At 51.5% G+C, this 71,117-nt stretch overlaps 1 protein-coding gene across 1 annotated transcript; it reads right to left on the bottom strand.

Moving 5' to 3' along the window:
- Positions 1-3,722: 3,722 nt before the first annotated feature.
- LPCAT1 (lysophosphatidylcholine acyltransferase 1) lies at positions 3,723-40,075 on the bottom strand. The gene is made up of 14 exons (XM_079781402.1): positions 39,803-40,075; positions 24,150-24,292; positions 21,949-22,163; positions 19,901-20,013; positions 18,579-18,639; positions 17,977-18,035; positions 15,579-15,613; positions 14,432-14,486; positions 12,752-12,834; positions 10,469-10,594; positions 9,700-9,853; positions 7,920-8,018; positions 7,507-7,648; positions 3,723-6,089 (listed from the first exon to the last, which is right to left on the bottom strand). Exons 1-14 carry the CDS (start codon positions 39,935-39,937, stop codon positions 5,905-5,907), a joined length of 1,605 nt encoding a protein of 534 aa, XP_079637528.1. The 5' UTR covers positions 39,938-40,075; the 3' UTR covers positions 3,723-5,904.
- Positions 40,076-71,117: the final 31,042 nt, after the last annotated feature.

Here is a 71,117-nt window from a genome sequence, read left to right on the forward strand (position 1 = left end):
CTCCGGAGGTTCCAAGTCCTGTGTGTTGGTGACTGCGGGTCCTAACAACCTCCCGGTGAGCTCTTCAGAACCACTCACTCCGCCTGAGGCACTGGCTGGGCAGCCCTCAGCTCCTGGTTCAGTTTCTGGTTTTCTGACTGGAGAAAATCAGAATGAACCCTGGTCTATGCCACGGCTGATGCAGTCAACACCCACTTCCCCACCACCCCTGCCCACACACAGGTGTTTCCAAAGACCACAAGAGACGCTTTCCCTTCAATGGACAGGGACAGCAGCACACATTCGCGGTCTTATCTCAGCACTGCGTCAACTACCCTGCTGCCATTTCTCATCCCAGAAACCTCTGTCATCCTGCCACGCCACCGCGGATCCCATCGGCCCACTGTGTGGACATGCTGCTGCACCAAGCTGGTGGGCAAGAAGCACAAAACATCAAGATAATTGGTAAGACACGTGCTTGCTAAAGACTGAAAAAAGGAAAGATAAAAGGCCAAGGCTTGCCATTGATGAAGCTTTGGTGGGTGCACTGGTCTGTGACCAGTAGAGATACCCGTCCACATGGAAGGCAAGTTGCTGTATCTGATGATCCCACTCCCAAGAAAGGACATTTATCACATGCATTCGAAAAGAATGCGTGCTCTGCTATTCTTGGGTGAACAGTTGTATATCATCAAATAGGCCAGCTTAGCTCATATTGTTTTCAGTCTTCTGTGTCTTTACAAAGCTTTCATACTTGTTCTCAGTTATTGGGAGAGAGGTGTTGGTATCTCCTGGTATAAGAGTGTGGACTGGTCTCCTTGTGGTTTACCTTCTCTGCTTCACCCTGTTGAAGCTGTTTCCAGGGGCACATGCACTTAGGATCGCATGTCCTCCTGGGGACCTGAATCCTTACCATGTAGTGACCTTGCTGGACCTGCTCACAACCTCTGCTCTGAAGTCAAATTTCCTGTTAAAACAGCCACTGCACGTCTCTTTTGATTAGAGTGAGCACCCATTCTTTCCCTTTTAGCCGATTTGTGTTTTCATATGTAAACTGTTTCTTATGCGCATCATATCGTTGGGTCTTGCTTTTATATCCAAGCTGACAGTTTCTACTGTTTGGGGGAGGCAGGTATTTAGACCATTTACATTTAATGTGAAAATTGATGTGGTTGTGTTTAAATCTAAATTGACTATATGTTTTCTATTTTTCCAACGTGTCTCTGTTCCCCTTTTCTCCTTTCCTGCTGTCTTTTGGATTGAGTTTTAAAAATTCTATTTCCCTCCTCTTTTGTGGGATTATTAGCCAAATCTCTGTTGTGTTATTTTAGTGGTTGCTTTTGACCCTTGACCAGCATTGAACCCAGGACCCTTCAGTCCATAGGCCGATACTCTAGCCACTGAGCAAGACTGGCTAGGGCTCAATCTTCTTTTAAAGAGATTTAAATAATGCTTAGTTGGTATGACTCCAGTGGTTGAGGGTCAATGCATGAACCAGGCGATTACAGTTTGATTCATGGTCAAGGCACATGCCCTGGTTGTGGGTTCGATCCCCAGTAGGGGGCGTGCAGGAGGCAGCTGATCAATGATTCTCTCTCATCATGGATGTTTCCATCTCTCCCTCACCTTTCCTCTCTTGAAATCAATAATAAATAAAAAAGAGATTTAAATAATAAGAAAAAGTGCTTATATTTACCCATGTGATTACCATTTCTGGTCCTCTGCATTCCTAGTGTAGGTCCAGATTTCAAAGTGCTATGATTTTCTCTCTGCTTTAAGGACTAATTCCAACATTCCTTGTAGTGAGGGACTGCCAGTGATGAATTCTTGCAGCTTTTATATGTCCAAAGCAGGTTTCTTTCTTTTTGGAAAAATACCTTTGCTGAGTAAAGAATTCTAGGTTGGCAGTTGTCTTTTTCTCTTCCTGTTTTGTAGATGTCACTCCACTGTCTGCTAGTTGGTCTCATTCCTAACGAGAGACCTACTTTTCTGAATATTTTTGTTCCTTGCATGAAATGTGTCTTTTCTCCTCTGGTTGGTTTTCTCTTTACCCTTTGTTTGAACATTGATTTGCCTGGTGTGGTTTCCATCATGGTTCCTGTGCTTGGAGTTCACTGAGCTCTTTGGGTCTGTGGATTCAGTTTGCATCAAGTTTGGAAAAGTACTTCTCTGAATATTTTTTCCTATTTGCCCCTTTCCTTGGAGAAAGTTCCACAGCTCATTGATGCTCGGTTCACACTTTTGTCTTTATTTTGTTCTGAATGGTTTGTACTGCTGTACCTTCAAGTCCACTTGCAGTCTCTTCTTGTGATGTCAAACCCACCCCTACTCTTAGCCTGTGTAACTGGCATTTCAAACATTGTAGTTTTCATGCTAGAATTCATATTGATCCCATAAAAGACCTCGCATGTCTCTACTGAAGATATTCAGTCTTGTCTCTCGCTGGCTTTCTAATAAACAAGGTAATACAGTGACGTTGTATAACAAACGAACCTCACCTAACTCCATCACCCGCGTCATTTCTGGGTCTTTTTCTGATAGATCATCGTTTACTGCCTTTGCTGTTGTTGTTGTTGAAGCATCCAGGGATTGGATGCCCGGGATTGTGACTTCTACTTTGCAGGGTGCTGAATAATTTTGCATTCCTGTGAATATCCTGGAACTTTGAGGCTGCAGGTGAGCTACTGATATACAGCCTGGCCATTCTTCCTGGTCTTGCTTTGAAGCTGTGTTCAGCGGGGCCAGGGCAGTGTTTTGCCGATTTCCTCACTACTGAGAAAAAAGCCCGTCAGAGTTTTCCACCAGCAGGGAGGGTGGATCCAATCTCTGTTCCTTCATTTCGATTGGAAGCAAAATTTTGGATTCTTACACTTTTATTACATGTAAGAGAATTAATCAGAACTTGACCAGCTCTTGACAATATTAAATAGCAGAGATGGGCCCTGTTGTCAGCACTGGACCAGCCCATGTGCATGGGTCCCATCACAGGCGGGCTCCGGGTAGGCATTCCCATCCACCTGCAGCCACCCTGCCCACTTTCATGCCACCCAAAGCCCACGGCTGTGGTGACCTCTTTCGTTTCGACTGCAAAGCTGTGTCCATCTCTGGATGTAAAATGTCCAGATCCTGTCTTTGCTTTATCCCTTTCCTTAAAACAAATCAATTTAACCAATTTCAAAGGCAAGACTCATTTGTTATGTTAAAAGGGCTTACAAGCACAAAGTTACAGTGGCTGCTGTGTGAATGTGGTCCCTGTGTGTCCTCCTCCTGTTACTCCTGGCGGTGGCTCCCGACTCACTTCTGTGAAGAAACCTCATCCCTGAGTGTTACCTGAGCCGACCAGTGGCCACACACCCTCGATGTTCTCACGCAGTGTTTGGGATTGTAATACAACAGTTCTGCTTTACTTCTATTTATAAAACCTTTACTGATTTAATAGAAGGACTGCAAAGTGTTTAAGGTGTATATGCTCAACATAGAGAATTTACAGAACCAGGGAGACAGCTATGCAAGTCTGAGTTCTGGGAAATGCCATCACTGCCCACAGGGTATCGAACTCCTCCACAGCGCCCCGTCGCTATCGAGAAGCTGCTTCTACAGCATTTCAATTACCGTGCTTCCCAAACATGCTAGAAATCTCATCTTGACTACCTCTCCTGTCACAGCCTAAGAAATGTTGTGTCTTTCTAATAAAAAAAAACTACACATAACGAAGAGCACCTTCAAGTACATAGGACTACATTTTATTCATTCCATTACAAACCCAAAGTTCTTCACATGGCACCCCTTCCAGCAGGGTCCCACGTCCCGGCAGGACCCCTCCCCCCCATCCCAGCAGGACCCACACATCCCGGCAGGGCCCCGTAGGTGGAGGGGCCAGGGCTGCACTTGCCCATGTGTCCTCGTCTCACACTAATGGGGTTTATTCCGACACTATGTACATTCACAGTTCCGAATGCCATTGAGTCACTACAAGAGAGAAAAGGGATCAGGAGGAGCAAACATCCATTCAAAGTCTGATTATCAGAGATTTTTTTCCTGAAAACGCACCGTGGCATTTCATTCAAAAAACCCTTCATGCACAGACCTGGAGGATGGAGGCCAAATTCAGGCCCCTTCCCTCAGAACATCTTAGTTTATTCACCTCCTTCATTGGTCATTGGTGGGTTTTTCTCTTTGAAAAATGAATATGCATTTTATGGTTATAAAATCAATCACCGTTAGCCACCAAGGCTGCATCTGAGTTTCTGTGGTGTCCAGCAGGCCGAGTGCCCCGATGGCCCTCAGCACCCGCCCCTGTGTGCGTCCTGGCTGGCAGTGAGCAGCTGGAACAGGGGGAGGGGTCAGCTGAACCGGAGTTAAGGGTTTTCCTGGCGTCTACCGGTAGAAATGCACGCATGGATGCCTCGGGAAATCAGTAAACATCTTCCCTGTGCTTCTGGCCCTGGTGGTCACTTTCAGTAGAGATGCCCCAAATACAAAATTCAATTCATTTTAGAAAAAAAAAAAAAAAATTCCCCCCAAAGGAACCCAGAGGCTTTGCTTCAGGACACCAACTGGAGTCTGTGGTTATGATTGTGCTTTAAGGACAGGTTCCAATTCTGTCCTAAACAAATGAACCAAGGGGGTTTCAGGAAGAACAAAGGCAATACCACCACCAGTGTTCCCCTTGTGGTGCCAGGAGACTGCTCTCCTCTGACCCAGGGCAGGACTGGAGTTGGTCCCTGAAAGACTTATGTGGCCTGTCTCCCTGACAGGCGGGGCATCAGCCTGAGGCGATCACCGGCTCTGCTGCTCTCCAGTTTCCGTCCGTCTGTCTGTCCGTGCAGCTCATCTGTGTGCAGGGGCAGCTGCTTCGTCCACTCACCACAGAGCCCAAGCAGGGGAGGGATGGCCACCCTCCGAGCAGGACGCGCTGTCCCAGGGCTGCTGGAGGTGACCAGCCAAACACGACAAAGGAGCCGGGACCATCCTTCCCTCCTGCCTCCCTCATGCCACCCATGTTCTGTGCCTCCGTTGGAGCCGACACTACAGTGAAGTAGATGACGTCATATTAAAACAGAAATAACAAACTGGTAACGTTTATAAAAAAAGGGGGATTCTAAAGGATTAAGGATGGGAGATAGCAGTTCTGGGCTGGTACTCCTGGTGGCCCAAACAGGAGGGAAACTGACCTGGTGGAGAGGCCAGAGAGAGTGAAGTCAAAGCCACAGACAGCCTCAGAGTCTATCAAAAAAGGGCCTATAAATAAATATCCTCTGACCCTCAAAGGAAAATGAAGTAGAAAAACAACTTTCTTCTTTTAAAAAAAATGCTGAATGTTTCCTGTAGTATCTAAATGAGGTTTATAAAATACTCATGAACTCCCACAAATATAGAAATGTTTAAAAACTGCTGGCGGGCCGGCCATGCTGTGACTCCAGAAGTCAGCAAAGGGTTTGTCTGGAATCGAACACATGCCACATGCCCTGCTTTTTGAGTGTGCGTAGAGGCTGCTCGCCTGTGCGTGTGCCTCGAACTGACCAACAGGGGCCGCGTGAAGAGTGAGATGAAAATCTGAACCCAGGACACTTGAAAACAAGCCACACCTGGTGTCCACCCACCCCCGAGGACCTGCCCGCAGGGAGACCCCTGAGCCCCGCCAAGGTGGGCAGGACATGCCCCACGCAGTCTCACTGTGAGGAGTCCTGGTGCCGTGAGCATAAGGTTTCCTTCCAGATGCCCCACAGGCACCTCTCAGGCCGGTGCCCCACAGAGAAGCAAAGTGGAAACACCCCAGCCTCTGGCACTTGGGCCTGGGGACAGTGACCGAGCAGCCGACGTGGAGAGTGGAGCCCGGAGGTGGTCACAGCAGAGGGCTAGCGGCCATGTGGAGGCGGGTGGTGACTGCCAGGGAGCAGTCTCGTCTGTCCAGCACCCTCAGTCCTAGTCCAGTTTCTTCCGCACAGGCTTCCTCCCAGCATCCGAGTTCTCGGGGCTGAAGTCAGCACAGAAGCCGTTGGGGGTGAGAGCGGGAAGCGTCTGTGCACAGCTCTTGAAAGGAGGCTGGTCGGGGTACAGATACTCCTCTGCAAAGTCGGGGTACGTTTCTGCAAACCTGCTGAAGTCGGCTGGAGAGACGAGGGCACATGGTTACTGGGGCTTCGGGAGCAGACATCTAGAGTCTGGAGCTCTTCCCTGGGCCTACGTGATCCTCCCCTCCCCTCCCCCTGGCCCCCCCCCCTTGCCCGCCCCACTCTGGCAGGGGTGGGGTCTATGTTCATGGTCTTGGAGGTGAGGACAAGACCCACACTCAGTTTTTCTCTGCTGCACACAAAATCACAGCAAAAGCAAAGGGGCAGCCATTGCATCCTCTCAGTTACTTCTGCTTGGGGGAAATCTAAAGAAATGGCACAATTCTGGGCACTGTGGGGACTCAGTGCAAGTGAGGGAGGCGCTGCACATCACAAGAGCTGGTTCAGGGACAGGACGAGCGTCCGTGTGGTGACTGATACGCCATGAGCCAGGCACTACTGATGGATGTCTGAGCACTGGGGAGACCATGCATGCGTGCATGGAGGGTCACCCTGCAAGCTGGCCACAGGGCCTAAATGCCTCCCTGCCTGTGCATCTCCCAGTGGCCAGAGCTGGTGTTGGGTGGAGAGCACCCTCAGGCTTGCATTCAGGCATCCTGAGAGCAGGTGATGCTCAGAGGCCTTGGGTGTAGGAGCCTGCAGGCTCCAGGGTCATCCATGTCTCCTTGTAGGAAACCTGGAATGGCTTTTACTGGAAAAGTCTGCAGTTGGTTAGGCTCATTACCAACGTCATCAACAACCCCCAAATCCACTGGGAAGCAGGGCCTACTTTAATGCAGATGCGCGCGCGCGCGCGCGCGCGCGCGCACACGCACAGTGAGATAACAACCACCTCCCAACCCACATCTGTGCCTGACATTTGGGTGCAATTTTAAAACATGTCCAAACAAGACGTGCACGATGACCTTTCTTGAGCAAATGTCTGCTAGTTTTTCAGCAAGAACACTTACTCACTGTGAAATGCGCACGCTGGCCAGTGCGCTGAGCAGAATGCCTTCCGAGATCTACTGCCCAGCCCCCCAGCCCATAGGTGGGTTTCAGGTCCTGGCTTCTGAGGATCAGGCCAGCCTGCTGTGCAGCCACAGGTAATGAAGCCAAACCTTCCAGAGAGGAGCTGTCCAGCAGAGTCCTCAGGGCAGGTGACTCGCTCCTGCACTGAACCCTGATGGCAGAGGCCCTGCCCTGGCCTGGCACACGTGCCCCCAGCCCCCAGGACGACGTTCATCCTGGTCCCAGGTCTACCGGGCTTGGAATTTGGCTCTATTAATCGCCTGCAGAAATCAGATTTGAAAGCTCCCACCCTTCTGGCCAGGTTTTAGGAAGAACCTTCCTCTTGAGAAGCTCTGTGTTACGGAAGACACAGGGTGACCTGGCAAGCACAGGTGGGCAGGGGTCCCATGTGTCCTCACTTCCGGCACCACTGGGCCACCCTCCCTGCTCCCGGGCCTCTCACCAAACGTGATCCTCCCCTTCTCCTCCTGGTCGATTGCCCGAAAGAGGTCGGTCACGGTGAGTTCTGCCACCCCTAATGCCGTCTTGAGGATGCTGGACAGGGCATCCTCGTCTATGCTACCATCCTCCTGAGACCCGTACATCTGCAAAGCAAGGCCGGTGTCACCCCAAGGTCCCCTCCTCAATCCGCAGGCCCCGCCAGCCCCAACTGCCTGCCCAGAGTGGCCTGTTCCTCCTCCCCTTGGGGCTCCAGCAGGCCTTGATCCACTGGACAGCATGGCCAAAACCAGCGTGCCACCCTAGGGAGTGCTGAGCCACTGAGCGTGACCCGCCCTCCCACCTACAGGTGTGCTCCACCTGTAACCCACGTCTCACTATCCCCATTAATTAAACTCATGTGAATCCTGCACTTGCCTTGAAGGCCAGCTGTATGGTGTCCAGGGTATGGGCAGGCCGGCAGACGACAGACAAGGCGACCACGTACTCCCGAAGGTCCATCTCGCCGCTCCCGCTCTGCGAAAGAGACGCTCTGTCAGGGGCAGCCCGGCCACCTCCCTGGGAGCTGGGGTTCAACACTGGCTGCTGGGTGTCAACACAAGATTATTTTCACAGCAACTTGAGATCAGGTGTCCACATGAAGAGAGCATCTGAAGAGCGCTCCTAACCACTGGCTTCTCCACGCTTTAGGCCGTTAGAATGGATCTTCAGTGTGACTCACAGGAAGCTGCTCAGGAAGGTATGTGCAGCACAATGACTATTGCCTGCCTTCTAGAAAAACAGACCTGCCACAACGAGGCTCACTTCTGGGCTCGGAAACCTAGCCTGCTGGTGACCACACAGCGAGCGTGCAAATCAAAGGGGAGCCCGAGCGGATGTGGACACCACGCTGGCCGAGCACACTGGGTCCCAGGCCTATGCCTCTGACTCTGGGAAGGTGTGTAATCTCGGGTCTGAGGCTCTCTGTGAAACGGAGAATATTCTTACCTTGTAAGACCATTGTGCCCTAGAAATTGTGAAAAATGAACAACCCACACACGGTGGCAAGAGGTCTGGTGCTCAGTGATGATAGTGCACCACCAGATGTCACTGGCTGAAACCACACTCACTCTTGTATTTCAAACCTGACCCTGTTGTCACAGCGCCCGAGTGAGATGTAGCCACAAATCCACCCAAGCTGCTTTACGCCAGGGGTCGCCCAGATGGGCCGCCCGCTCAACTGCACACTGTGGTGCCACAAACCTGCACACTCATGGGGTCTCTAGAGCCCACATCACTCACCAGCTTCTTCGGGTTCCACCACCCTGCACCTTGTGACCACACAGAACATGAAACGTTGTCACATGAACATGCTGTGTTGCACACACATGAAATTCTAAGTGTTCACACAGAACACACAATGTTGTCCACATGCAACATGCTACATTATTCACACAGAACATACTACGTTTTTCACAGGGAACACTCGTGGCTGAAGGAGCCCCTTCACACACACTGTGCCACGCTGACTGCTCCTACAGGACGCACCGCACAGGGGTCTGCACTGCGATACAACCGTCCAGAATGACCAGGCGTGGCTGGTTTCTGGCTACACGGCAGCCTGCCCTCCTGGTTCTCCATCTCCCCCGCTCTCAAACATGAAGGCCACCCCCCCCCCCCCCCGCCTCCTTCCCAGAGCTGCAGTGACGTGCTGACTCTGTGCAGCCAGCACATACGACTGATTATGACATGCGAGGTGGAGGGGGGGGGTTGCTCCCCAGGGGGAGACCCCCAAGCTTTAGACAGAGGCAATGGGGAACCACTAAGCCGAGCATCCAGATAGAGGCCATGTTTAGAAATTCTGAAGGCCTGGCTGGGCTGGTCAGTGGAGGCCTCTGGGAAGAGACATGGCAGCGGTTAGGCCAGCATTGCTGTGTGATATCACTCGGCCTTTTAGTGATCTGATCTAAGGAAACCCAAACTACAGACGTGTTTATCAGCACATGTTAATTGAAATGTCAGGTTCTTTGTGCATTTAAAACCATGGGAGAAAATACTCCCGAGGACAGCGCAGGCTGGTAGGATGGGGCCACTGAGGGATGGTTTTCCCTTCTCTACTTCCAAAACTGTCTACAGAATGTTTATATTATAAGGAAAACAATGTATACTTTGAAGTCGAAGGTTTTGCCACCCCCACCCCCACTGGGTGATGTGCTACCTCGTCAAACAGGGAGAACATGTCGGCCAGCGGGTCGGAGACAGGCACTTCCAGGTAAGCCGCAAATTCCGAGACGTTGATCTTTGCCCCCCTCTTCACCCCAGCACTTTCCGCATATCTATCCAGATCTTTTTCAAGTTTTTCTGGTTTTAGGCTAAATAAAAAGAGAGGGAAAGTTTTTTTTTTTTTCAATAAAATCACAGAATGCCAAAAATAGGAGGCTTACTGTTTTAAGACCCAACAAATTATCAACATGATTTATAGACCAAGCTACTAATTTTCAAGAACACACTTCTAATAACCTGAAGGCACACAATGCTTTCTGGCTAAGCATCTGCATAAGCATGTACACCCCTTGGCAGGGCGGCCTTTGAGCAGGACGTCCTCCGGGGGCAGCTCCAGAGAGAGTGGCACCAGCCATGAGGGGCTTTTCGGCACTTCAGTGTGGGCTGAAGTTGGCATGTGAAAAGAGGAAAATAACCGGACTGCCAGAACAAGCACTCCAGTTCTCCTCGATGCCCTGTCTCGAGTGACATCGGGCAGCCCCAGGCGCAGCTGTGACCTCCAGCTCGGTCCCCAACACCTGCAGGGTGGAGGCCCCTGCGAGGTCCTGCCCGGAGTTTTTGGTCTAGTGCAAAGCTTTTCCTCACTGCTGCTGAACACAACGCACCTGCCCTGTCACACATCGCAGCCCCAACGCTTGTCACAGCATTCGAGGGAGTGCCCTTTCTGCCGAACTGATCAAGAGTAAAAAAATCCAGGCACTCACCCCAGACCCCGCACAAGCCTGGCGAATTCCAGAAGGCAGGTGTCTGCAGGGAGCCGAAGCTGTCCTTCTGCCAGGGCCAGCTGGCAGTCCTCAAAGGTGTAGTCCGTCACGGAGACGCCCAGGGCCCTGCAGTAGAGAGGAGGCCCTGCTGTGAGCACCCTGCACGGCGGCCGCCCCAAGTCACAGGAGCCCCTGTGGTCTCTTGAAGTCTGCTCCGATGGCAGACACCCTGGCAAAGGCAGTGCTGCATGCGCGTCCTGCACCCTGCTCTGAGCCCCTGGGGTACCCTCCTCACACAGCCATTAGTACGTGAGGGAGGATTCTGAATGCCGAGATACACAGAAGGGCAATGTGGGAAGTTCATGTTTAGTACTAAACATAAATGCCTAATAGCTGACCCTAAATTTCAATTACTTAAAACTTGGGGCTGCCCAAGTTTGCACCCCATTAGGAAACAACCATGCATTTGGGCCTGAAAGATGACACCACCACCCACAGGGTGTTTTATAGAGAAGCTCAATTCTTCACAAGTGACCGGGATCGCTTTTATCAGAGCTGGCACCTCCATGAAGCTGGGGAGAGTCAGAACTCGGCCATTCTCAGAGCTGCGTCAGGGTTCATGAGAAATAACCTTTCCTAGTATAGAAAACTAAACAGCTCCCCACCCTCATAACTGACTGGGCTTCAATCATTTGATAAAAGTTCCTGTTGCCATAATAATGCAGTGTGCAATCACTTGAGAAGGAAACCGTGACTCTGACATTCTCCTTGACAAACTCAAGTATAATCCTTTGGGGACAGAAGCCAGAATTTTTCCTCAGGAAGGGGGATGAGGCGGCTGAGGGGCTGTCCACAGAGCGCCTGGGGATCCTGGCCCCTCCCAGGAGCATTTGAAGGTGAGACTAGAGATGAGGGAGGCGACAACCCACTGAAATTCTCCTGCCGCCGCTGAGGCGAGGGGGTGACCCTTGGGCTATCTGTCCTCTTCCTTTGAATTAATATGGACAGTTTCTTTAGGATATATATCTTTAAAAATGTTAACAGTTAATTTATTTCAGTGTGTATGAAGAATATTTATACCCAACCTGTTGAGCCTGCAATTCCATGGATGGACATTATTTTTTTATCAAGAGGTTAAACAAGGGTGTCACTGAGCGCCCTGACTTCCCAAAAGTTGAGGATCAAGCACATCCTGGTGGCCGGTGTGTATCAGAGAGGGAGAAGAAGAGGGAGTTGGGGTGGGAGGAGGGGGGGTGCCCAAGGCAAGGGGAGGAGCGTTTCACTGCACTCTATCCCTAGAGCCCAATTTCCTGAGGAGCCTGTGGACAAAGACGGAACAGCTTGCTGAGTGTTAATTCATGTATGCTGAGGTGAGATGCATGATTTTGCCCAATGGAGTCTTACAGAATGCATTAAAGTGGGGTGCAATGTGCATACTGAAATGCTTTATCTTAGAAGTCTAAGCCACACAGGTCAGCAATAGCAACTGTTAAAACCCCCTCTGCAGCCGCGTGGACCCCCAACGAGTGGCACTCACTGTCAGAGCCGCTGAGCTGCTGAGCCCCCTGCAGGCACCGAGGTGGCCAAAGTCAGAGGCAGCCCCTGCTGCCCTGGAACAGGAGAGAGGAGGAGAGGGGAGAAGACGGGATGGGAGGGATGAAGGCGGTTAGAGGGGCAGGTGTAAGAGCTGACACTACCACTATCTGGAACAAGCTGGGAATGGCCAGCAATAGGAGGTGAGCATGTTCCTGACTGTGGCATGGGTGCCGTACAAGTGGGACGAGCTACTGTACAAGATTAGGTGCACAATTATCACACTGAACTTGGTGAGATGGAGCAGGAACATTAATAAACACTGCGTGGGTAGATGGAGAGAGAAGCTTCGAGAACATTCCCGCTCAGACAGACCCTGAAGTCTGCACAGGCCATCACTCTCACTGACAGCTCTGCTGCCGGTCACACTGGGGCGCCCACACATGCGGCACCTGGCTGAGTGATGGCTATGGGCACACCTGACATGAGTGAAACTAAGTGATGTTTAAGGATCTTCCAAATGCTGAACAAGCAGAAATGTCATCTGACAAAAACAGGAGACATAAGTGTATGTCCAATAGGCCAAGTCCATGCTGTTCACTAGCTTTTGCAAGAACCCATCTTCCTAATGCTATTGGCTTTCTTGTTTTTAGCAGCACCGAGGAGGAAAACAGCAGGTAAACAAGAGTGCTGGGTAATACTTAGGGAAAGGAAATCAGGAGGCCAGGAGGAGACAGAGGGCGCACTCACTCGGCCATGACGCGTCGCACATTGCTGGCATACAGGGCGGGGTCCTTCTTTTCCTCCTCTGAAGGGTTGTACACCGGAAGGAACTGAGCACACAGAGAAGGCTGCGTCACTTGCACAGCATCACAAGACACCCCCCTTACCAATGCCACTGTGAGTGACAACTGTGAGTCTGAAAAAAATTAAGATTTGTCAAAGCACTTCCCACTAGTATCATCTTTGAAGTGGTCACACATGCACATGTACATGTGCACATACCCACGTGCACATATATGCACAGGTGTGTATGAAAATTCACAACTCGCCATTCCTCACTAGGAGTAGCCACTCCCCCGACGCTGCAGCTGTAGCCAGTACACTTGACATGTGTGTTTTCATTTCTAAAGGTCTCAGTTTTGTGTTGGGGATAACACAACAAATTATTTCTACGTAAAAGACAATTACTAGCTTTTGGACATCTACGCAATGTTTTAAATAAGTCCTACCATGCAGAAAAGGCAAACAATCACCACTGAGCCCTTTTTCTTTAACACTAATATTTAAGAATACAGGAATATCCTGAAATACTATCAATTCTCATAACTGAACCTTTTGCTTACAGCTACATTGAAAAGAACCACACAGATTGCAACAGTTCCTCCCATTAGCACCAGCGTCTCAGAGGAGTACCAGGAATTATGTTTAGAGGGATTTCACAAGCCACGAAGCCTCTTTTCAATGCTTACAATAAGAAGCCAGATCTGAAATAGAGCTGCTTCTACCAGGAGGCCCAGAGCAGGCCCAACTTGTCTTTCTCAGAGCCTGGCTCCACTGTGCTCTGAGCCACCAGCAGGCGAGCCACATAAGATGTTCTCAGCTGTGGGCCTGCTACCCTTGGCTCAGCCCTGAGTATTAAGTGGCTTACATTCTACTGAAATAAAAAAAACCTGGTGGAAAGCTGGCTCATCTGTAGTCAGTATTACTCTGTAAAATTGATTGGAAGGTAGTAAAGTGTTACATGAAATACTTAAGTTGCATATGATTCATCTTTGATTTTCAGGTGCAGGAGTAGCCTGGTAATTCCCTTTTTAAGAAAATAAACTCTTTTCCTCATCCACTCAGATCAAATTTACAAGTTGAACAAATATAGATATATTTAATTTAGATGAGAGGATGGGTGTTGTGACTTTGTCTGATACATCCAGTGGGATGCAAACTGAAAGGTAGACTACTTAATCTGACCAAGTATCAAAGAGAGGAAGATAGTATGACAAATTTAGCAGTATGAATTCAGCAGTATTAGTATCAAGTAAAAAAAAAAAAAAAAGCTAAAAAATTTATTCATTGCATATGTGTATGATGGGGTTAGCTTCCTTGTTGATTTTAAAAATTGTATCTGAATAGATTAAAAATCATCCAAGAAATACAAAGTGACTGATGCAAAACTACTGGGAAGCACCTCTAAGGAGACATGAGAAATGGCAAGGGTTCCAAGAGACAGATGACGTAACATTGTGTCTATAGAGATATCAATGTAACATTGTATCTATATAAAACCCAAGATACCACTAACACTGTATCTACACAGACACCTATATAACGTTGTATCTATAAAGACAACATAACATTGTATCTATAAAAGACCTTGATATAATGTATTTATAACCCCAATGTAACATTGTGTAACACTATATTTATACAAACCTCAATTTCAATTTGATTGTGAAACTGACACAGGGTGAGCCACAGGATTTCTAACCTTAAAAACAAATAGATTTATAGCACTGGTTAGAAGACTCTGTTTAGCAAAATCTTCAAACCCATTGCCCTGCAGAGGGCAGTACTAGGCAGTTAATTCTCCTTCAGAAGACAGATGCTGAGCCTTCTTCAGCCTAAATCTAAACCTTAAAATACAACAGTGAGAGAAAAGGCTACTTTTATTACATAGCGGTCTTTACTGTTCTTATTAAATTCGTCCACATCTGAAACCTTGCCCACCAGTCCTCACCCAGTCATCTCATGACAGCACAGACTGGACAGGCCCTCGCTTATGCCACCCCCATGCCTGGCTCCCAGAGTTCCTGACTTCAGAACCAGCATTTAAAAATTTTTATTTGCAGAAGCTGGAAATGGGGAGCCATCCAGAATACCATCCCTGGGCCTTCGCTCACTAACCCCTTGATACACAGTCCCCCTCATAACACTCTTACACACCCCACTTCTGCCTCATAGACAGCCTCAAGCCCAGGCCACCAGGAGCCCCTTCCAGCCCTTCTCCCAGCTTCTCACCACCTTCCCCCCCACTCCAGCCTCAGAAACGTGAGGACCACCACTCGGACATGCCGCTCCTCATGGCACCTCCCAAGCATTCTGTTCTAAACACCATGACAGGCCTGGGGGCCATGGGAGGGCTCTTGCTTGGCCTCAGCACCCACACTTCCATTTCCCAAACCAGCTCAAACGGCAGCACCCTGGAGGCCCAATGTGCCTGGATCCCCTGTTCCACCCTCCCCCCCCGCCCCCAATAGCTGAGCAAGAGGAGGGCAGCCCCTGGAGGTCTGCTGTCTTTTCCAGGGACAGGATGGTAATCACTGAGCTGACAGACGCAGGGCGGGAAGAGAAAGGTTCTCACAATTAATCTTCCAAGTGGGGCTGAAGATAATGAACTTAAGTCCCGGAACCCAGGGTGTGAGGACAGACCAGATTTTTACATTCAAGTTTCCACAACAGGCTGAACCTAACTGCTGTCAAATAGCAGTGGGTCATGTGTTCAGGTTTCACATTTGTTAAATTAACGGGAGCACTTTCCCAGGAGGACAGGACAAATGAGACAGCACAATGTCTGACTTACGCTCCGGGGCCTTGCCACGTCCACGTGATGGTGTCCTGGGGGCAAGAAATGAATGGATGAAACATGACTGGGAGTCAGGCATCAGAAATTCCTGGGAATGCCACATGAGCCCCTCCCTCCCTACCCTTATCCTAGCTTCCTCTGCTGCCCTCCTCCTCCTCCCTGCCCTTATTCTAACCTTCCTCTGACCCCATATGCTGAGCTCCTCATCCTCCCAAGTCCACTCTGGGGCAGAGAAGAAGGTGGGTGCTCACCACCTAAGACCCCTCCCAGCTCCTTTTCCTGCCCTTCCCCCCCAGGCAACCTCAATTTACAACAAGGAGCCTCTTTGTCCCTCTGCTCCCTCAGACTTGCTCATGAGGGCCTGCGACATCCAGCCAAATTCCAACACCACACCCACCTGCACCCCCAAATCCAGCGAGTTGCCCCAGGTTTGGGAAGGGGTAGAACAAGCCACTGCAGAACCATGACTCCCGCACTCCCGTGCCAGGCCAGGGCCACACAGGGCATTTCTGACCCCTCCATTCTCAGCCTCAGCAGGCAAAGCAGCTACCTAGGTGGGACATTGGAGGACGGGTGCCTGTTTCTACCCTGACAAAGGTCCCCTGTGGAAGCTTTTTCCTTCTGCAGTCCTGACACCCATGCACTCCTCTCATAGGCTCCAAAAACCCATGGCACAGGGTTCCCTGCCACCCATGTGGCCCCCTCTGTGCAGGTCTGTGCTCAAACCTGCCATCAGTGGGCTATGCCTGTGGCTACGCAGCTGAACACAGGACATGGGCCACAAACAGGCAAAGCAGGTGCTTCTGACACCCGAGCTGCATGCTCTGGAACCTATAAGAAACCTTGCTTACAATACGTTCATGGGACAAACTTAAAAAATGGAAAATCTAGAATTCTACACACCGATGACAGATTCTCTTATTTGCAGAGACTGACGAACAAACACACCTCTTCAGTTTCAGCTGTGCTGCGAGAACAATTTTATGTCAGTCTGCGTAGAGACCAGTTCTGACTGACATTTATTTAGTGGTCACTCAGAGAGCCTCCACTGCGCCTGCCCACACCCGTAGGCCCCGTGTGCAAATCTCAGACCAGGCGTCCTCAAACTACGGCCCGCGGGCCACATGCGGGTGTTTTTGCCGTTTTGTTTTTTTACTTCAAAATAAGATACGTGCAGTGTGCATAGGAATTTGTTCATAGTTTTTTTTAAAAACTATAGTCCGGCCCTCCAACGGTCTGAGGGACAGTGAACTGGCCCCCTGTTTAAAAAGTTTGAGGACCCCTGTCTCAGACCCTATAGGTCTGGCCCAGATGTCACATGTAATTCTGCACTGTCTATACCAGGGACTCCAGAGCCCACCGTGTCCTGGCCGGTGGGTTTCTTCCTTTGCCGTCATAAAGACACTGCAACGGAGAGAAAGCTCCGTGTTACGAGCAGATCTGCCTCAGGTGCCTCTGTGGAGAACCACTCCCGGGTGTCCAGGGCCCAGGCAGGGCGGGGACACGTGTGTGTGTGTGGACCTCTCTCGGCTGCAAGTGCCCTCAGCCCATCAAGGTGAGAGGACACCCACGGACGGGGTTACAAAAGTGAGACGCAGCCGGCATGGAAACCGCTGCCACAGGGCACCTGGGAGAAGGGGGCAGCCATGGCTGCTCTGCAGATGCGGACAAGGAGGCCAGCAGGGCCCTGGCCGGAACCTGCTCTGAGGCCTTGTCCCAGTTCTGCCTCTGAGCTGGGGATCCATCAAGATTGTCTGGGAGCTCTGAGCCCCAAACACCCCTTCTTTTATTTTGTTCTCTTAGAACAGTGATGGGCAACCTTTTGAGCTTGGTGTGTCAAACTTCGCCAAAAAACTGAGCATAACTCGGGTAGTGTGTCACTTTGAGGAAAAAACATTATTTCGCAAATGTTTCATCTTCGGCACGTGGCCACCTCAGTGGCTGCGTGTCATCAGAAATGGCTACGCGTGTCAGTGCTGACACGCGTGTCATAGGTTCACCATCACTGTCTTAGAACAAACAAAACCTCTGCACACAACAGAGGCAAGATAAAGGCACATGAACCACAAAGTCACCTAACTCCTTTCTCTCCTGCTGCCTCCAGCTCTTTAGAACTTGAATATTCTTAATTTAAAAATTTCCTAGAGTGTGAACTAGGCAGTGACAGCTGCTGAGGACACTGGGCAGAGAGGGGGGATGTTCACCTGAAAATGTCCGGATCGATCACATGAGAGGAGGACCACTCCCTGACCTACGAAAGCAGGATTCTGTGCGTGAATATTTGGGAATATTAGGAATAGCAGGGTTGACTGGAAAACCAGGGTGTTCAAACACCTCGCAGTTCTCACTCCCAGGCCCTCTGCCTGAACACAGATCCACAGGAGAACACACTCACCAGCTTGTTTGGGTACCGCAGAACCACCGGCTGGACGGGAACTCCTGGGATGAAGGCACCTGCAGAGAAAAGGGACACAGGAACCGTGTTATTGCCAGGGCGGCAGGTCCTGTGCCCGCGGGGGCCATGCTGGCCTCAGAATAAAACGGGATTTCCTGCAAGGCTTTCCTGGTCAGCAGCAATCCCATGCCTGGACGGCCCTCCCCATCTGTGCTGGTGGAAAACACAGAGAATGCCAGGGTCACAGCCCTGCTGGCAGGAGGCAGACGCGAGTGTCTCCAGGCTGAGCTGCACTTTGATAGGACAACTGGGAGCACTGGTGGGAGTGAGGGTCTCCTCCCCTTTTTCAAGGAGAAAAAAATAATTAAGAAAACTATAGCCTGGCTGTGTGGCTCTGTGATTGTGTGCCGACCCATGAACCAGGAGGTCACAGTTCGATTCCTGATCAGGGCACGTACCCAGGTTGTGGGCTCGATCCTCAGTGGGGGGTGTGCAGGAGGCAGCCGATCAATGATTCTCATCATTGATGCTTCTATCCCTCCCTCCTGCTCCCTTCCTCTCTCTGGAATCAATAAAAACATTAAAAAAAAAAAGCTACATACCAGGTTTGAAGGTAATTAGGCAGGTCCTGTTGGTACAAGTTCCCTCTGGAAAAATCATTATCTTGAAATAAAAAAAAGAAAAGAAAAAGGAGTTTAGCAATAAAGGGACATAATTCAGAATTCACAGGTGCCAATTTTGACAATCTATTTCCCTACTGCTGACATAATTTAGATACTTTAATCATTTTCAGTTGAACAAGGCGAAACGAATTATGGAATATTATGCTGATTTCTTCTCTAACTATGGGATTTATTAAAATCTGGAAGCAACGCAAGTAGACAACAGCATGTGCCTTCTTAGACCAGGGAGTTGCATATGCTAATTGTGGTCCCTGCCTCCTGGTTGCCCCGAGGACCAGACACACCTGCACAGAGCGGGCTGCCAGCGGGAGCAGGCGTCCGAGGCAGAGCAGGACAGGGGCACGCAGATGAGAGCGTGTGGCAAAAGGACTTGGGACTTGGAATGGCCCTGGGGAGGGGGGTGTTGGCCAGCAAGTGGAAACCCCAACTGAATCCACAGTAAAGCAACACCTTCCCCATGGCTGAAAAATACAACCTGTGTGGGTCCTTTCAATTCTGGTCCCCGAAGGGAAGACCATCCCCAGGTGACAATGAGCCACACCAGGGGTCCAACCCTGGCATGCCCAAGGGTCAGGCAGGTAAGCTGAAGGAGGGGCAGGAATGGCCTGCGCTTGTAGGGGTGGCCGCCAGGGAACCACTCCAAGTGGCTGCCCACGGGCACAGGTGCTGGGAGCCAGCACCCCTCGTGTTTCCTGAGCAGCCAGAACCCAGAGTCTGGTGGGATTTCCAGCTTCTGAATGTTGGCTCAGTTTAAAAGAAGAAAAATACAGCTTGGGTCAAACACTTCGACGGCTAATAGCAGCCGAGGCCTGCGCCCAATGGCCCGGGTCAGGAACCAGGTGCACTCAGGAAGCTCAGCCCATGACCCCGAAGCAGTGGGCACCTTATAGACGAATGCTCTGCTCAGAAACGAGGTGCTGCTGACCCCGCAGACCGGGCAGCAGGTCTTTCTGACTCAAAACTTATACAAAGATTTGTTGTCAATAAAGACGATTGTGGGAACTTGAGATGCAGGTCTGAATGATTTCTTCTCATTTCTTTTAATTTTAAAATTTCAGAATCAAAAGTACCTGATATTTAGCAGATTCTTGGATTTACACACTCATCAGAAATAAAAGGAAACTAAACACAGCCAGCCCCCATGGAAGGCAGGTTCTGGCCCTTTTGTTTCTTCTTCCCTCAGTCTTTAAGCTCACACCTTCTGAAATAAATCCACTCAAACACAAGCAAGGCCGGGTTACCTGTGGCCACTTGCCATTCGACTGTGCCCGTCTCTTGATTTCCTCCACGGTCCTCCTGCGAGAATCCTGGTCTGACCGGGACACGAAGACGGGCCGTATGTACCTGATCAGAGCTGAAAGGGAAGGGGAGGTGTCATGTGGGGATACACCACTTCCGCTGAGCAGGACTGGGTGAGAGGTGAGACCCCTTAGAGGTCCCAGGGGATGTACCATGGGGTGGGTGGGAGTCCATGCCTGGGCACAAGGGAACTGGGAAACCACCAAAGCTTCCGGTAAACTTAGAGGACAGCATGAAGCCTTAGTAACAACACTGAGTGTCCACAGGAGGTTAATCAGGGAAAGAGCAGAGCAAGGCTGACCATCAGGAAGCAGAGAGCCTCTGTCACTGTAAATAAAGAAGGGTGTGAAGGCCATGGACTCAAGAGTCACAGGACCCAGGACACATGGCTCCTGTTATGGGGTGAACTGTGTCCCTCAAAAAGATAGGCTGATGTCTTAGCCTATGACAGTGATCTTATTTGGAAAGAAGATATATTTTTTAAAAATATGTATTGATTTCAGAGAAAAGGGAGAGGGTGAGAGGGATAGAAACATTAATGATGAGAGAGAATCATTGATCGGCTGCTTCCTGCATAGCCCCCTACTGGGTGGGGATCGGGCATATGCACTGACTGGGAATCAAACTGACTGAGACTTCCTGGTCCATGGGGTCACGCTCAACCACTAAGCCATAGTGGCCAGGCAGAAAGAAGATATTTGCAGATGTACTCAAGGTACAGGGAGGTAGTCTGGATTGAAGTGGACCCTAATCAGTGACTGGTTTTTTTTTATAAGAAGGGATAACAGACACAGAGGGAGAGAACACCATCGCCTGCCTCTGCCTAGACAAGCCCTGCTCCAGAATCCACATGAAGTTTAAAAGGCAGAGAGGGTAGCCTGAAGGGCTTAGTTGGTTAGAGTTTGTCCTGTGCACTGAAAGGTCACGAGTTCAATTCCCAGTCAGGGCACATACTCAGTTTGTGGGTTCCATCCACCAGTAAGAGTGGGTACACGAGGCAGCCAATCGATGTTTCTCTCTCATATGGATGTTTCTCTCTCTCCCTTCCTCACTCTTGAAAAAAATCAATAAAAATATATCTTTGGTGAGGATTTGAAAAAAAAAAAAAAAAAGAGGCAGAGGCTGGTTGGCAAGGAGGAGAGTACAGGCAGGGCCCAGGCAGAGCAGCTGGAGGAACCACGGGGATGGAAACCTGGCACAGGCTGGCCAACCCTCCAGGGGCAGTGCTCCAGGAGGGCTGGACCAGGCTTGGCATGTGGGGTGCTTTCATCTGTGAAGTGAGGGGACCATGTAGAGTACCCAAGGGACCATCTAGAGTGCCCAGGATTCCTTACAGCCCCCACAATAATGATGAGTGTGCTCAGTGGTAACCCCAAAAAGATGTGTCTATGTCCTAACCCCCAGAATCTGTGAATGTGACATTTAAAACAAGGGTCTTTGCACATGTACCTAGGTAAGGATCTTGAGGTGAACTCACCCTGGATTGCAAGACACAGGGAGAGGCCCTGGGACGATGGAGAAAGAGGTGGAGTGACTGTACCGCAGGCCCAGGGACGCCTGAGCATCAGGAGCTGGGGAGGCAGGAAGGCCGCCCCCCCCATGCCCACCAGAGTCCCATCGGGGGCTCAGTCCTGAGATAACGTGATGAGGGCCTTCTGGCTCCAGAATGAGAGAGCACACAGTTCTGTTGTTTAAGCCACAGTGACCTACCATGCAGTCTAAGGACCCTCCTGTGCCTGGGTTTCGAGAACAGTAACTAGTGCGCTGGGACGGAGCCCTGCGCTGTGCCCAGACTTCTAGGATCCTCGGTGCTAGAACTTGAAGAAGTACTTCAACAAATTATATTTAAGGGCACTAATGAAAACTAAAACCCACAATGACTAATACAGAGGAAATCACAACAAAGGAAAGATAACAGGGACGCAAGCCCAGGGCCCATTTCACGTGAGAGTGACCTGCACTGAGGGCGGGTGGGGAGGGCCTCACTTACTTCCCCATATTGGGATGTCTCTGCTCTCGGCCTTCATCACGATGGAGGACATGGTCATGGTGACGGGGATGGCATCGAAGTAGGAGGAGTGTGGTGCCAGGGTGAAGATGGCTGCCTCAGTGGGCAGGGCCTGCCGCCCCTTCACGGCCACCCGGTGGAAGCCGCCGATGAACCACATGGTCCGCATGATGGCCTTGAGCAGGAAGTCCACGACCCTACGAGAGAGGATGCAAGTCAAACAGGAGTCTCCTTCCTCCTGTGGACAGTTGTGGACATCCTTGAACTAGACAAGCTCACCAGGAGAGCACAGGGACACACTGCAGCCGAGGTCGGGGAGAGGTAGACACAGCCAGCAAAACAAGAAGGGGCACATGGTGGGTAAAGGGTCACAGAGGTGGGGGGATAACTGGACACTGAGGAGACAGTGTGTCCAGGTGGACGGAGCATCCGGGTGTTGGTCCCTGAACATGCAAGCATGTGAAGAGTGGGACAAGAGCTCAGTCCACCTGGGTCTTTGAGATCCATGTGGTCCTGGAGACCGCTGATCTGCCATGTTTCAAATGGCTTTGCTACAAAAGGGAGCAAGCACTCAGACAAGGGGAGAGGTGAGAGCTGGCCTGTATGTTAATGGGACACTCTGCCTACTATTCCCCTCTCCTCACCATGAAGCAATGACAGCTGACGATGCACAGGAGGGCCTGAGGCCATATCCTGGGGCTGTGAGGACAGGAAGGGCCTGGGCCAAGTCCTGGAGCTGCAAGGAGCTTCGAGCTCAATGCAGGGCCAGGCTGGCCAGGAGCAGGGCCAGTCCCTGGGCAGCAGGTCTAGAGGCAGTGCTGGGCTGCAGACTGGAGGGCAGGTGGGGGCCACTGGGTTTCTCCAGGGCAATCCCAAGCTAAGACCCTGGGGTGGGGGAGGCTTTCAGGGGAGCAGAGAAAAGCTGAAAGTAAGTTCAAGTCCAGGCTCCGGTCTCCAGGGCACACATGGCACCAGGTTGTCATGAAGATGGACTTCTCAGATCTGAGAGCAGAGTCCCCCCATGGAGCACTGGGACTGAACCATGTCCCCCCAAACTCCTATGTTGAAGCCCTAATCCCCAATATTTTGAAATAAGGTGAAATGAGACCATAGGGTAGGGCTTGCATCTGATAGGATCAGTGTCTTTATAAGAAGAGGAAGAAAGACCCGAACACTGTCCTGTGAGGACACAGGGGGAAGGTGGCATCTACAGCCAGGAAGAGACCCTCCCCAGGAAGTCAGCCATGCCGGCACTCTGGCCTCCAACTTCCAGACTTAAGGCACGAATGTCTGTTGTTTAGTCCTGGCTGGTGGTACTTGGTTAAGGAAGCCTGAGAGGACTAAGACACCCTCTTTCTACCACATGAGTCAGGGGGGCGGGGAGTGTCAGCACCAAGACGACCATTACCACGGCCCGCCTGGCCTGGCTCAGGTGTCGGCCCGCTGCTCAGGTGTTGCAAGAAAATACTAGTTTTTACAACACTGTGTGTTTTGAAAGTAACTTAGAGTAAGTGCCTTTTGTGAAAGGGCGCACTTCCTTTCATTAACAAAACCTAAGATTTTTATTTTAGAAACTTATGAATAACACTAACATACATTCAGCAAAAAGGCTCCCTAACCTAACATCAGTCTACTCAGAGCAGCACAGCTGTGCACAGCAGGGAGGACCCACCTCCCCACCCACTGCAGGAGCGTGCTCCCCGTTGTGCACGGGGCCGAAGGGCATATGCTCTGAGCCCTGTTATTTCAAAACCTGCTTCCTCTTGCCTCCCTGGGTCCCACACTTGGGCACAAGTCATTGTGTGTTCCCCTCAGGAGTTCATTGTGCAGTTTGTTCTCCTGTATTTATTTATTTATATATGTGTGTGTGTGTGTATGTATTTTTATTGATTTCAGAGGGAGAGATACAATCATCGATGATGAGAGGATCATTTATTGGCTGCCACATGGGTTTGAAGGCTGGGGGACATGGAAATAGCAGCCATGTGGCTGGAAGGACCCTGTTAGAAGCTGGAGACCATGGCAGGGGTGTGGCAGGAGCTGCAGTGTCCCAGCCCGGAGAGCGTAGCCCTGGCACACACTGCCCCGGGAAGGGGAGGATAAACACTGGGTGGACAGAAGCTGTGAGAACAAAGAAATGACCCCGTGACTCCCCACATCAGAGCACCACTGACAGGACTTACTTCCGCCACAAGGCCAGGGGCTGCTCCGGTTCCCTCTCAGCGGGTCCCAGGGAAGCGACGAGTGCGAAGGGCCAGGCGAGCAGCATCATGAAGGCGGCAAGCAGCAGCCGGATGGGAAAAAGCGTCAGCGTCATGACCGCGATCTGGGGAGACAGACTGAGGTCGTTCCAGAAGCACTGTCATCAGGGAACCTCTCCTCTGGAATCCTCGCGTGGAAGCTGCCAGGCACCGTTGCTAGACCTGCCCTGGCCAGGGTACTTCATCTCAGGAACAGCCAGGTGGCTGGAGCAGCAGTGACACGCTACCAGGTTACAGGGGACCTGCTACCCCTTTCGCACTCGGTCCTAAAGTCACCCCTGCAGGAGGCCGAGGACCAGGGTTGGGGGCTCTCTCGAGGAGCTCCATCCCAACTCCCACACCTGCAGGCAGTCGGAACCTGAGCCTTACATGATGCGAGGACACTTGCATAGCACTAAGATGTCATCTGTGAAATAGCCAGATGGCAGGGGTGGGCTGGCAAGACTAGGCCCCAGGAAGACCAGGGAATTCGGGGGACTTTCCAGCGCAAGGAAGTTATAGGGCGCAAGCCCAGCAGAGATTGTGCCACCGTGGGTCTAGCTGGGAGGACGCCGGGAAGATGGGTTGGGGCTCTGTGGGCAGGGGCAGGCCCTGCAGGTGAGGGGATAGTGCAAACACGGGGTGGGAGTGGGAATGATGGACACGTGGGTTCAGCGGAGTGGTCGAGTCCAAGAGAGTCCAGGTGGATGGACAGCTGTCACTAAAACACTTCCATGCACAACTTGACGCTCTGGCTCTGCACCAGCTGATACTCAGGCGGTCAGTCAGAAGTGGACCGGGAAGGATGACAACTGAAACTTACAAAGATGTTATGACCCATACTAGAGTGTTCCATTACCTGCAATAATACACACTTCAAATATGCAGGTTTGGTGCAGAGAAGACAGAAAAGACAGGAGGTCTGTGGTGAGGTCTCATGCTCTCGGTTGGCCAAGCCTGAACAGCCCCACCCGCCTCACCTTGCTGGGCCTCTGTCACCTGCAACTCGAGTGCATGTGGCCCGTTCCCTCAGCCTCTGCAGATTCCCTTGGGCTCCTGTCAAGACCAGCACAGCCCAACATGATACAATGCCAGCCATTTCTGTAATTATTAATTTCCCAGTGGCCACACTTTAAAAAATACAAAGCTGATGAAACTTAGTTTATTTAATCCACTATACCTGCAATATCACTTCAGCGTGTACTCAATATAAAAAATTATGAGGTAGTCCATGCTTTTTTCATGTCTTGGAAATCCAGTGCGCGTTTTATGCTTATGGGGCATCCCAATTTACACTCACCTCTTTTTAAGTGCTCAATAGCCACCTGTGGCCACGGCTGCCTGTTGGACAGTGCGGATTTGATAACCATGTTTTGCAAATGATAGCAATGTTTAAATGGCCCTTCTCTCCTCCTCTTGCAGGAGCGGGGTGGGGAGAGCCCAGCGGGAAGCTCCTGTTTCAGTAGAAGGCTTCACCTAAGCGGCCATCCCAGACCTGCTGTCCTGCTGGCTCAGTGGCCAAGCTTCCCACTAAGTGGTGCTGGCTTGAGGCTGTCAGGAAATGCCTTTTACTGGTGAGAACGCACCTTTGCATCCTGGCTTTCTGAGAACTTGGCTTTGCTTTACATGGTGACTGGGTGCTGAACTTTATCACAGATCTGTGTCCAGTGGGTGAACCTGCGCCTGTCCTCACTCACCACAAGTGATGTGTTCACAGCTTGTCTCACATTAAAACCTTAGCGACAGTGCTGCGAAGTGACACGTACAGTTTCTTTTCTTAAAGCAGGGGTAGGGAACCTTTTTTTTTGGCCAAGGGCCATTTGGATATTTATAACAATATCTGCGGGCCATACAAAATTATCAACTTAAAAATTATGTTGCTATGAAAAAAGCTCCTAGATTTATTGAATTTCAAATTCCAACTAAGGTTGTCTTGGCAGGGCCAGATGTCCCCATCCCCGTCTTAAAGGAATTGCTGGGGGAAAATAAATAAATTAATAAATAAATAAATCGCTGGGTCTGCCTGTGAAAACGCCTCTGAGACCGAGTCATTGGGATCCTCGGTGACCCTGACTCCTGAGTCTCCTCGTGTGCTGCCTCCTCTGGGTGAATCCTCTGGGAACAATATTAGGATTTCAGCCAGCTGCCTCTCTAGAGAAATTTCTACAGAGATTTCTGACTGCTGTTTCCATGTTTCTAAGACTACTGTTTATCAAGCTTTCTCTTTTCTCTTGGTTTCATTTCAGTACTTTTGTCAATGAGGAAATCTCCAAAATTCTCAGACTTTTCCTCCCCGACTAAACTTCCCAGCACGAGTGATTTCAGGATAACTGAAGCTGCCCATGACATTCGTCGTGACTTTTAGATCAGTCCTGATCTACAGTCTCATTGTTTATATATTATTTGTGCCTTCTAAAACTTTTCAGCCTATATTGACAGATATTCTTCTATTTTATTAATCTGCTTATAGAACCAGTTTGATACTGATTCTGGCTCTTACTAGAGTGTCTCCCACTCTGAGTCTATGCTAACGGTCTAATTTACATCTTGCAGTAAAAGCCAGGAGCATTAATTTCAGAAATACCTTATTTCCCATAATTCACACTGAGAACACACAACTTTCTCTTAAGTACCTCTTTAATTTAATCCCATAAGTTTATTGTCTTTCCTTTATTTTTAACATTAGTTTACAATATTATGTCCTTTTCTATCCTTTGTGATTATTTTAGAATTCTGTTGCAGAGGGAAAAGAGATCGCAGTCTGTAGGTTACACTTCCCTCCTGTTCCTGAGATGTAACCCCCCACCCCCTTACCCTTCTCCCCAGCCCGTGGGCTGCTCTCACTGTTGGGGTGCTGGCTGGGAGCTAGCTCAGCAATCCTGCTCTGCCATTAAAATTGACAGCTGGCCCTCTCTTCTAATTTGCAAAGATAGCAACTTACAGGAGAGTTTACTATTTGTTCCTATAAATTGCCCTTAAAGTCTGTACTTGGATGGTGTGGCATTTACACCCCACCCTGGTCTGCAGGCATTTATTTTTATTTTTATTTTTAAATATTTTATTGATTTTTTACAGAGAGGAAGGGGGAGGGATAGAGAGCCAGAAACATTGATGAGAGAGAAACATCGACCAGCTGCCTCCTGCACCCCCCCCCACCGGGGATGTGCCCGCAACCAATGTACATGTCCTTGACCGGAATCGAACCTGGGACCCCTCAGTCCGCAGACCGACGCTCTATCCACTGAGCCAAACCGGCCTCGGCTGCAGGCATTTTTTTTTAAAGTATGTTTTTATTGACATTAGAGAGAGGAAGGGAGAAGGGGAGAGAGATAGAAACATCAATGATGAGAGAGAATCATTGATCAGAGGTAGCCTCCTACACACCCCCTACTGGGGATAGAACCCAAACCCAGGCATGTGCCCTGATTGAGAATCGAACCAGTGACCTCCTGGTTCATAGGTCGACGCTCAACCACTGAGGCACACCATCCAGGCTGCAGGCATTTTCTGTTTCCAGGATAGTTCCTACTATAAATCATGGTATAAAACAACTGTAACTCATGGGGTTCAAGAAAAAGCATGTGGTTTCCAGCACCCCTCCCCATGCATCTGGGACCTGCAGACTGGGATGGAGGCAGTGCCTCATTCCATCTGCACCAACAGGGAGAAGCTGTCGAGACCTGGTCAAGGGACCGGAGCCTGCCCAGCACCCTGACTCAGGGCCAGAGTGCTGCTGTGCAAGTTATTTGGTTAATTAGCAATACATGTTCCTATAGCCAGCAGCCACGGGGTCCACTCGGCCATTCCACATGGGACACAATATGCGAACCTCAGAGAATGCATTAGTGCTCCTGCTCCTGCTCTCGGGGCATCAGGAAGGACACAGTCCTGGTTTCTGAGTTTCGCAGCAAGCAGGGGAAGGACAGGCTCTGACCCTCCGCAAACAGACAAGCCTCCAATGACAAGAGGAGTGGGCGGGTGGGACATAAGGTAGACCCAGGGTGAACCACCTGGCTCCACTTAAAGGATGAGGAGGAAGCGGTTCTATTGGTATGTATGTATGTATGTTATGTGTGTGTGTATGTATGTATGTACTAAGTATATATATGTACTAAATATATGTATGTACTAAATATGTACAGTGTTGTGTAAATTGCACCCCCACAGGGTACAGGGGGTTCCCAGCATCCCAAGCTAAGAGCCCACATGTTTTCCGGTGCTCCACCAGGTCCCCATGGCTCGGCCTTCACCTCGTCCAAGCACGTGGCCTGTGTGTTCTCTGCCAGGTGAGAACTAAGGTAGGACCTGTGTGAGGGCACCTGCCAGCTGGCAGCCCAGGCCCGCTCCCCAGGAGCGGGGTGTGGGCACTCAGAGAGGCTGCTGATCCCAGTGTTGCTGGGAACAGAGCTGGATGCACCAGGAACAGGTGAACTGAAGACCTCCTGTGTGTGATAGACCCAGGGGCAGCCAGAGGGAGGAGCTATGAATTCTGAGGCACTGAGGACAGGTCTCGAGGTGGCAATTCGTTTATTTTCAAAGATGGTAGGCTTAGGTGAGCACATAGGACGTGGACAGATCACTAATGGGTGTGGGACCTGGGTGGGGGTGGAGCCTGGATTAATGGGGTTGCTACAGCAAACATAAGGATGGGACCCTAGGGCCACCGAGGAGAAGTACCACAGGCCAGGGCCCCACCCTGCTCCCAGCCCACAGGGTCCCCACATGCAGGCAGGAACTAAAGGGGACTGCTCCCCAGCTCTAGGGGTGCCTTTCAGAACAAAGGGAACAATACAACAGACAAATCAACTACTCCAATCAGTTAACCCCCCAACCCCTCCCCCGCAAAAAAAAACACACCAACCACAACAACACAAACAAACCAACAATGGCGTATGTGCACCAGGGGCAGGGCATGCTGAGTGAGATGCAGACAGGCAGGGCCACCGCTGCAGGGAGAGGCAGGGAGAGTCCTGCCAGGGAATGCAGGGTGTGGTCCATGTCCCAGAGAGAAGGTACCCACAGTGGATGGGCAGGACAGGGAGGCAGGCAGCTTCCCAAGGTCAGTCAGCTGGTCATAGCAAAAGCCCAGGTTCAAGGAATAGACAAGGTGCCCTGAGGGGGAAGCCCCAGGCCCAGGACTCAGTCCTTCCTCCATGTACCTCGCGCCCGTGGACACTGGCCTGACAAGGGGACAATGGCTCTGATGCCCAGGGCTCCAGACATGTATTGTCAACAGCAGAACTGAGAACCCACAGCCATAGGCAACCACCACCCAAAGTGAGCCCTGCTGGCCTGCTCCTCTCTGGCCTTCCCCTCAAACAGGGTGACACATTCCTCAGGTGCCGCTTGGGCAGCAGACACACACTTCACAGTCATACCTGCCACCTCTCTTTCTTACCAATTCCTAATGGTTCCACCTCCAAAACAAATCCTGGCTCTCCACACATGGCCAACCCCGCCCCTTGGTGCTCAGAGTTCTGCATTAATGCCAAGTCACCCTTTGACCCCAGCCCCCTCCCACTGGCCTCTGCTGGATACACTGGCCTCCCTCGTTCTCCCATCACACTGGGCACCCCAGCACCCCTGCAGGGCAGGTCCTTCCCCAAATCACTGGAGGGCTGGCCGCAGAACCTCGCTCACATACCTGGCCATACAGGAGGGCCCATGTTGGACCTCCAGAGAAGGAATTGAGCCAGACAGGTACACCAAGCCTTTCCCTGGGAGGGGGACTCCTGGGATAGGAGCTATGAATGAGGGCAGATCAGCTGGAGACTGGGGGTGGGAGGACAAGGGCTCATCTTTGGAATAAAGCATGCACTAAGGTTCAGAAGTTGTTGGAGCAGCGGTTCTTGGGGCTGGGTCTTGTGCATTCCACTCCACAAACACACCCTGGGAAGCTGGCCTTGGTTATCTCCAAGCTTGTGCCACGAGGAACAGGTTGGAGATGCAATGCATTCATCTTGCAGGAAGCTCTACAGGGCAATGTGAGATAAACAGGAAAGCCTTGCCCAGGGAATTAATCTTGTTTTTTACTGTTACTTATAAAAAACAAACAAACAAACAAACAAGCTGTTTTTGCTAATCCTGATTTAGAATAGACAGAATATTCTAAAACTGGGAAGCTGACGTCTGATGCCCTGGGAAGATGGTGGTCCCCACACCTCAGCCTGTCCAGGCAAGATGTGGTCCGCAGAGCCACGTAGAAACAGTCAAATCTAACTGGGGCCACTTTCTTCTGATGCAGTGAGACGTCTCATTTTATTTTTATTTTTAAAGAAAAAACAACTTAGAAAAAGCACAGTAATCCTCACAGGAGTCCCACCAGCTGGCACAATCCAGCACTTTCCTTAGAAAACTCCAGCAGCCACAGAAGCCTGGAGCCGAGCCTGGAGGAGCTTCCGAGGTCAGCCCTGGACCTACGTGGCAGATGCTAACCCAGAAAACCCACCGAGGTGCTTCCCCATCACCACCACATCCCTGTTAGATATAAAACACTGCTGGGCCCAACTCTATACTGCCTTCAGTATGGAATAAACAGTAGCTTTCACACTTACACTAAGAGACAGAAAACGTGAATGCAAAAGGGAAACAAAAAGCCGATGTCTCAACAGTCGGGGTGGGTTTTACCTCGTCACACACATGACTGCTCTTATGAAAAAGCTTCCTCTTTACAGAAAGACAAGCATGAAGGTGGCTAGTGAGCCAAGGTGTCAACGTGGGGGGTTGGGGTGGGAATGACTGCTGGGGGGGCCAGGGAGTGCAGGTCACATCCGAGGGCAGCTTCAGAGGGGACAATACATTGTGTGTGCTGGGTACCTGAACTTTTGTGACTTGCCCAAATTCACATGGACTCATTTGCCTTTTTCTTACTAACATGTGAATGCTGACTGTCTTCCTGACCCGAGGTGTCAACTGTATCCCACTCTGAGGCTCCCTGTCCACGGACCTGTGTGACCGTTAGGATAACCTGTCCCTCCAATGAAGAAAACTTCCATCGCCCATGCTTACTGCTACATACGTGCTATTTCTTCTTCGCTATCCCACTCAAATCTAAAATTAAATGCAGCTTTTCTAAAAGAGCTATTTTTGTCTTTCAAACTCTCAGCCAACCCCAACATCCCTGCCATCCCCATCATCGCTATTCAAGAGCTCTCAACTCAAATCTAAACACTCACTGCCCAATCTGGAGGCGTCTCAGTCATTCCCTCGGAGTTACACCTCTGCCCTGCAGTCGGTGGCCAAGCAGTTTTCCGGATGGCCACACTGACCACTCTCAAAGCCTGCAGTGATGGTGGGTCTCCTGAGGCAGCAATGGGCATCCATGCCGCTCCTCAGAGGTCAGCACCTCTGGTCTACGGCAACCCTCAACATGACACCCTATAAAGGGACACCCCCCCCCCCGGAATCCCACCACCACCACCAGACAGTCCTTGCTTGCCCGCCCTTTAGCCAGTGCCCGAAGGGTCCAGCCAGAAGGCCAGCTCAGGCCTGAGTCTGGCTCCATCAGCACTGATGGTTTCACAGGCCCAGGGTGTGCAGGACCCTGGCACCGGGACCTGGGGGAGAGTTTGAGGCAGTGGGGCCCACAGTCCAGCTGGTGAAGGAAGAATGAAATAAACCCCTCAGTCAGCAGTCGACACAGTGGGCAGCACAGGTCTCCCAGATGAAGGGAGCAGGAGCGCAAGGCACTGCTGGGTAGGTGGGCCCTCGGACACGCAGCAGCAGGTGAGCAAAAGAGCCTCCACATGAGCCAGGGAAGCAGACCCTCAGGGACATCAGCAGCCACCTACCACATGGACTCAGGTCTCCAGGGAAAACTACCATCCAGACGCCAACAGAGGCTCACTGGTTAGAGGATGGGCCCCAAGACAGAGGAGGAACAACACAAATGAGCAGATAATAGGTGTCCAGGTGTGGTGGGCACACCTGGAGTGGGGTCGGGGGTAGAGGATTATCTCTTCTCCAAGGGAACTGAGGAAGGTCTTTATAATGTCCGGTGGGATTCAAGCAAAGACCGAGAAAGTGCAGGGGGGGCTTGGGAGGGGTCCCACGGGGGAAGGCTAGTGCAAAGGCTCTGGGGCTGGAGGCCAGGCCTGTGGGAGGGGCAGGTGGGGCCAGGAGGCTAGGCAGGCAGGATGGGCAAGGGTAAAGCGCACAGGCAGGGAATGCCACATGGGACACTAATGCTCCACTGCTTCAGAATGATGGCATCCTCGGGGTCCCCTGCCTCTCCCTCTGCCACCCCCCCCCCCCCCCCGCATCAATGCTCTCCCTGTCTTCACTCCTCCTACTCCTCAGTTTCTACAAAATCTCATCTCCCTGGGTTTTCAGGGCCTCTTGGCTGGAGCCCAGAGTCGGTCCCTGTAGCCCTCGGATGTGAAATTCCCCAGGAAAACAAAAGGCAGGTGGGGGGCAGAAAGGCTGGGAAGTGTAGCTTCCTGGGCTGGACATTCCACTCTGGGATGAGGCTCAGCTCCAGAGGCAGGAGCTGGCTCCACATCCCGTCTTAAAGGCTGCAGGAACCCAGCAACACCTGACCTACTCCCACGGCACCTCACTGTGGGCAGGACACCCTGTAATTACATGAAGAACACCGAGTTCCACTTGCAGAAATGGACCCAGAAGGCTGTGAGCCCCACAGATGGGTGTAGAAGCCCAGGACAAGGGAGGCTGGATGGCAGCCCCCAAGGGGTGGGGCAGGCCCCCACACAAGTAGCCTGGTGAAGGGCCAGAATGCAAGAGCCACTCTAAAAGGTGCTGGCTTATCCTTGAGAATGTCCCTGAGGGATAAAAACTCAGGAGGGAGGGGAGTGCACAGGCCAGGCACAAAGAAGACCTTGTCCTGGTCCACTGAAAGTGATGTTCAGAAATGACAGGGTCAGAACACCAGTGGTCCCAGTGTGGCACCGGAGGGGCCGGCAGAACTAGGTGCTGCAGTAAGCACCAGAGGCAGACAGGTCTGCTCATCCGACAGGTGGGTCCCTATAAGCCCCTGGCTGTGTCCCAGACAGAGCAGGTCCCTGTCCTCGAGGCTCACAGGCCAGAAAGTGAGGCAAAGGCCCCAGACCCTGCTCCTAAGTGCACAGCCCCCACAATCTAACTGTCTGAAGTCGGGCGTGTCCTCCCACAGGCAGCAGGGCCAGGGTCAGTGGGCAGCTTCATGTGCCATGTGCTCCCGGGGGAGCATCTGGCTCAGGGGGATGGCGAGCAGGGGCAGGAAAAGTAGGGGGTGCAGACCACAACACGCCGGAGGCAGGGACAAGGATGCTGTGAGCACCCCAGCAATAAGGGCCCACCTACATAGCAGGCCCGAGGGATCCTCACTGTTCCCCGCTCAGCTCAGCTCAGAGTTGTAGCTCAAGGAAATCCCTTATCTCCAGGGGCCTTCATGTCCGAATAAAAGAATCTTGAAATTCAAGAATCTTGAAATCCAGCATTTCCAGCCTCCTCCATTTGTTTAGCAAATACCTGCACAGCCAGCAGGGCCCAGGTGACAGGGTGTCCTAAATTTCCCATGGTGGGGCCCTCCCCAGGAGTCCTGGGCTCCCAGCCATAGGGAGAACGCCTCCAACTGCAGGCAGCCCCCCACCTGGGCACCTACTCATGACTATACCCACCCTCAAATACAGACAGTGCCCCAGAATATCAGGGCTCTGCTCCCCAGCTTCGAGGAGCCTCCAGCCCACCAATAACATTGGTCAGGTGAGGTTGGGCCTGGCACTGGGTCCTTGGTGCGAGTCAGCAGAGAAGTGGAGAGGACCCAGGACAGTCTGTCCCCTGGCTATAGCACAGTGGGGAAAGACAGGGGTGATCGGAAAACACAGGGTCAGCTAGGGTGGATGGAGGGTGTGGGGGCAGGGTAGCCAGCTGGTGGTGGTGAATTCTGCTGTTTGCTCTGTATATGAGACAGTCACCCATGCCCCCTCCAGAAGAGCCTGGGAGAGTAAATAAGCTAAGATAGAAGACCCCCATCCCAGGGTGGGCATCCAGGGCCTGATCCACATGGAGCCCTTTGCCAGTAAGCATACCTGGCTGCCTTGGGCACCAAGGTCACCTGTGAGCAGCTCAGGCTCTGGGGCAGGCCATGGAGCACCAGGCCTCACTGGGTGTTAAATGCTGGTCTTCACCCCCCAGATCTGTGTCATCAGCCTAGGGCAGGTGTCCTCAAACTACGGCCCGCGGGCCACATGTGGGTGTTTTTGCCGTTTTGTTCTTTTACTTCAAAATAAGGTATGTGCAGTGTGCATAGGAATTTGTTCATAGTTTTTTTTAAACTATAGTCCGGCCCTCCAACAGTCTGAGGGACAGTGAACTGGCCCCCTGTTTAAAAAGTTTGAGGACCCCTGGCCTAGGGGGTTGAAATATTAAAATTATGAAATGTTTTTTAAAAGAAGGTTTTATGTGGCAAATTATTTTTTTTAGGAAATATCACTCCTCTGGCTCTGAGATGGAAACCTGACTTTTAAGAGGAAAAGGGCTGTGGTCCCATGGACACCTGCATGTGTGGTAACACAGGGCGAGGCCAGGGCTCCGACCATGATGGCCTGTAGTAGCTGGTGGACTGTCACCAAATGCAACAGAGCCCAGGAAATGTGCCCAAAGTAAGACAGGAAGCCGACTGCCAGTGGCCCTGTCTGAACAGCATTTCAGCACTTAAAACATGTAAGCTCATAAGGCTGCCACATGGTTAAAATGCCAAGGGACAAAGAACTAGTTTTTGTTTTTTAATTTGTATTGAATTTATTGGGGTAACATTGGTTAATAAAATTATATAGGGTCCCAGTGTACAATTCTATAATACATTATCTATCTATCTATATTATATTGTGTGTTCACCACCCAAAGTCAAGTCTCCTTCTGCAACCATTTATACCCCCTTAACCCTCTTCCACTTTCCCCATCCTCCTTTCCCTCTGATAATCACCACACAGGTCTGTGTCTATGAATTTTTTACTTAATCCCTTCACCTTTTTCACCCAGCCCCCAAACCCCCTCCCCTCTGACAGCTGTCAGTCAGTTCTCTGTATCTATAAGTGGATAAAAAAAGCTGTGGTATATTTACGCAATGAAATACTCGGCCATAAAAAAGAAGTAAGTCTTACTTTTGTGACAGCATGGATGGACCTGGAGAATATATGCTAAGTGAAATAAGCCAGTCAGAGAAAGACAAGTACAATATTTCACTTATATGTGGAATCTAATGAACAAAACAAACAAACAGAACAGAAACAAGGCACTGGTTTTAGTCCTGCAAAACATGGCCCGGGGCCTGCATGGTGACTTGGGCTCTAGAAGGACAAACACTATGACCACGTCCTCAAACATGTTATTTCCAAGCACATGCTTTCTTCTGGGCTCATTTTCAAAATACTGTACTTCACAGCTAGGCCATGGCTAGGTTCATGAAACACCTGGAATGTTAGAAACTTAACTCAGGCCAGGCCAGGTCGCCCTAACCCAGCCCCAAAAACCCACAGGAACTTGGGGGATCGATGGGGGCTCTGCCTGTTCTGGGGATGGTGGCACTTTGTCCTGCACTTTGAAGGCCCTGGGGGCAGGAGGACAGGGGGCAGGGCTGCCAGCAAGGCTCCAGGTCTCCGGGCAGGTGGGCAGGGCTCCGTGGAACATGGTGTGTGGAAGCCTTGCTCAGGCTCGCCTGGAAAGTTCGCGGCTCTCCTCTGATCATCGGGGGTGTGCCTTCCCAGGGCCCTGACACTTGTGGGCCTGGCAGGGTGGGCAAGGTGCCCAGCTCCTGCAGCATGGCTTTTGTGTGTATGTGTGTGTGAGTATATACTTCTGTGAATATGTATGCATGTAATGTGTGAATGTGTGAATATGCTTCTGTGTATATGTGTGTGTGTTTATATACATACACATATAAAACGTACATGTGTTAAAAATTCACATTTCAGGACAGAGGAGTATAAAAACTAAAAGACAAGCCTTTTGAATCTCCCTTCCCACCCTCAGCGTTAGCAACAATTCAGTGCCATGTGTGGACCCTTCCATAAATTAGAATTGGACGGGGCTCCCTGGGAGGTCAGGTCAGATGTCTGCATGAAGCAGCCATCACTGCCCTGGACTTGGGGACAGCACTGTACTTGGGCCTGTCTCCTCACCTGGGATGTGGGTATATAGCACCTGACCCTCCAATGACCCCCTCCTCCCACGGCTGCACTGAGTGACCAGTGCAAGGACACTGGGAATTCCCCGGGACCCCACTGGGCTACACATGTGCCAACAGAGGCATCACCATCAGAACTCCCAGGTGGTCAGAGGTGGCCAGAGACCCAGGGCCTGGTGTCCACTTGGAGCCTCAGCCTCCCGGGGCTTCTGGGCATCTCATTATGTCCGAGCTGCTCATTATGTCTCAGGCATAGAGCACCCAGATACAAGGGGCGGCAGGGTGAGTGTGATGGGAAGGGCTGGGCAGGGCCCAGGAGTCTGGCAGGTCAGTGGAGCAGGAGGGAAATGCCAGGCCTGGTCTGTGTGCATGGGGATGGGGGCACTAAGGCCAGGGGCCAGGGTACCAAGACCACGAGTGGCCCAGAATGAACAGAGGGTGGGCTTCCCTGCTCTAGAATGGCCACACCTAACCTGGGATCCAGGCTGGGACCAACCAAGGCCCCTGCTGCTGCTTTTTATAAAAACTGAGGACTTGTAGAAAAAGACCACCCACTTTTGGGTGAATTCCACAAAGGGCTGCTACCAGCAGGTCTAGTGGGTCTGAGTCTCCCTGGACTCCACCCTCCTGGTAATCCTCTCTAAGGATTAGGCAGGGGGAGGGGTGTGCTTCTCAGCTTCCTCCCTCCCAGGACTCAGTTCCAAGGTACACAGGAAGCCAGTCAGCTTTCCAGGAAGTAAGTGCTCACTGACACTGGTATAGGGAATTCAGAAATGGGGAAACTTCAGAGCTGGAGGTGGGATACACTCACACTTGTGGGCTCCAGCGGAAAGTACCCTAAATCCCAAGTGATATAAAACCACTTCATGATTTCAGAAGCAAGGAATCACCATGACTAGCCCATATTATTCTATTCCCAGTTTTCAAATCTTACTGTGCTGTTTTCTGTCCAAAGAATTGCTTAAGCTCCTTGCTAAATCTGTAGTTAAATGACAGATGGACTGGTCATTAATCCACATACAATGTTCTTCCCTGGCAGCAAATTCAAGCAGATAAATGCAGGTCCCCTTACTGGTTTATCTTAACCAGAATTTAGGTGAATTTCTGAGCTCCCACGGTGTTCCGTCATTGCTGAATCCATTTACTTATTGATTCGGGAGGCAGGCTTTCTTTGCTTGGATAGTCCAATTCACTCTGTGGAAATGTTACCCTAAAATACAGTAGATAAAGGTAAAAGGCTTGGCAGACAGAGCACTGCTTGATGAAAAGCAAAATATGTCTGCTGAGCAGGACTTGGAACTTGAGAGCACTGAGGAGCTACACACCCTCATCCACACACTGCTGACATCTGAGCAGTAGCGATGACTTTGTTACAAATACACGTGATTATTCTGACTACGGTTTCTGAAACATTGTGACAAGGTGTACACAAGGTACCCCGCCCTTCCTTGGAGGCTAAAACATCCCACCCACCTGTTCTTTTTTCTGAATGTCATCCAGATGCTGCCTGCCAACATCTAAAACCAGGATCTGAAAGCGGTCTCAGGGAAGAACAGCCACAGGCACTGCTCCAAACCTCCAATTTACAACCTTGTGATTCCTGGGGAGGGGAGCTGGGGATTTCTGACTGCTCTGACATCCTCCCCTTTCACTTGTTTATTCATCCCACTAGCTGAGTCTCTGCAGTGGACCTCACCCACCTCAGCAGTGAGCATACAGTTTGGGACAGGACAAACGGGGGGGGGGGGGGGGGGATTGCAAATGTGGGATATGGAGGTGGCCCTCTGGGAACCTCCAGGGAAGACAGCTTCTTCCTGGAGGTGATATTTCAGCCAAGAGGGAGGAGCAGAGAGGCAGGGACAGAAGGCCCTGTGGCAGCTGGAGCCAAAGGTGTGGGGAGGGCCCAGAAGGGGCTTTGGAAACCACCTGAAGGGCTCAGGGCTGGCTCGGTCCCCAGGGCACCTCGGGGGATTCTAAGCAGCAGAGCAGTGGGAGGAGGAAGGCCTCTTAAACCAGCGGTCGCCAACCTTTCGGACCTCACGGACCACCAGTGGTCTGCGGACCACCGGTTGGTGACCGCTGTCCTAAACCACAAGAGTCAGGGGGGCACCTGGGAAGGGGGGGCATTCAGGAGCACAGAGGAAGTGACTGTGTCCTAACACCCTAGTACGCTGGGCACAGCACCTAGTAGGTGGTGAGTATGAAACTACAAGTGAAAGAGGAAGATACCAGTGTCTGGCTCTGGACACACACAGGGGCAGGGACCAGGAGCCAACTGGGGACAACCTTGCCCTTTCCTATCATCGGGAGGGACACCACCCTCTCCATTCTCTTCTCAATCTCTGCCCGGTTTCCTCTGCCACCCGTGCCAACTGAACCCACTGAGAAAGTGCTTCAAGAAAAGGCAGGGGTCCCAGAAATGACAGCTTTACACTGACTTCAGGAACTTTCACCTGAACATTATTTCAGATGAGTTACGTTACACATTAAAAAATTCTCAATGTCACGCCCAAAAGTTTTGTCACAGTTGGAAATATACTCCCCACCAACTGGACAGCCACTGAAGTCCAAAATCTGCGCCTGCTTCGGTGTACAGTTTTGGAGTCAGAAGAAAGGCTGACCTGTGTGCGATCTCACAGAAATCCAAACACCACTACCAGGGCACGGAGACCCGACAGTCAGGGAGTCATTCCACCAGGTCAGAACGCACGCGACAAAAGGGACAAGTGTGGAGGCCCCCTTGCTTCCTGCAGCCGCCCATCCCTCAGCCAGGACCAGAGGGCCTCACAAATAAAACCGGATGGAAGCAAAGCGCACACTGTTCCCTCCCAGGCTGGAACCGAAGTTGTGTACAACTGTTTCCGGTTATGGACGAACCCCCAGGGGAGCGTCCCTCGCACACTCCCCAGAAAATAACTTGCAAACAGAGAAGCGCAAATTCTCCTGCTGCTCATCTTCAGGGGACACCACACAGCCCGCACCCCAATATCTCTGGCACTGACTCAAATGATCAACTAGGTCCTCACACAAGACTAAACTCATCAAGTGACAAAGTCACATCCAGGGGGGTCCTCTCCAGCCCCGCGCGAGTCCTGCAGGAGTGGACAACCGGACCAGGGACCGAGCTGCGTGGACCGAGCTAGGGGGAGGCGTGCGGGAATCAGGGGAAGGGGTTCGGAGATCATGAAAAGGGGTGCAGGGATCCAAGAAAGAGGGTGTAAGGCCGGGTTCGAGGTGCGGGGGGCTGGGGAAAGGGGAGGAGCCAGGTTTGGGGCAAGGGCGGCGGGAAAGTAAGAAGGAGACCTGAAATGGGGCGAGGGCGTCGGGGATGCGGGCCGCAGGGCAGCGTGGAGGGCGCGGGCGGCGGGGGCCTGAGGGGCGGCAGCCGGGCTGGGCCGCGCCGAGTACCCCTCCCCGAGTTCCTCCTCGGCGCGGCCCAGGCCAAGGTGCGAGGGGCGCGGGCGGCACCCACCTGGGCCTTCTGCAGGGCGCTGAGGCGCAGCTCGTGCACGAAGGGGTTCCGCCCCGGGGGCGCCAGCCGCCGCGCGTCGCCGGCCCCCGCGCTGGAGGCGGGGGCATCCCGGGGACCGCGTCCCCGCATCCTCATGGCCGCGCCGCCCTCCGCGAAGGGAGCCGAGGAGCCGGGCGGGCCGGGAGCGAGCGGGACGCGGAGTGGAGCTGAGCACAGAGCGAGCGCGGGGCGAGGATGCGCGGCGCCAGGAGCGGGCCGGTGTGCGGCCGCGCAGGCGCGGGAGGGGCGGCGGCGTGACGTGGGCGGGGGGCGCCGGCGGGGGCGTGTCCGGGGCGGGGCTTCGCCACAGACTCCGCCCACCTCCGGCCCCGAGAGGCAGCCCGACCCCGCCCCCTCCCAGCGTCCGGAGGCTTTGTGGGGCTGTGGGCTGCGGGGCTGCAGGGCGGGGCTGCGCGGGTCGGAGGAGCGCTGGCTGGACCTCCGGGACGTGCGGGCCGCCAGGTCCCGAGAGAAGAGGAGGACGGTCTGGCCCCACGTGCGGCGAGGCCCGCCACATCGCGCCTTCCGCCGCTCAGCGCATGGCCGGGGGCGCGGCCGTGGTTCCTGAACTGACCTACGCGGGGTCAGGGACGGGGGCCCGCACCCGCCCAGCACGCATGCTCACTCCCCCCTCCCCGCCCCGGTCTGGGTGAGAGGCCGCCCCACCTGCTCAAATCCTGAGACCCCAGAGGAGCAGGGCCTGGCCTGGCCGCAACCACGTGTGAGAGGCCACAGTATACTGTCCCATTAGGGCTCCCAGACCCCGTTTCCCCTGCTTTTCTTCCCTCTCAGACGGGGTTACTGGGAGGCGGTTTTGGGGAAGGAGGTTCTCCCTGGCTTATTCGGTCTGTGCCAATCCTGGCTGTTAGGGCAGGCCTCATCCAGGCACGCGGGGGGCGGGGGGGCGGGCATTCAGTCCAGGGGCCCACCCAAGACGGTGGGGCCAGGCCGGAAGGGGTCAACGGATGCATTTGCTGCCTGGGACCCAGTGTTTTGAATCAAATGATTCTCATTCCCTAATTACTCTGGTTCATGGAATTACCCGGTGAAGGGGAGACATTTGGGGATCCCTAATTTATGGCACAGTATTAACTAGGACAACAATGAAATAGCTCCATGTTCAAAATTTATAAATTTCAAAAGTTCACCTCAAACCTTTTGTAGTGAGAACAGCTAACTTTCTCGGTGTGCCTCTCTGTGTGGCCCAGTCAGTCAGGAGATGGAGGAGCAGGCATCAGGTGGTGGGTGAGGGAGGACGCTGGGACACAATCCAGCCCCTTGGTTCATACATGGGCGTCTGACATTAGGGGCAGGAGCCCAGCTTGCCTGCATTGCTCTAGGACTGCAGGAAGGTCAGACCTCGCTGGGGCTTTGTGATCTGAGAGGGTCCCCAGCCTCATCCCTTCCTGGGCAGGGGGGCAGGGAGTAACTTGACCCTCTGAATAGCCAACTGAAACCCTCGCCTCTAACACGGTGAAATATCACCATGCTGGGCCCTTTCTGTGTTTTGATGGAGGAAGAGAATTGGAACCAAAAAAGAGGCCAGTGGTTCTCCTGGCATCCTACACAGCAGCGCTAGTAAGAAAGGGAAGACCAGGGCTGGGTCCAGCACAGCTTCAGAGCCATTACGCTTGACCCGGGCAAGTGAGCGCTCCTCGAACCTTGGTTGGCACATCTGTGAAAGGCACTCTGTGCTGTGAAGACGTGAAGGCCTGGGGAACGTGGTGGGTGTTATTTGCTGGTGGACACTGGCAGGCACCAGCCTCTGTGGCCATCAGCACTCTGCTGATCTTTGGGAATTTGGTTGGTAATTGCTCTGACCTCAGACATGAGAGCCCAGCTGGGAAGGCTGATGGGGCAGTTTGAGAGGCTGGGCATAGTGAGGAGGAAGAGGGAGAGGAGAGAGGGGGGTCGAGGGGGGTGGGGGTGCTCCACTCTTTTACAACCAATAGAGCGATGGTGGACCCTGGGAGGCCAACCAGAGCCAAAGGTCACCAGAGAGAAGGGTGGAGGAGTGAGGGCTCAGAAGGGTGGGTTCAGGAGTTGCCCCCTCAGGAGGACTGGCCAGAATAGAATTTAGAGGTTGTCCAATTGTAGTAGACGGCAGTGGAGACCACCCTACAGTGAGCCATGTGGTGGACAGGGAGTGGGAATTCCGGGAGTCTCTTTCTGGAAAGCTGCCTGGTGAAGGAGGGAGGGAAAAAGAGAGGAGTGCAGATGGAAATGCAGGGTGAGGAGCAGTGGGGGAGGGGGGCAGACCCAGGGCCTTTCCTTTAGGGAGGGTACTCTCAGGCCTATTTCTAGGTGAGGCAAAGAGCTGGCCATGCAGGAGCAGCTGAAGAGCCCTGGATGGCCCCATCTCAGTCCAGAGGACCCAGGGTAGGACCCCTTCCTGCTGCAGCTGGAAAGGAGAGACAGCTAACAAGGGGGGGTTACCCACTGTGGACAAAGGTTCCTCGTGTATGAGGAAGTCAGTTATCTCTTGGAGGCTGAGTGACAGGGTGGGGGCTGGCAGGTGGGGTTGTGGGGAGAATGGTGCAGGCTGGGAGGTTGGCTGGCTGGCACTGGTTGTTCACTGTTAGGCTTCAATTTTAATACTGTGATGGAATGTTCTAGAAGTCCCAGAGGGTTCTGAAAGCTTGATTAGGAGAAGTTGGTCTTCGATCTGGGGTTATACTGTAAGCAGTTTCTTTCAGAAGAGGGTAATAGACTTCCATTCATCTCTAGGACTTCGTTTCTCAGTTTTGGAAAAACCACCAGACAGGCCCTTTAACTACTAAGGCAAGTCCCACATGGTTCTCCAGGAACCTTCTGGAATGCAGGCGCTGGGAGCACAGGAGCTGCTGGCCTTGCTCGGTCCCTTTGGCTCCCTGCTCTTTTTCTCGTTTAAGCAGGTAAATAGAGAGAAAACTCTCCCACGGTCTAGATGAACTGAGGATGCAGGTGCCTGCTGGCAGCTGTGGGGCTGGGGATTTGTGGTGTGTTTAATTGTTGAATTTTAGCCTTATTTACCGAAAAGGAAGATGTTCTTCTTCATTTCTTTCTAATATTTATTTTTAGTTCTGCTTTTCATGGTTATTTTTATTCTAAGATCTTTTTTCTCTACATGGCGACCCAATATTCTCACAACCATTTATCAGTCTCTCTTCCATGTGTGGCTCCACTTGGTACATGAGCAGAAGTATTTATAAAGCTATTTCTGGGTGCTCTATTTTATTCTATTGGTTTATTCATTCCTGTGCTGGCCCCACACTGCGGTCACTTCTATCTTAGAAATAATCTGCCTTAGTAACCATAGGGTGCGTTTCTGTTGGCACTTCTTTTCGAGAGTTGCCTCAGCAATTCATAGGACTTGTTATCCATCCAAATGATAGAATCAGTTTGTCCAGTCGCTAAAGGTTTTTACTGGAAGTTTTGTTTCAAGTTGCATTAAATGTGTAGATTGCTTTTGTAAGAATGTGTTGCTAGGTACCTGGAGTTTGGTGAAATCAGCTGTGGAAAGACACACAGACAGGGGGGTGACTATCATCCAGGGAGAACTTTTACTCACAGCTCCCTACACACAAGAGGCACATAGGGACATGGGGCCATAGGGGGAAGAACCAGGAGAGGTCAGGGGGCAGAGAAATCGAGGGAAAACCATGGGCAAAATCCTTTATTTGTGACTAGAGGCCCAGTGCACGAATTTTGTGCACTGGTAGGGTCCATAGCGGCTGCCGGCTGCCAGCTGGGGCCTCCCTCCCTTCCCCCAGCTGGCCCCACCCACTGGTCGAACTCCTGGACGAACTCCCTGTCCAGGGGACAATTTACATACTATGCTTTTATTATATAGGATTTTCACAAGAGGGAACAGGCCAGGAAGGATAAACAGGCTTAGGTTTGGCTAGTTTGAATAATTTCAGTGAGGGGCTCAGGGTGTAGGTAGGGGCTGCCCCGGATTGTCTGGTATCTGCCCTGAGGTGATTAGGGCAGAGACATTGGTGTGGAGTTTGAGTGCCTGATGGAGGAGAGGGTTGGTTTGCATTTGAAAGGTGTGCTCCAGGCAGGTAGGCCTGGGAGAGGCAATCAGTCAGCAAGGCTCCCAGATGTCAAAGCATTAGAAATTCTGAAAATCATGTTCCATACAGAATATATGATACTTTGCAATTTTAAGCATTGTTTTTTCACCAACATGGTTATTTTTTTTTTCATTTATTTAAGTCTTCTTAAGTTCTTTAAGAGCATTTAAAATTTTTCTACATAAGTGTTCCGTATTTATTAGATTAATTCCTGGATATATTATACATTTAAAGTGGTAAAATAAAGGAATCTTACTATTTGTTCATGACTCATATGGAGGAATACTACTGGTTGTGTTGATATTGTTGAGGTTGTGTAAAGACAGACCGTGGGGGACCAGAGGCCACGGTGGCTGTCCCTGTCCCAGGTGCCTGTCCCTGGCCCACACTGCTGTCTCTGCTGCAGGTGGATGCAGCCCCAGGTGGATGCAGCTGAATGAGGGGCCCCAGCACCTGCAATGGACCAATCTCCCAGGGAAGCCACAGAATAATGAGAAACAGTAAGTCCTGTGCTTTTAAGTAGCTAAGTGTTGGCATGTTTTGTTAAGCATCAACAGTCTCTTCCAAAGGACAGGTGTTTTAAATTTTGATGAAGTCCAATTTATCAATATCTTTCTTTTATAGGTCATGCTTCTGATATCCTGTTTTAGAAGGACTTACCTACACCAAGGCCATTAAGATACTTTTAATAAATAAAAAACAATTTTAAACTTTTAAAAAAGATTTTCTTATTTCAGAAGTCTTACGGTTTTAGCTTTAACATTTAGGTCTATATTCCATTTTGAGTTAATGTTTGTGTATGGCATGACTTGCTGGTAGAGGCAGAGATTTACATTTTTTTTCTGTCTGGATATCCAATTGCTCCAGTTGTATTTGTTGAAGAAAATACCTTGCTCCATACAATTACCTTGGCAACTTTGTCAAAAATCAAGTGATCATGTCTATGTGGGTCTGTTTCTGGATTTTGTATTGTGTTCCATTTACCTGCACATCAACCTATGCCCATATCATACCATCTCTTTCACTGAAGCTTTATATTAGGTCTTGAAATTAGATAATGTAAGTCCTCCAACTTTGTTCCTCTTCATCAAAATTGTTTTGACTCTTTTAGATCCTTACATTTCCTATACAATTTTAGAATCAATTTGTTAATATCCCCCAAAACATCTGCTAGGATGTTTAATGAGATTGTGTTGAATCTGTTGATCAATTGGAAAAATAAATAGCTTCCCATTATTGAATAATCCATGCTTGGTTATTTAGGTTTTCTTTAAATTTTCTCAGCAGTGTTTTATAATTTTCACTTATACCAAGTAATTTATAGGTCTTATCTATGTCTCTCTAATTCTGTCCCTAAGAATTTTATGTTTTCGTACTGTAAATTGTAATTTTTAATTTCAACTTCCAGAAGTTAGTTGCTAGCACATACAGGCACAACCGAATGCTGTGTGTTTACTATGTATTCTGCAATCTTGCTAAATGCACTCATCAGTTTGTAGATTTCTTAGAATTTTCTCTGTTTGCAATCATGCTACCTGTGCATATAGTTTATTTTTCCAAGCTTTTGCCTTTTGTTGGCTTTCTCCTCTTTCATTTCACTGATACCCTCTATAGACTTGAGCAGAAGCAGTGAGAGGGCACTCCTAATCATTGACAATCTTGGGGAAAGTATGAAGTCATTATGTTTACTGTAGGTTTTCCATAGGTTTTCTCAATAAGGTTGGGGCGTTCCCTTCCATTCCTTGTTTGTTGAGCATTCTTGTCATTTTATTTAAAAAAAAAATCTATCCTATAGTTTTTCTCCTTAATCCTGTTAATATGTTGAATGAAATTGGTGGATATTCTAATCTTAAACCAGCCCCGTTTTTCTGGATAAGTGCCCACATGCCTGATATTAATTTACAGAGCATGATATTTATTTTAGTTCTGCCTTTCATGGTTGTTTTTTAATCTATCATTTTTTAAATGAGTTGTGTTTTCAGTGTTATATCTTAAAAGGCCTTGCTTAAATCAAGGTCACAAATATTTTCTCCTGTTTTTTTTTCAAGAAGTTTTATAATTTTAGATTTTGCATTCAGGTCTATAAGCTTTGTGAGCTAATTTTTATATGGAGTAAGGTATAGCTGCAAGGCTGTTTTTTTTTTTCTTTTTCATATGGATATACAGTTGTTCCTCCATTTGTTGTAAAGACTATTTTTTTCTCCATTGAATTGCCTTTGCACCTTTGTCAAAACTCAACTGACTACATACACGTGCTTCTACTTCTGGAATGTCTATTCTGTCTTGTTGAACTGTTCATCAATTTTGATGTCAGTTGTACACCACCTTGTTTGCTGTCACTTTGTAATGTATCTGGAAATCAGGGAGCATTGCTTTAGTTTTCCAAACTCAGTTTTCCTTTTGAAAGGTGTTCCAGCTATTCCAGATCCTTCTCATTTCCCACTGGAATCTTAGAATCAGTTTGTGATTTTCCACAAAAAAAGTCTCTGCAATTTTGATTGGGATTATGCTGACTCCATGCATCAATTTTGAGAGAAATAACATCTTAACAATATTGAGTCTTTTGATTAACATTGCATGTCTCTCAATTTATTTAGGTTTTCTTTAATTCTCTCAGCAATGTTTTATAGCTTTCAGTGTACAAATCTTATACATCTTCTGTCAGATTTATCACTATTTAATTTTTCAGTGCTACTGTACATGTACTTTTTAAAAAGTTCATTTTTCATTGTTCATGGGTAGTATTAGAAATATGATTAATTATATATAGATTTTGTATCCTGAAACCTTAGTAGATTCACTTGTAAGTTCTAGCAGCTTTCTCAGAGGTTCTATATTTTCTAGGTAGAATCTCCTGCTGTCTGCAAATAAAGACAGTTTTAGGTTTTCCTTTCTGATCTGATGCCTTTTATTTCTTTTTCTTGACTGATATTATTGGTGAGAATCTTGAGGAAGTTTTTGAACAGAAGTTGTGAGTGGGCATCCCATCTTCCTGCCTGGGTGTAATAGTATCACCCTGTTACATTGCTGTGTTCTGTCCGCAAACATTTTAAAGGATATTTGCATCTATATTCATAAGGGATAGTGTTTGACTAGTTTGGGTATCAGAGCAAGGTCAGCCTTCTAGAATGACAGGGGGGTTATTCTCTCATCCTGACGTTTCTGGAAGAGCTTTTGCACAACTGGCATTATTTCTTCTTTAAACATTGGTAGAATTTCCCATGAAGCCATCTGGGTGTGCAGCAGTAGTCTTATTTCTGGGCGGAGTTTTTAACTTAAATTCACTTTCTGTAATAGATTTAGGGTGGTGTCTGTGGGTCTCCAGCTTCTCTCTCCCTTCTCTTATAAGGACATCAGCCATGGGCTGTAAAGCTCTCATCTCCAGGTCTTACCTAATCACTTCTGCAAATAAGGTCACCCTCACAGGAACCCGGGGTCAGGACTTGGGCCTTGATTCAGTGGTGGCCTTGTGGGAAGCTCAGCTGCTCAGGTCCCTGGCTGCCCACCATCCTCGGAGGCTCCGAGGAGGGGTGTCCGGGCGCAGTGTTCCCAGTGAGCCATGGGAACAGGGACTGCCCTGTCTGTGACTCCCCCAAGTCCCTCTGCACTTCAGGGAACAATTGCCAGTGTGGGCAACAGGACATCATGTGGGTGATGCATTTCTAAGGAAAAACAAAATTGATGTGCTGTGCATATACCCCCCCGCTCCACATTCTTATGCAACTCAACGCTGATGCAATTTGGAGAAAAGAAAGAAAATATTACCAAAATAGGGACTTAAACACGTCAAAATACCATGTTGATAAATGTCAGCCAGTTGAAAATTATTACGTAGGAGTGACAGTTGGCAGGTTTTATGTAGCACACAGCAAAGAAAGTGATTTTCTGTGTACTCAGATTAGTTTTAAGGTGAAACTCAAATAAAGAAACACAAAGAAAATACTGTTTTTATACCCTGACGAATTTACATTACATGGTTCCTTAAAAGAAAGAAAATGTGGGTAGCTCGGTATTTCTTGAGTTGTCCCGACTGGAGCTCATATTACCGGTCTGTGGGCACAGGCTGTGCAGGGCGCCGATGAGGTCAGCCTCTTTGTCAGGGTCCCTGCCTGGGCTTCGGGGCACCCGGGCCGCCCCAGAGAGACCAGGTTGCTCTTAGGACCTTTCCTCCTTCCCACACCTGGGGGAGTGAGGACTCCACCCATTAAGTCCTCATTACAGGGTTCTATGTAGCATCCTGACACTTCACAGTGATGCCCTCTGTAGACAGGCTGTACAGCCTCATCCTGTGCCCGGTTAGGTGACCCACCAGTACAGGCTGTGCCCTGGCACCCTGTGGCGGATTCAGAGCATCTAGCTGCATTGCTGTAGTCCCGGGCCCAGAAAAGACGCCTGCCAGCACCTTGCCTGGAGAACTCGCCTTGCTCTGCTCCTCCCAGGGCTCCAACGCCTCTCTCCGCAGCCTCCCAGATGCCACAGGAACCTCGCTTCCCTCCTGCTCACTCTCCTCCGTCTTGGCCAGTGGTTCCTCCACACCTTGTTCGCCCCTGAACACACCTTCTCCAGGGCTTCCGTGGCCCTCCTCCGCTCCCCTCCCCATCCTCCCTCCCCTTTTCCTCCTCTCTCGCTGTTTTTGCTAGGGCCATTTTATAGACAGGAAAATTGAGGCACAAGAGACTGTGCCAAGATTGCAGCTAGGGCCAGTGAAGGCTGTAGCCTCATTTCCAGAAGTCTTTCTTTTTGCTCAGGTTCTGGATTCCCCGGGGCCATTGGCCGTGGTCATTATTTCTGCATGTGTCCTTCCAGAGAGAGGCCCTAGTTTTACAATCCTTGCATTCCCAGATAAAATCATTTTCTTCAAATACACCATCAAATAAGAATCTAAATACTTGACATTATTTTATATTTTATTTGTGAATTTCAACTCTTACTCAACATGCAGGTCAGCATTTAAAACATGAGGTAGTGACGTCAACAGCACAGCCAGCAATCTGAAGCTGCCATGAAAACACAGAGTTAAAGGGCCGCGCGTGATTTAAAAATGCATCATCCGCACAGGGTCTCCCTCAGCTGTGTCATCTGTTTTATTTTCCTTGACATAAAAAAAAAATGATCTTCTTTCCTGTGGGCCTTTATGCAAACTAAAAATATTTTTGAAATTCAGAGGCATGGAAACAATTTTTTGGTGTTTGAGTACAACTTTCTTCACACGTTGGGTTTGCAGAACAAATGTTTGCATGTAATTTTGCTTCCTAAAATGTCAAAAAAGCACAAATATGAAAACGATTATTCTCAAAGGAGTGATCTTTTATGAAAAAAATGTGTATAGTAATTCTTTCCAGTTGGTTTTGAGAAGTAAAGGGGAATTATATTTGCAAAGTTGCAAAGACAGAGATCTCATTTTGTGGCAGGAAGGAAAATTCTTGGAGGTACGATTCACTGTGAGGAAGGGGCACTGGCCTGGCCAACAGTGATTATATTTTGGCCTCAACTGGTCATGTGATTACATTCTGACAACTAGCTGTGGTCAAGTGATTATATCCTGGCAGCAAATGGAACACAAGCACAAGATGGAATTAATGGGAAGTGCTCTTAAGGGGAGGGTCCCTGCCTGATGGCTGGAAGGTGAATATAATGGCTGGAGCTAAAGCATTCATTTTGGGCTATGAGATAACCTTGGGAATGTAAGTCATGCCAACAGAACAACCAGAGAGTAGGAGCCTGAGTCTGGGCCCATGGAGGATGCTCCCAGCCCTGGATGACTACCTTTGACCTTCATGAACGTGAAGAAGTAAACATCTTGTTTAAGTTGTTATCATATTGGATTTTTCTGTTCCTACTTGCAAGTGAACTTAATCCTAATGAATATACATACCACTGGTATGCTTGGACTGAAAAAGCAAAGCTGAGGTGATGTGGTATTGATTTTTGCATATTGAAATTGATTTAGAAAGCCCTTTTAAATTCCTGTGAGTATGCCTATCTGCTGCTTCCTCTTCAAACCCAGGTTGTTTCTCATCCCAATTTCTACAGGATCTTTCGGCCTGGCTCCCTTTACCCCTTCCCACACCACGTCACTCCCCCAAACCCACCCTGTGCTCCCTTCAGGAGAGTCTCCCATGCCCTCGGTGGTATGACACCTCCAGAGTCTCCTTGTTCATCTCCTCAGTGGGCCTGGAGCCCAGCAGAGCTCTGGAACATGGTAGGAGATCAGGACCAAGGTGCCACCTTTGCTGTAAAGTCCTGAGACATTTTGGTTGTATAGTCATTGTCTATAAAGAGAAAGAGAATCAACACATTTGGAGAACCAAAAAGTTTATTCTAGAAGGATGTAGTGACATCAATCTTGATATTCATGATCTAACCCTTAGTATGTCCTAAGCTCTGGCTGGGATGGGAGGACTTAGGGTGACAGGTGGGCTCTGCTCCCAGCTGGAGGTTAACGCTGACATTGACACAGTTGGGCCTCTCGGAGTGTGTGGGAAAGGAGGTACTGGGAAGGTGGAGGAGCTCTTAGGAAGAGAGAACTAACTCCTACTGGGAAGATCAGGAAGGTCCCCGGAGGAGGCGGCATTTGAGAAGTTCTGGGAAGAGGCCCAGGAGAAAACTAGTGAGTGAGGAGGTAGACACATACATCATCAACGTCATTTTTTTTTCTTTTTTTTAAGTCAGTCAAATGTGGTTGTGTGGAATCATCAACGTTATTTATAAGAGGCTTGTCTTGTAAAGTCCCAGAGCTGGAATCTTACCATGTTAAGTCCCAGAGCTAGAATCTTACCAGGTATGTGAGCCTGCTCCCTCCCCCTCCTTTCTCTCTGGGGACATGACTGCTGTTGACTGGCTCCTTGGCAAGGCCTCTCACTCATTCCCAGAGGTGAATGGGTGCAGCAGGTGTGGATGGGATTGGCAGGAGAGTCATGAGCACCCTGAGGGCCACACCTGTATGCCCACCTGTACCTGAATGCCCATTGCACCTGCACACACACCTGCCCCTGTATATACACCTGCGCCTGAACCCACACATGCAAATACATACCTGTGCACACACTGCTCCTCCATACACTCCTGCACATACAGCCTCACCTGCATGACTACCTTCCCCTGCACACACACCTTCCCTCTTCACCTCACATGTGCACTGACGCCCCACCCGCACAGCCAGTTGAGGTTGCTTTGTACCAGTTCTGGCTTTAGCAAACAGAAAGTCACCCTAAGTGGGAAGCACTTGGTCTCTGCTAACAGATGCCGAGAATCCCCTGACCTGCCCCTCCACTTCAGTATGTTTGTCATAGAGGTCCTTGTACATATTTTCAGTACTTGAATTGATGAGGCCAGGAACTCTTACTGGATTGGAGGCCTTTTATAAGCCACTTGAGTTTAAAGGTTCAATAAAGAGGGCGTGTCTCATAAAACAAGGAACAGGTAAGTAGCATTGGTGTTTTGGAAGGACTTTTTGAACGTAACTGGGGGTGCAGTCCTGGACTCTTGGAAGTGTGTTTAGCATGTGTTTCACTTCATCATGTTTTCCTTTTTAATATTTTTATTGATTTCAGAGAGGAAGGAAGAGGGAGGGAGAGCTAGAAGCATCGATGAGAGAGTATCATTGATCAACTGCCTCCTGCATGCCCCCTACTGGGGATCGAGCCCACAACCCGAACATGTGCCCTTGACCAGAATCAAACCCGGGACCTTCCAGTCTACAGTCCAATGTTCTATCCACTGAGCCAAACCAGATCGGGCTTCATCATGTTTTTAGAATGATCCCCATTTAGGACACGCACTGGTAACCCAAATGAACCTAATGTCTTTGGCAGTGGTATTCTTCCTGAGTGGAAGCACTTGGTCTCCGCTAACAGATGCTGAGAACCCCCTGATCTGCCCTCCCCCCCGCCCCCCGCCACTTTAGGATGTTTGTCATAGAGGTCCGACATAAATATTTACAAACCATTCCATTGTGCCAACCCCTTCCTATATGGCAAATACTCTCATTTCTGCCTGACTGAGTAAAACTTTATGCAGACAATGCTGTTTTCTGCCATTCTCCTTTCCTCTGTGCTTGGAATTAAAGGATTCTCCTAGAAATCCATTTGTAACAACAATGATCCGATCGCTGGGGTGAGCTGACACCAGTCACAGGCCTTTTTTAATCACTAGAGTTATATTTCATGACATGGAGAGGCGATGGAGAAGGGTTAGAGCACGGGCCCTGTGTGACCTTGGGGTGACAGCTTGTCTCTGCCTCAAGCTCTGTCCTTACCTGTGATATGGATGAGGTAGAAGCTGTCCGAGGTTTTTGTGAAGTTCAGAGTGCGTGCAGAGAAGCGGGGAGCAGAGCGCAGCCTGCAGCCAGTGCTCGCTGAGCCCCTGTCTGTCAGAGGCCTGGCCATCGCCCTCCAGGACAGCAGTCCTTTCACGAACACAGGGGATTGGGTGGACAAGAGCACAGCCCGAATTCTTAGTTCAGCGGAGTTGACGTGACCGGGTAAACGCGAAGATGGACTCTTTTATGAATATCAGGGAACAAGTCGGCTTTCCTGGAGAGGTGGATCCGGATTGCAGGTGGGGTTTTGTAGAAAGCTGGGTGTGATTTCAGCCACTGACTGTATCATTGGGGGAAAGCAAATCCCAGTAAAACTCCGAGTTTGAGTGTTTCCAGTCCCCAGAGGAAAAGTTGGAATATTCTGTGCTGGGCAATTCACCACCTTCTCTTTGAACAAATGGCTTCTTACACCCTCAAGATGGGTACGTGGGCTCAACTGTGCCGAGGTGTCCTCCATTCGTCATTGTAAGTGTGAGCTTGTTACCACGTCCCACACACGTGTTTCTCTGGGTCTGCGTCCCTAGCCCATGTGCACAGGGACGTAATTTAAAAGTGTAATATGCCCGGCCGGTGTGGCTCAGTGGTTGAGTGTCAACCCATGCACCAAGAGGTTGCCCGTTTGATTCCTGGTCAGGGCAGGAGGCAGCCGATTGATGTTTCTCTCTCATCATAGATGTTTCTATCTCTCCCTCTCCCTTCCTCTCTCTCTTAAAAAAATAAAAATAAAATATATTTAAAATAAAATAAAATGTCTCCCCTTTAAAAAAAAAAGTGTACATATCACACAGAAAAGGACCAGAGAACCAAGGCTGTCCCCGTGGCCCCTCCCCCAGGGCTGCCTGAGGTTGGTGGGGGAGGGAGGGAAGAGGGGAGCGGGGGAAAGGCATGAGGACTTGGCACCATCATTTACCACTAGGGGAACGTTGAACAAGTTCTTTCCACTTCAGAGCCTGGGTTATCTCATCTACAAAGAGGGGTTTATGATATAACTCATCTCTAAGGTTTGCAAATAGCATTTGCTGTCGTCGAACCTTAGCATAAGCTTGGCCCATAGGAAGCTCTTAAACGTAGCTGTCAGTGTCAACATGAAAAGCATGAGCCACTATCTCTCACCTAAATATTAAATCCTGGTATTTCTCACTCACTGCGCCAGCTGAATGAACAGACTTCTCCGCCTTCTTCCATTAGGTGTAAAATCGTGGCCTTTTATTTTTTTTTCGGTTTGGGGGTCTGCTGGGTGTTCATGACGGGTGGGTCCACGTCCTCGCCTTACCTCTCAGGAACCACGTGGGCTGATGTCCTGTGGTCTTTTAAAAATTGTTATTATTATTCTAAGTCAGAGTGTGTTTTCACAGTTGGTTTCATGTCTTAAAGGTGCTGTTTAATTTTATGAGAAAACATGAACTCACACCTTTGACGGTCACAGCCACGCTGTGCTCCGTGGAAAGTTAAAGGCGCCCAGGCGCTACAGGAAATCCAGTTCAAAACCTGAATCCTAATCCTGCCCCTTACGCACCAGAGTCCTGTGGGAGCGGCTGCCGGCAGATCTTGTTTCTCCTTTGATCACGGTCCAAGAGATGTATGGAGAAAATAACCCAGTAAACGGTCCAGCCCCTGGGCTTGGCCTGAGCCCGAGGAAGTCAGCTGGGCTGGACGGCAGGTGAGCCTCTGCTACAGACCAGAGTGACCCGGCTCGCCTATAAAGAGCCAACGGACACGAACTCAAACGTCAAGAGGCAATAGATCTAAGGAAACTGTCTTTTCATTGTTATAAAAAACAAACACCTGGGAAAATGCTGCACACAATGAAACAATATACTTTGAGGGGAACTCATAAAGTCTTTACGACTTGCATTTTGTGCTATAGGGTTCCTGTGATTTATGAAGTGTCTTCAGTAAACTGATGTGAGGGCCATTTCCTCCTTCCAGGCGCCCAGCACAGCCTTCGCCTGGGGCCCACGGTGGTCGCTCCGCAGCACTGTGGGCAGAGGACCCCCTCGCACCCCCTGAGAGTCACAGAGGGTTCCTGCAGGGCCCCAACAGGAGGGGCAGAGACCAGAGCCTGGTTCTCTGAGTCAGCACGGCCAATCACACAGGAGCACCGTGAGTCCCCGAGTGTGCTCCCCACAGCTATTTCTGCAGCCATGGTTGTACCTAACGGGCAGGGGCTGTGAAACTGGGGTTCCCTGTATAAAAACCCACACTGGGAAATGGATGGATCCCCTCAGAAGGTGTCGAGTACCTTTACATTTCCATGATGTAAAGCAGGTATTTGCTTGTTCTACTATCTGGTCAATTACATTTTCAGGGTTAGGGCCCAGGAAATGCAAACACCACCTTGAGGAGATGCCCCCCACCTCCCCAGCCCTGAGCTGGCAGCATGAGAGGGTTGGCCAGGCCACCTGTCAGGAGACCGCAGTGATGCTCAGAGGAGATGAGAGAGCCCCTGGGGAGGCAGGGCGCAAATATCCAATAAACGACACACACACGCCTTGTGATCTAGGAATTACACTCCTTGGAGCCTGTCCCAGAGGAGTCTCACGCATGAGAAGAATCTTGATTTGGAACTGAGAGACTGGCAATGCCCTCCAGGAGGGAAGCGACAAGTCCAGTCTGCAAGGTCCTGGGTAGAGCACTGAGCAGGGTCAAGTCACCAGGCACTGCAAGCGGCCACCAGGATCTGTCGTCTCCCAGCACAGCCTCAGTGCCGCGGCGGAACGGGGTTTTCAAGAAGCACTGGGGTAATCACGAGACCAGAGATGAGAGGCACAGAAGGCAAGGGGCATTCTGAGGCAGCACTTTGAACTGTCACTCGGCTCTCCACGAGACAGAGTAGGTTTCCACAAGTGAGATGGCACGTGCTGAAACCCCATTTGGAACACCGAAGCAGCATGGCTGACTGTGGGGACAAAGTCGGCCGCAGAAGGGGCAGTGTGAGGGGACGATGTCCAGCGGGGCCAGGGTGGCTGAGGGTCTGCTTAGGAAAGCAGCCTGGGGTGGGAGCCAGACGGAGGAGTGGGCGTGAGGCTAAGGAACATGTCAGCCGTTTCTTCAATTATGAGTGTAAATTTAACTTAACTTGATAATGAAGCTATGGTGTTTAGATTTTTTACTTTAATCTCAGTCTTTCTGTTTTACTTTATGTTTGAGAGTAGCACTGCTGTCTGAATAGTAAGTTCTCTTACTGCTAGCAGCTTTCACAGGACGCTGCTCTGGCCTGCGGCTCAGCAGCCAGGCCCTTTCGCTTTCAGATGGAGTGAGAGAGGGCCGCGCCTCGTTCGCCCGGCTGTGTGCCTGGTGGCGTCAGCACTTGCTAGACCGCCTTTCATGGGCTTCTGCTGTCAGCAGAACAATTGTTTCTGGCCGACGCTTGGCACAGGCGGTTCTCAGCCAAGTGTGTTTTTGGAGGGCAGGGTTTGATCTCCATTCATTCGGCTTTGTTGAAGGAGAGTGAGTAAAAGGAATTTACCCTAGCTTCTGATTCTGCCGTTTTTATTTTCAATCCAAATGCCGTAACCACGGCTGGCATTGAGTTTTCAGCACGACCCGGCATCTTGGCTACGTTGGGAAAAGCACGCCTCACTCACACCAGTCAGAGTTTTATGAACGGCTGCCCCACTTTCCCACCGCGGCTGGGCTGTGCTGTGCTGTTGACCCAACACGACACACAGGTCCCTCTGTGTCCCACTGGACCCTGGCCAGGCCTCCTCGGTCTACGGAGCGAGATCACTCAGCCCTGGAAATCTCAGGGCAACAAAAAGCCTCTGTTCATTCACGACTTTGAACAGAAAGGGTCTGGCCGGCCACCCTGCGGGGGCCGGAATCCCAGATGGGCGCCCGGACAGCTCTTCCGTCTGCCAGCCCCTCAGGTGGGAGAGGCCGTGGCGCCCATCCTGGCTCAGTGGGTGAACCCAGAGGAAACCCGTCCCGTGAGTTTCTCAGGCAACGTCAGACGGTCACTGGACACTCAGCACACGGAGCCCATTTTCAGTTTTTAGCTTTTGGGGAGTGGGCATTGGCTCAAGTCAGCACGGCCTGTGTCGGTGAGAGGGCACCTCACAGCCGGAACCGGGAAGGAGACAGGCACTGGCGCAGAGTTTGCGAGGCTGCTGTGCTCAGTCCCCGTCCACAGGCTTTGAAACCTGAGTCGTTTGGCTCCCTGGAAGGAAGGGGGGCTGATCCCCCTGACATCTGGTGCCCGAGGGGAAAGCCTGTCCCGGGAGGCTCTGGTGGGCCCGGGAGTTGGGCCAACATAGCCAGAGAGGCTGCGCTGCCCACGATGTCAAGGTGGCACTCGGTATTTGAGGCCTAAATGCAGGGGTCTTGCCAGCCATGGTGCGACTTTTTAAAGTTGGCTTGTTGTTCAGCCCGGCTGGCATGGCTCAGTGGCTTAGCATCTGCCTATGAACCAGGAGGTCACAGTTCCATTCCCGGTCAGGGCACATGCCCAGGTTGTGGGCTCTATCTCCAGTGTGGGGCGTGCAGGAGGCAGCCGATCAGTGATTCTCTCTTATCATTGATGTTTCTACCTCTTTCTCCCTCTCCCTTCCTCTCTGAAATCAGTAAAATACAAAAAAACCCAACAACCCATATATATATATATAAAGCTGGCTTGTTGTTCAAATAAATGCACCCCCGTTCTCGTTAAGTGGCAGTGCTAACTCCCAGTGTCGGGAAGCTGTGGGCCATTCTCAGAAACCAGGCAGCAGAAAGAGGGAAGAGGGCACAGTGCCCAGCTTCACACTTCCCTGCACAGCCCTCAAAGCCACGCCTGGCCCAGACCCAGAGCGGGAGAAACGGGGCTGAATTACCAGCTGGAAGTCAGCCCCGGAGCAGGAGCGGAGAGCTCTGTCCCTCTGGGCATCCGCTCAGCCGGCCTGCGGGAACAGGGAGCGCCCCATGGTGCTCCACCCCAACAGACCCCCATTCCTCTCCTCAGGGTGTTGCTTTAGACTCTCATGCCTCTGGCCCAGAGAGCTTGTCCCCAGGGACACGGCGTGCAGAGGGCTGTGGTAATGACTCCCCCACATCTCTACGTATGGACGCCTTTGCTCCCGTTCCTGACTCCTGATGAGACGGCTCCTGGACATGTAGAGAGGGCAGTGCTGAAAAAAACGGTGTCTGGGTGGCTGGGCTCTGAGTGCCACGGCAGGGAGAGAGGGCACCATCCCAGAGGACACCCCCTCCCACGTGGGCTGAGGGCTCACTGTGCCACAGGAGGGGGCATGCCCTGAACCCCAAATGCCTAAGGTGTTGCTCAGGTTGGCTTTCAGGCATGTTTACATTCACACACACTTCAGTCGATGTCCATGAAGCAGGTGGGGTTGTGTTTTGAACTTACCAATGAGAGTCAGGTAAAGGGCGAGAGATTTTGGAGGCAGGTGACTGGTCAGGGTCTATGTGCCAAACAGAGATTCTGCAGACCCAGCCACGCATGCTGTGGGTGTGGGGCAAGTGGGGTCAGGAGGCCGGCCTGGGTCTGGTCACTGCGTGCCCTGGATCAAGACTGGGCGCTCAGCCCCTCAGCTTCCTCCTCTGTGTCGTGATGAGTTTGGTTCCCCCACCCCAATGCTGTGATGAATTTTAACCATGTTTTCCAAGGCGACTGGTAACACAGGTTTGTCCACTGCTCACGCCGAAGGCAGCACCCGGAGTCCTGTGTAACTTAGCCCTGGCACGCACTGGGGAGGTGGTGTGGTTGATGATAAACTCAGTCCCCACCGGCCCATGCTGAGCCTGCTGCAGGGCAGCCTGCTGTGGGTGCACGTCACTCCAGGACGCCTCAGTATAGAAAGATTCTCAATTGTGAGACATTAATTTGGAAGCTGACTTTCCTATTAAAACAAGGGTTATCCAACCTCGTAGTAATGATTCCTTAGTTTTAACGTTTCTTTTTTTCATTGAAGGCTGCTCTTTATGTATCTAACCATGTCTGGATGGCAGGCGTCCTCTGTGGTGCATGGAAAGCAGGCTTGCCCAGTATTTGCCTTTCTGAACAATTTCTAGTGGTTTTGATGACACATGGTGGGGGTGGGGCAGTGCCTTGGGTTCTCGGCAGGCCTGACATCACAGAGAGAGCAGGACTCGGTGCCTGCCGTGTAGACGGTGGTCCTGTCCTCAGCTGGGCCAGGCGGGGAGGGGAGGCTGGTGTTGTCCGCATGGGCGGTGCCCTGGAGCAGAGAGGGTGTAGGGGTGCTGGGGAGGGTCCCTGTGGCAGGTGCCTCTCCCAACCGGGGCAGGCTGACGTTGGCAGGACCCGTCCACATCAGGCCTCCTTGTCCATCTCCGAGTCCAGCTGTGCTAACATTTACTAAGCCATCAAGTCCCGGCTTCCTTCCTGTAAACGTCTCTGAGGGGCTCACCTCTTGAGAGCAGGTCAACATCACCCTCACCTTCTATGTCCTTGATCTGTAAACACCACCGAGCTTCCCATAAATAACACCTGTGCTAGGTACAACCCTCCTGCCCTTACTGTCATTCTTCTCACAGTTGCCCAATTTGCGACTCTGCGTGTGGAGAATACTGGGCAGACCTAGGCCTTTCAGGGGTAGGAGGAGGCTAGCCCAGAGCCCAAAGATGAACCTGGCAGCATCTGCACTGTCCCACTACAGCTGTACGGAAAAGTGTGGTGTCAGTCAATCAGCCGATGGTTTACACTGAACTACGCAAACCAACGACCCTGGCTATGTTTTCTTAAAGGAACGAAACACATTCATTGAGGGTCACACTACTGCAAGGAAACAGGCAGGGTCGTGGTGACTTAGGGCCCTTGAGGAACTCATGTAGCAGAAGATGTCTGGACTGCAGGCCATCCAGCTGGACAGATCATTTCAGTTCCAAGTTGTAACCCAGGTGTGGCCCCAGTCGAGCAAGCTGCCACCTGCCGTGTGGTCCTGGGAACAGGTGTCCAGGGAGGCATCCCTCACCAGCTGCTGGTTGGAGGAGGAGTTGAGGGGGCGTGAGAGCACCCTATTAATATCCTGGATGGATGTGTTGTAAATGCACACCCTCGTGGAGTCATTGTTTTCCCGCAAAACAATGACAGTGCCCACTGTTTCCATTGCTCAGGAGGAGCTAAGCATCTCCAGAAACCTTCCGGACGCTGTCTCAGGAGTGACCACGGCCAGTGGGCATTGATGGATGCCCAGCACCTCTGCAGCAGCCACCTGGACCACCCTGACCATCACTCATGCAAGTTCAGAGCCATCCAGTGGTCTCCCAGAATGGCTATTTTCAGTGATGGTTCAACATGGGATATTTCAAGGATAATAGAGGGAAAATGGGGAGGCTGCCTGAGGATTGGAGGGACCAGTATCTACAATTTAAAAATTAATTCAAAGTATCTAAACAAATGTACACTTCTACCCACCCATAATGAGGGAGAGTCCATAGCAGGAAGAATTTGCTTCAGCTGCAGTGGACAGAAACCCAAAGAGCAGGGCCTTCCATTAAAAACAAAATCCAGGTGGTTGGTCCTGGCGTGGCTGCTGTGGTGGCTCGTAATCAGGCAGAAACTGACCCCTACATTTGTGGCTCTGCCATCCTCAACCAGGGGGTCCACTCTGCATGCAAGGCCCAGAGACACCAAGAGAAAAGGCCATGCATTTTAAGAAATCATAATAAAATAAATGCAAGCACTAAAAATATATGATGTAGAGACTACAGATGAGAACTCAATTTGGAAGACTAGCTATTTCTGTCCATGGTTTTCTTCTGTCTCTGGGGTGGCCTGGGGCAGAACCTCAGCATTTGCAGGGGGCACATTTGTCACTTTGGCTTTCTTGCCTCTCACCCCCTTCCTGCCTTCACGGCACCAGGGCAGCAGATGCACTTCCTGGCAGAGTTCCTGGACCCACTCCTCCGGACCCCATTGTTTATAGACTCCTGTGGGTCAGCGATCAGCGGAACGGAGACCCTTCTCCATCACTAGCTGCTCTCCAGCTGCATGGTTTGGGTCCCACAGTTGTGTGTGTGTGTGGGGGAGGGGGCTCAAGTCTTCATGTCCTGGGGCTTTCACTTCTTATAACCAAGGGATGCTGCATCACCCATGACTTGTCCTTGACCTTGACCTGTGCTCTGCCCTGTTCCCTGAGAACTGGGTTCCACATATTTTAGGGCCAGGAAGCCCGACCTGGAGGATCCCACCATGAAGGGTCCTGCATTCCACCCTGTGGTGAGCCGGTACGGCCATGGCACACTCAGCCCCAGGGCGCTTATGTGCAGTGCCAGCTCAGCCAGGTTCAGTAAGCCTGAGTGGGGACGGTGAAGGATTGAGAAAAGACCGACAAGAGAAGGAAGCTGGGTTCTCGGTGGGACGCTGTCCTCTCTTACGGAGAGCTTTAGGTCCCTCACCCACCACCAGGTGCATGGCAGAGTCCATTCATGGAGAGTCCATAGGGGTCCCTGGGGGCCACTGGGGGTCCCGTGACTGAGGCAGGACCCTACCCAATCTGCTCTCGGGTCTGGACCTTGGCTGGTTTCTGGCCTCCTGCCTTGGTGCCACATTCTGAACCTGCCTCTCCAGTGCCCCTGAGAAACTGGACACCCCCGATGTCCTTCCAGTGGTTCCTGTGCTGCAGATCTGGGAAGAATGGTCTCTGCTGGTCAGACCCGGGAATGGACGGGCACAGCGGTTCTGTAACCGACACCTCTCCTGTGGTGGGTGCCGTTTCAATGTCCTGATCCCTGGAGCCTGTGAATGTGACCTTTCTCCAAATAGGAGAAATGTGATTCAGCAGATGTGAATTAGTTAAAGATCTGAGATGATCCTGGATTAACTGCTTGGCCCTGAATGCATCACCAATGTCCCTACAAGAGAGAGACAGGAGATTAGATGTGCCACAGAGAGAAGCCACGTGAAGATGGAGCAGAGGCTGGAAACGCGGCCACCAGCCCAGGAGCCTCTGAGCACTGGCAGCCGGAGTGGGCAGGCCCATGGGAGCCGCTGAGAGCAGGATCTGCATGTCAAACTCCGGCCTCCAGGATGGGAGAGAACCCATTTCTGCTGCTGTGTGTGGTGATTTGTTCCAGGGGCCTCAGGACACACAGACACTCACCCCATGGAGAGCCTTTCCAGCCTTCAGGAGGGTGTTCACTCCAGGCCACTCCCTCTAGGCCAGGCAGTTCATGCCCCGGGTCCTGCTCACTAGCCAGCCGGGCAGTTCTTCAATGCCAGTTACACAAGGACAAGTGGAACAGACATGCTGGGGTCCACAGACCTACAAAGTGAAATTCGGGTGTTGGCCATGACTGTGCCCAGGCCTCGGACCCCTCTGTTTCAGACCGAGAGCAACCTTCCCTCCCCCCGCCCCCCCCCCCCCCCCCCCCCCGCTCCCCGCTCCTCGCAGCGACTGGTTGCTTCCTCACTCGCACCCCGGGACCCAGTCCTCTGTGTGAGCTCAGAGCCCAGCCTACTGTCTGCCCCTCAGAGTCCTGACACACACCCAAGACCAGGGCTGCTCTTAGGGCACATTGACTCTGGGGTGGAAACGCTGAAGGAGGCATGGGGAGGCAGGTGGAAGCCGCTGGCACCCTCTCCTGTAATCAAGGTTTATCGCTGCAGACGCCTCCGTTTGTTCCTCGGGGCCTCTCATTTCTCAGACGAGAATGTTATCTGTGATGACAGCAGTTCCGATGTTGCAACCGACTTTCTGACGGGTGCAGACACGCTCAGCTCATCCTGAGCACTCACAGGTGTCCCAGCGCATTTAAACTGGTCTCAGAGAGGTCAAACGGTTTTTCTCACAGCAGAAGCGCCGTGAACATACCTGGGGCCCGGGCATCTGGTGGAGGGGCCTCGGAGGACGGGGGTCCAGCTGCAGGGAGCTTCCCAAACCTGGTGGCTTTTCACAGCCATGTCACCGCACTCCTGATGGGTGTGGGTCTGGAATTCTGGAAGGTCCTGGTGGCTCTCTCTCAGGGTCTCGGTGGCTGGGATTAGGTGTTGGCTGAGCTGGAAGCCTGGGGCTGGGCTCGTGGAGCAGCTGGGGGCTGGCTGGCCTCTCTCCCTTTAGGTCCTCTCAGGCCTTTCCAGGTGGTCTCCCTGAGTGCCATCCGCCAGGAGGGTCACTGAGCTCATAGCCTGGGGTCTAGTCTCTGCACAGACTTGGACAAACCTTCCTTGCTCTCCCCATGGCTGAAGCCTTGCCTTCCTCCCAGGCTTCCTGACTCAGGGCCTCTGCTCCTCCAGTCGGCTGTCCACAGGGCCCTTCATGTAGCCTTGTCACAATGTCACAGTGTTTACCACACTGTGCGCTTTAATTTTTGTCTTAATCAAAGTGTAATTGACTTACAGGCAGTCAAGGCACAGGTCGTAAGCATTCGACTAATTTTCACCCGTGTGTGGATCTGCACAATCTCCACCCAGTCAAGACACAGAGCGAATATCACACCCTGTGGCGAGCCGGCACGACCATGGCACACTCAGCCCCAGGGCGCCTTATGTGCCGCGCCAGCTCAGCCAGGTTCAGTGAGCCTGAGTGGGGGCGGTGAAGGATTGAGAAAAGACAGATAAGAGAATGAAAGCTGGGTTCTCGGTGGGACACTGTCCTCTCTTATGGAGAGCTAGCGACAGCGCCACGGACTACAAGCCGTGTCTTTATTTTATAGCCAGATTCCACGAGGCAAAGTAAGGGCACGGTCAAGATGTTTACAACATTCTCGTGGGTTTCGATCTTACTCAATTACATGCACCTGAACTCTATCAAGCCCACATCACTCAGGCACGTGGGACCACGTGTTCGGACCATAGGTTCAAGCTTACAACTATAGCTGTTGGCTATAATTGTGCTGGGAGGGCTCTGCCCTCCAAGCTGGGACTTGCATGTGGCAATGAGAGGACTGTGCCCTCTCATTAGTCCGAGGCTTGAGCCTGGCCAAACACTGTAACCTCTCTCCACACCCCCTCTCCCCCCCGCACTCCCCCTCCCCTCAGCAAACACCACCCTCAAGAGTAGGGGCCACTGTTGGGAACTCTATCCCACGGGTGAGTTTTGCCTGATCTTGAGCTCCAAAACTTGGAAACGCGTAGTATGTACTTGTGGCCGGTCTCCATGGTGGACACCAATGACCCCACCTCCTGGTCATCTTAAAATGATAGCCCTTGAAGTCCCTCCCACAGGAGAGGGCTGCCCTTGTAGCCAGTTTCAAAATGAATGAAGAGCCCCCAGGGAGAAGTTTCCATGAAGAATATCTCGCAGCCAGTCCTCGGGCTCATCCGGCCTTCAGGTATCTGGCCAACATCTGGCCTGCAGCCTCCTGAGCGACATGGAACTGGAACCAACACGTTAGGCCCATTTGGAATTCCTGACCCACAGAAACTGTGTGAGATAACTGTGTGGTGTTGCTTTAAGCCACTAAGTTTTGGGGTTACGAGTTATGCAGCAATCAGCAACTAACAGTGTTTAACACAACACCCATGCGGTGCAGCTATGCGGCGTGTATCCGCTGTCCTTCTCCCGTCCTCTGTTCCTCTGTCCTCCTGTTGATGGACACTTGGGCGACGGGAATGCCAGGGATGGAGTGCCGGGCCCCCTGCTCCACAGCCCTGTGTGGACAGGCTTGTCCCCCTTCCCGGTGCACGTGTGGGGGCGGCACTGACGGGTCGCAGGGCAGCTGTGCCTTTGTTTTGTGAGAAGCTACCGGATCATTTCCCGAAGGGGAGACACCGCCTTACATTCCCACCATTGATGTGTGAGAGCCCCAGCCGGCAGCCCTAACTCATGGACACTCGGTATCGTTAGTCTTCTGCATGGCTGGCAGCCCCTGGGAGGAGGCCGGGGTGAGCTGGCTGGAGATGCTTGGCTGGCTCCGAAAAAGGGCCCTGCTTGGGCCTCCAGTGTCCTACGGGGTGCCAGGTTGGTGCCTCCAGGAGGATGAGGGATAGTAAAATAGGAATGGGGGCAGTGGACCGGGGTCAGGATGGGGTTGGAGAATCACCTAGTGGGTGACCCCAGGTGAGAGAGCTGGAAAGACAGTTGTGGGTGGGGAGGATGAAGGCACCTTCTGTCCCAGGTGCTCAGTGGAGCCACGTGGCAGGACGTGGAACATGATGGTGGCCTGGGATCTCTTCGGGTGCTGAGCAGAGCGGGGTGTGGGGCAGAGTGGGACTCGGTCCTCAGAGGGGACAGTGAGAAAGCACTCCTACCAACATCGCCCCTCCTCTGTGCAGCTATTTGTGGGGCGCGGCACGGAGGCAGGGGCCCGTACAGAACAGAACCTCGGCCTGGGCTTCCCTAACTCCTGGCAGCAGCTGAGAGCACTTCCCAGCATGATAATTAGCACCGAAGGGCCGATGAAAGAGAATTGGCTCAGAAGAAGGGAGGAGAAGAAACATGGCCTTTTAGTGAGAGTTAATATAATCGCAAATACATTATTTTCTAAATTATCCGGCCATTTCCTTGATTAATCACTTAATCATTACCATACATACAAAACAAAAAGTTCTACATCATATTTTTATGAAGCATTTAAGATATTTATGAAGTTGAATAAGTGCTAAATATAGTCAGATAATATTTCACACTCTGCATTTTATTACAATGTTGCAGCCGGGCACTAGACTATGTACAAGTTTTCTTTATTATGATCAATTGTGAAATGAACATCTTTCTATATAAACATAGTGAGCACTTCTGATGATTTCTAAAATAAATCAGAAGAAGCAATAATGAATTAGGCATATAAGCATTTGGGGCTTTTAAACAGAGGCAATTTTTATAAATTACAGACTGTGTTTAACAAAGGGAGAAACCATTGTGTCTCAGAAGACTCCTGGTAGTGAAGTTTGTGCTGACAGTGCTTCTAGTTGCTCTCAGCCCAGTCCCAGGTGCGAGGGGCCGCCCAGGGGCTGGCGCAGGGACAGTTCTCTGATGCGTGGACAGCAGGAGCCTCACCTCTGCAGATGCCACGTGGGTTCGCCAGGGGTGCTCTCAGGAGCCAAAGAACAGGCGTCTGCGCGGGGGAGTGTGGACACCACGGCTTGAAATCGTTACCTTTCCTCTTCTCACCCATCGGAAGCCTCAGAGAATGGTCAGTTTAAAATACAGATGGAGGAAGTGGCGAATCGGACCACCTGTCCATTTTTGGCTCCAGCCATTCAGGCTGTCAGAACCTCTTAAGGCTTTCTAACGCAAACTCTAACATTGCAGGCATTCCTCTGCAAGACCGGAATGCCTGACCCCGTGCCTCTGACCCCGTGCCTCCGGCGCTCTGACCCCGTGCCTCCCTCCTCCTCCCCACCGCCGGCTTGCTCTTCACATACGTCTGCTTTTTCTAAGTTGTTTAACTGCTTAGAGCAGTTTGGGGCCTTATGGTAGCTTTCTGAGGTGTTTGTCAGCAGACCTGACCCAGTGTACTGTGATGTCCTCCGACAGACTAATTCCTAAAGGAGAGAGAAGCATGTGAGAATTCTCTTCTGAGATGAACAACACAGTGGTCATGACTCAGAAGGCAGGTAAGCGATGACAGAGAGCAGAGGGCCAGGATGTGGGCATTGCAGCCGCCTGGTGCCCCGGGAGGCGAGGCCTGAGCCAGGAGCCCAAAGACAAGCCCGTGGTCCCACATGTTCTTCAGAGATAAGGCGTGGCCCTTTCTGCAGTGGCTATCTTGGTTTTAGTGGCTATCTTGGTGCCATAGGCTACGGTGGAAATTCGTGATAAATGCCATTCCTCAGTCCTGTCAGTTAGAGTCGGCTCAGCTGGTGCTGACCCACTGGCCGTGCTGACGCAGGTCAGCCGGACCTCCAGCAAGCAAGGGCCAGCAGAGAGGCGGACGCCAACGTGAAGCTGTCGGATGGTGGCCGCGGGTGGGAACTGAGGGACACCTGTTGAAGCCTAACTTTTATTAGTTCTTCTGCTCCCAGGGACAGAGGTCCTGACGTACTCTCAGTTCTTGCGTACACACACCATTTCGGTTTAAAAAATGTGTTCATCAACATTTTCCAAATACTGTACTGAAATCCAATCCGTTTTGTTGCCTAAACTCTTTAGAATTGAGGTGCACGTTCCAAGATGAGGAATTCCCCCTTTCATGCTCATCCTCGTGCCTCTGACTTTCGCTCCCTGCACGTCCTTTGACCTTTTCCTACTGGACGTCAGCAGAACTTGGCCTGGACATGACCTGCTGCTCCAATCACTCGAACTGCCTGCGCTACCAGATCCCCACGTTGACTCTGTCAAGACAATTGGCAGTGTGTTACCGAGGTCACAGTGTGCGGCCAGGGGGGCCTGAGTCGGGACTGCTCCGGGGTGACTGCCATCTGGGTGGTAATTTAGGGATGGTGCCCATCTGGCCTGGCAGGTAAGACACTCCACTGACCCTGGCAAAAGCAGCGAGCACCATACACCTGCTTCACCCTGCCTGCCATCGGGAGGGCAGAGTAGCTGGAATTCTGTTGATTTGGACACTTTTCATTACATGAACCAAGCGTGTCCATTGTAGAACCAGAGCATAAATAAAGAGGGAGGGAAGGCCATTCCAGGGTGCGGTGAGCCCTGCCAGGTTGTCCTCAATCGCCTGCTCGCCGCCTGCTCTCCCTCTTGGTCTCGAAGGAGCTCACAACCACGTGTTGGGGCTTCATTTGGCTGGAAGTGTGCGACCTCAGGGTGACACTTCGCCTGCCTGGACATGACCCTGATGGGGAATCTGCCTGTCTCACTGTAAAGTTGGGACAATAGTAAGCTCCCCTCTGGCTCCTGTGACCTCAGGAAGTTCAGGCTCCAGGTTGTCCTGACTCTGGCCCCTGCCTCTCCTCTTAGTCTGTTCTGCTCCAGGAGGGCCCGGACCCCAGACCTGGCCCCACATCCTCTCACACTCAGGAGCTCACACACATGCTGCTCTGTGAGGATCGGGGACCCCAATGGAGGTGGGGGCCCGTTAACACAGCAGATGAGCGAGAGACCACAGCTGCCTGGAGGACACCCCTGTTCTTGCCTACCTGACCTGCTGACTCGGGTCTGGGCTGTTACAAAGAGGCAGCCTCTACCCCAAGGGCCCTCAATCTGTATTTCCTGAAAAATTCAGACAACCAAATCCAGCTGTTAGGAGTTCTGCTCCCTCAAGCTCTTGGAGAAAAGCCCTAGGCCGTGGCCACCTCCTGCACCATCCAAGAGCCTGGGGCTCGGATGGGGGCTCGGAGGGGCTTCAGAGAGGCCGAGAGAGGCCTTGGGGACAGGCAATCACCCAGGTGCACACACAGGCATTTGAGTTTTCTCGGTGGAGCTGAGGCACGTGCTCACCTGCGAGACAGGGAGCATGCCTGTCCCTGGGGCCTGTGTCTCTGGAGATGGTCACTTCACGGGCAGACTGTGGTTCCTTGTTGCTGAAGCATTTTCTCTTCTTCTTCTTCTTCTTCTTCTTCTTCTTCTTCTTCTTCTTCTTCGTCTTCGTCTTCGTCTTCGTCTTCGTCTTCGTCTTCGTCTCCGTCTCCGTCTCCGTCTCCTTCTCCTTCTCCTTCTCCTTCTCCTTCTCCTTCTCCTTCTCCTTCTCCTTCTCCTCCTCCTCCTCCTCCTCCTCCTCCTCCTCCTCCTCCTCCTCCTTCTTCTTCTTCTTCTTCTTTTTTTATTCTGTCAACTTTTATTTGCTCTTTGGCCCCAGCCCCGCCCCTGGACCGGGCCCCACCCCCAGCCCACCCCGCTCCCCCTCAATCGCCAGTCCCTTGTCTTCAATCTCTCATCTCAACAGACAACTGGTCAACCCGATGACTCTGACCCACGGCCAGAGACAAAATCCAGGCCGGGTCTTTTCTTCTTTTTAAAACAATATATTTTAATTTATTTCAGAGAGGAAGAGAGAGATAGAAACATCAATGATGAGAGAGAATCATTGATCAGCTGCCTCCTGCATGCTCCACCCTGGGGATCCAGCCTGCAACCTGGGCATGTGCCCTGACGGGGAATCGGGCCAGTGACCTCCTGGTTCATAGGTTGACGCTCAACCACTGAGCCACACCAGCCTGGCTGAAGTCAAGCATTTTCACGTGCTTGTTGCCCATGAGCATTTCCTTTCTCTGGATCGTGTATTCATCGTGTCCACTGAGTTCTTGTCTTTTATTTGCAGTTTTGCAAAAGCTGATTTACTGTCTGTTACTTCTCCTGACACTGTAAATATTTCCCCTGTCTCTGCACTGGCTTTAGTTCGGCTTTTCTTTCTTTCTGTGGTGCCAAAATGTTTCATTACTCAGATGTAGTTGAACTTAGTCATCGTTTATGGACTTTGTCATATTCTTTTCATAGCACTGGGGTAGAAAACAGTTCTGCTTTCTGCCTGGGAGACTCCTGACCTTAGAAAACCATCTGTGAGACCAGCAAGGAGGCCACAGGACACAAACCAGGAAGTTCACATCAAGGCCAGAGCCTCGTGCTGGTGATGGACTGACCGGTGCCCTGGGAGAGCTTTGTGAGTCACCACACCTGCCCTGTAGGCACTGCCTTAAGCTGCCGGAGGAGCATCTGCCTCCAGGCAGCCCCCACTGGGGCTGGGTTAGCAGCCTATGGTGTGAGCTCCTCATAAAGGGAGGGTCCTAGCAGTGACCACAGGGCAGAGGCGCCTGAGGGTTGCCGGCACCCTGGAAGCCCATGTGTGACTGTGGCCCACTCTGCTCCCAGAACCCCAGCCTTCCCATAGATCCTCCGAACACACCCCACCTGGATCCCGGGTGCCTAGCGATGCCCCACTACCACCTGCAGGCTCCCTCAAGTCTACCATATGCCTCCCCCGAGGGTGCAGAGGAAGTGTGGCAGCCCAGAGGCAACCCTGTGACTTTTGTTGCCCCTGAGGTGCTGGGGACCCGGCCAGCTTGGGGTCCGGGGGTAGGTACCCCAACACCCATGTGCATCCATCAGCTCAATAGGGAGGAGATGGGGTGCTGCCTGGGAGCAGCCCTGTACAGGGGCCCACATGCTACAACCGAAGGGGAGGCCCAGGTTGCCTGGGAGATGCCACCTGCGAGCACCCGGGCAGACAGTCTCCTCAGGTGTGAGCACATGCCTGCCCCCGCCTCGTTGGCTTTTAGGAAACAGCTTCTGCTGGAAGTGAGCCTAAGGCGTGGAGCCCAGGGCCAGGGGAGGATGACTGACCGCAGCCTGAGGAGTCCAGCAAACACAGGGCCAGACCTGCTCGGTTACTGTCTCCACGTCGTCAGGACACCTCTGCCCCAGCCCAGGTCCCACTGTTGGGAACAGAGCACCTGGGATCTCACAGGAGGCAGGCACAGCTGTGCCTGGGTCTCCTGTCCACACGGGGTGGGTGGGGTGCGGGGGATAGGGCTGTTGGAGGGGCTCACTGGCCCCAGCTTCGATTCAGCCTCTGACACTCTCTCCCCAGCACCTGCACTTTCTGCCCACCTGCCTGTTTCTGAACATTTTGGCCATTTTGTCACCTGGCCTTTCCTCCCCCAGAGCTTCAGGGCAGGAGATCAATGGCTCACGCCCTGGCCACCTCGCCTCACCCTGTCAGGCCTCTGGGCTCCTTGGCTGTGCTTCAAGCACTTGCCCTTCCCTGGGCGAGAGAGGAAGTGACCGAGTCCTTGAAGGGGCCACGTGGTGGTGAGAGCCTTGCTCAGGTGCTCAGCGGTGCCTGGAAGTTGGGAGGTCCCCGTGGGGGGGGGGGGGGGTTGCGCTTTGCCCTTTGGTCAGAGGCTCTCCCAGCGAGGGCAGGGCAGCGAGGGTGGTGTCCGGGCGTGGGCGGCAGGCTCTCTGTGACTGGGGAAGGAACCTGGTGGTGACGGGAGCTCAGTCATCCTGGCCGAGGACGGCACCCTGGGGGGATGCCTGTGCTGTGGGTGGGGTCACTGGAACCGCAGACCAGCCCGCTGTGCCAGGGCGTGGGGCAGCCCTTCCCTGTGCCCACGAGAGCTGACCTGAAGGCACGGGTCCTGGGCCCCTGGCCTTGGTGGGGTCCCTGAGGTCTGGCTGGAATGACAGGTTCCAGTGCACGGGGCACAGGGCACGAGGGATGTGCTCAAGGTCAGCCACTCAGCAGCTTGCGGTGAAGTGGGCCTGCACTTTCACTGCTCTGCCCACGGCCGAGGCTCACCCACCTGCACCCCACAGTCACGTTCCCCAGGCCCTGCCAGGACATGTCTTCCCAGCCCTCCACTCAGGCTGGTCACGTTCCCTCCAAGGGCACATGAAGGGCCCTCAGAGAAGCAAACCAACAGGAAGAGTTCTCCAAGCCCTTCCTTGTGTCCCCAGCAGCCCCTGAGGCCTGGGACCGGATTCTTCTGAGAAATGTGGGCAGGTACCTCCCCGTCCCTGGTAGACAGGTCAAGAAAGGGGGAGCCAAGTCATCCTGGTCCCTGGCTGGGTCTTGCCTGGTGGCAGCTGTGTGTTCACACCTCTCTCAGGTACTTAGGGGAGCAGGTGACTGTGTGGGGAGAGAGATCCCTGTTCATGGAATTCCTCAGCACCATCTCCCGAGCTCCCAGGGACCTCCGTGGAGTGCTCCCGCCCAGGGAGTGCTCCGTCCCAGTGTCTGTGTGACCATGAGTCAGCGGAAGTCACGTTGGCATGTGGGTTCTGACTCAACAGTTGTGGGGTGGCTCACGTCTGCATTTCTCCAGGCTCTGGGGGCAAAGGTGACTTGCTCACAGATTAGGAACTGGGCATGTGAACGTCAGAGCCCCTCTGGGTGACAGGGTGCGGGGGTCTGAGCAGCCCAGGCAAACCAGCCAGCCTCGTGGAGACGAACCCACTGCCTCCAGTAAGAACCCTGGGATGGGGACTCCTGGGGTTCCCAAGCCCCATCCCCCAAAAGGGTCACTTGGGTCACTCCGCCCTGGCAAGGACAGCTTCTCAGAGGGTGTCGTGATTCAGAGGATAGTGGTTTTGTTAAAATAACTCATTGTAAAAAGACCCTGGAGAATATTTATAGGCAAAGTTTAGAAAATAAATTCACTCAG

This window comes from Cnephaeus nilssonii (genome assembly GCF_951640355.1).
Source record: "Cnephaeus nilssonii genome assembly, chromosome: 2".
NCBI classification, from domain to species: Eukaryota; Metazoa; Chordata; class Mammalia; order Chiroptera; family Vespertilionidae; genus Cnephaeus; species Cnephaeus nilssonii.

Coding starts and splice junctions, on each gene's coding strand:
- LPCAT1 (XM_079781402.1), bottom strand. CDS start 39,937: ATGAGGATGCGGGGACGCGGTCCCCGGGATGCCCCCGCCTCCAGCGCG. Junction 18,036..18,578: donor CCTAATTACCTTCAAACCTG/GTATGTAGCTTT, acceptor TTTTCTCTGCAG/GTGCCTTCATCCCAGGAGTT. Junction 9,854..10,468: donor AGGCTTGTGCGGGGTCTGGG/GTGAGTGCCTGG, acceptor CTTTTTATTTAG/CCTAAAACCAGAAAAACTTG.